We start from the raw sequence: 60,948 nt of genomic DNA, 5'->3' as shown, positions 1-60,948 counted from the left end.
GTAGCTTTCGTCTCTTGCCGTGGGAGAGATCATGCATTAATAGTTGAATTCGTCTCGGCTCACGTCCCCTCCGTAGGTAGATTTCGTCTCCAACAACAGCCACATCCATAAGATCCAGTTCAGGCAATCTGATACATCACTCTCGTGGTGATTCAACCTTAGATCGGATATTGGTTAGCTACTCCAGCATACAGCCTTAAGAACGGGATAAATGGTTGAGTCATGTAAAAATCAAAATCTTTTAACCTAAAAACCTAGATGTCATCAATCATGTGTTCCCTTTTGATGGCCCGTTAACCCAACAAGGTAAGTACTCAGACATAGTTGAGCTTGACATCATCATTGGTTTTGAAATAGAAAAATAGCAAAGTAAAAGAAATAAGATGAAGAAAAGCTTCCCTTATTGAAGACAAGTATGGCGAGAAAAGCCTTCTACAAATGCATAAAAGTAAAACCTAAAACTAAAATGAAGTAATCTCTCTAAAACATGAAAGAGGCTTAGTTACAAAAGACCTAAAGACAATGTATTTATAGTGTTTGTCCTCCTCTAGGCATCTAGGGTTTGTAAAATAAGTGCAGGAAGTGTCTTGGACCTTAGATGGGCTTCTGAGGGTCGGATTCAGGTCCACCGCGGGTGAGGGTGGCTGACCTGCAGTGTAGAGTACCTTGACCGCATGTGAGAGCTACTTCACTTTCCCGGACTGTGTTGATCGGCCTTCAGTGCATTGATGATATCTGGAGAGATAACCATTGGATTGAATTGATTCCAAGTGCATTGGAAATATTATTGTCTCCTCTATAATGTCTCCAAATATGATCAGACGGTGAGAAGGTTTTCATTGGTTGCCAAACTTCTGACGGCCTGAATTTATCCAAAAATGTACTTTTGCTCCAAAATGCACTCCAAAAGTCCAAGTTTTCTGAAAAGTTTTTTAAAACTCCAAAACATGGAAATCACTTATAAAGCATTGAAAAATGAGTGAAAACACCTGTATAAGACATTAAAAATGATCCATAAAAATGGTAAAAATTCGGTGTTATCAACTCCTCCAGACTTAGACTTTTGTTTGTCCTCAAACAAAACAAAGATCTAATCCCAGAAAAGAGGTTTGAAAATCGCAAGAACTAAAAAAATCTCAGTGACCATACTTCTAGACTAAAATCAATCATCATGCTCAAATCGCGTATAGCGTAGAAAATTCTCACCATAACACAAGCATAACTAGTTTATTGATCCGTCATGTGAAAATCTACTCACTTATACCTAACTTCCAGTCAACCAGCTCTTAACATTCATTAGGAGTTCCAGTGCACTACAAGAAAACAATGGTTTTCCGACGGTCCATTACGACGGATTTGAAATCGTCGTAAATTTGCGACGATTTTACGACGATTTTACGTCTAATTTAAAAACCGTCGTAAAACCGTCGTATAAAAAAATCGTCGTAAACTCGACGTACAATTTACGACGAATTACGACGATTATACATCGATAACGAGAGATTTGCTAGTAAATGTAAAGTCGTCGTATATTCGTCGTAATTTTGCGACGACTTTACGACGACTTTGTTTCGATGTACATATTACGACGATTGTACGTCGAAAAAGGAGTTAGGTGAAAAACATTGAAAACATGTGTACCTAACAATTGTTTGTAGGTTGCCCCAAAGAAAAAGGGGCGGGTATTAGGGATGGGGTCCATCCGTGATACCCCGAGAGCTACGGCGACTGGTCACGTCCGGGCTCCAGCGGATCCGGTTATCCGCCAGGAGATCGATCAGATGCGGAACCAGTACGAGACGACGATCGACCGGTACGAGACGAAGATCGACATGCTCTACGGTCTTTTCGAGATCATGGGAGCCGACAATCCGGTACTCATGGCGCAGCTGGACAAGCTGAAGGCGGATGGGGTTCTCAGAGGATCGTCTGCCGTCGGGTCATCTACTAGGACTCGACCGCCGCCGGTGCAGACGGACGCGGAGATGTTCCGATCTCTCGGGGTCGACCCTCCTACAGCCGGAGCCGGAGATCAGGCGGCGGGACCATCAAACCGAAGACCCGGCAAGGAGCACGTCCAAGATGATGTCCAGGAGGCCGGTGACGGGATCGACGATATACATTTAGATTTAGATGACCTGTAGGGTTTTTTTTGTAAATTAAAATTTTTCAAATTGTAAATTATTTTTTTTATTTAAATTTTAATTCGAATTATTTTTTTTTTTAAATTTTCAATTAATTTTTTTTTATTTTTCATATATATAAATCGTCGTATAATCGTCGTAATAGATTTATTCAAACCGTCGTAATGTCGTCGTACATATTACGACAACTTTACGACTATAATATACGACGACAAATACGACGATTATACGTCCGAGATTTACGACGATTTTACGACGCAATGAAGAAATACTTTACGACTGATTTACGACGATTATTGCGTCGTACATTTTACGACGATCTTACGTCGATCATTAACAACCACTTAACGACGGTTTAGGTGAAGACCAAGTGGATGCAATTCGATGTAAACTCGTCGTAAATTGTACGACGCATTTACGACGATTTTGTTTGCCTCGATGTTACGACGAAACAAAGTCGTCGTATATTATACGACGATTTTACGACAATTTGTCTATTACGACGATGAGTTTACGACGATTTTGAAATCGTCGGTAATCCGTCGTAATGGCCCTATTACGACGAATTACCGACCATTTCGGCCGTCGTAAAATGATGTTTTTCTTGTAGTGGTGGTTCTCATCAAAAGAATAATAATGAATGCATTCAAGGCTATGTACTCAAAATTTAGGGGTGAGGTTTGATGTGTTTAGAGTTACCTTAATTTTTGAGGAAGGAGAATATTATGCAAAACAGCAAGACAGGATGGAGCTGTTGATGTCCACAGTTTCCAGTCACTTTCTTCTTGCCATATAATCTTTGATCTCCTTCATCAGGTTCTCTTCATATTTCTCCCAGACTTAGATTCTTGTCTAGGTTGTAAAAACCATAACTCCATAGATGAATACTTGTAACTTTTTTGCTTCCAATAATTTTGACTCTATAAGACTCTTAAGGCTTTTTGTTTCATTTCCTTTCATTCTATTCAGTTTATGCTATCTTTTTTTTTTTTGAAAGGGGAAACACCTTTAGATACATAGTCTTATAGTGAGCACGAAATTTACCATTAAGAATGAGTTTTCTTAGGCACCATTAAGCTTGATAAGATTGCTGATACTCTTCCTTCCCAATTCTTATTCAGTATTTTTCTCGAATGACTGAAAACTATGTTGATCCTCCCTCTCAGGTGTTTTTCACAATCTCCAAATCAGTAATTGGAGGTGGTGACGTTAGTTCTGCCACACCAAATCGCATAATCAATGGTGGTGGCCTAATGATCAGCAGTCCATTGTCATTTGTATTCTCCATTTTTAAAACTTTTTATCAGTGGAGAAAAATGTTAGGAGAAATTTGTAGAAGAATATTTGTAATAGAAGAACTCAAGTTATTATATAGGATATGGTTGTTAGAAATATTCAATGTCCTCAAATTTCTATGTTTTCTTAGAAAGTCTGATTATACCTACCAGTTTAACTTTTTATTTTATTTTTTCATTTCATATAGATATATAATATTTACACGAGTGAATGCAATCAGTTGTGAGTTGTAACAAATCAGCTGATCAGAAATATTAAATATTCTGGATTTTCTCCTTTACAATTTAATTTAATCTGCAATATATGGAAATATAATATTGTCTATTTAATATAATTTTGATTTGTTATATATTTTAATATATGATTACAGTAATTTGTAACTATGTAGATATAGTTTTTATATCTAATATATGTATACGTAATACAACCTTATACGATTTCAATTATGTTAGTTACGATCTTTAAAAATATATAAACGACTTCTGATAACTTCTTACTAATATTTTTTGGAAAATATTATGTCTAAATTGAATTATATAATCATATATTCCGGATTTTTTTTAGGTTATTATAATATAAAGGATATTTTTGTACCGTTATTATTTTCTAAAACCAGATGCATCTTGAAACTCATGAAGAAGTAGAAATTATTGATGAAAATAGTCAAATTGAAACTCATGAAGAAGTAGAAATTAATCGTATAAAGAAAATTTCAACCATCAAAGAAACCATATTATCCTAGACACTCTCCACCAGACCTACTATTTGAAGAACATCATAAGTTCCCTACTGCAAACTTTTATACCGGAGACGGTATAGATGAATAGAACATAGATGGTAGATCAGAATACAAAATGATGAACCTATTCCAAGAAATGGGGATTGCTGGCTTGGCCTATAAAGCTAAAGGCTTATCGGACAAACAAGCATGTGTCCTCCTCATTTCTGGATTTAATGGAGCACTAAAATATTGGTGGGATAATTCTTTAGATACAATTTCTCAAGATTCTATTATCAACCATACTGAAACTAGACGGGTAGAAGGAGAAGATGGACTTTATGAAGAAGAACAAATCCAAAATGCCATAGAAGTACTATTACATACAATGACTATGCATTTCGTAGGAAACCCTTCTGAAGAATTAACCAGTAAAAAACTTGTTTTAACAAATCTTAGATGTCCAACCCTAGGAGATTTCAAGTGGTATAAAGATATATTTATAACCAATATATTCCAAAGGAATGATTGTAATCAACCCTTTTGGAAAGAAAGGTTTATTTCAGGATTACCATCATTCTTTGCCGAAAGATTAATAAGTATATTAAAAGACTTTTCTGGAGGACAACCAATACCTTGGGATTCTATAACTTACGGACAATTATTTGCTTTCGTTAAAAAGGAAGGCTTACAAATTTGTCAAGAACATAAGGATAAAAAACAAACTAGTAAATTTAGATTTGGTGAAACTATGGGCTCATTTTGTGAGCAATATGGTTATCACCGTCTCACTCCACCTTCTAGAGAAAGACGAAAAACTTATAAACAAAATAAATTTACACCTTCACGACCATATAATAGAAATAAAAATTTCTCAAAAAAGTACTTTAACTCTTACTATGCAAAAAATAAAAAATTCAGGAAACCAGCTCAACAAGAAAAACTTGTTTGTTGGAATTGTAAACGCCCTGGACATAAATCTTCTGACTGTAAAATGAAAAAGAAGATTAACGAAAATTTCCACGATCAACAAGATATTAGAGAAAAGTTAGAAAAACTATTACTTTCAGAATCAGAAAACTCTGAAGAACTTAGTAGTGAACCCTCTTTAGATATCATAGTAAACCAAAGCGATTCATCGTCTGATCATTCACAAGATTACTCCGATGATATTTGCAACTGTAAGACAATAAATGTAATCACAAAAGATATAGATAAACATTTCCTAATAGACATCATAGATAAAATAGATGATCCAGAAACCAAAAGAGAATATTTATTAAAACTAAAAGATATAGTACATAAAGAAAACCAATTATCTACTCCACAACCTTTTAGCCTTAGTAAAATACTTGAAAAATACCATTGTCCTACTTTGTTTAAACAAGTAACTACAGGAAAGTTACAAGGAGAAGTTAAAAATTTAAAGGCACAAGTAAGAATTACAACAAATAGTCCACCAACAACAATTAGAACAATTAAAAATAAATGCTAGGATAGCCTTGATAGAACCAAGAGTTCATCAATTCGTATCTCCTATTACCACTGAACCATCTGCAAGTAACCCTGAAAACCAAGAAAAGACAAAAGATGAGGAAGAATATATCCAAATCATAGACAAAATAAACTATCAAAAATGGTATACAAAGATTACTTTACATATAGGATATGATTTTAAATTAGAAATAATAGCATTATTAGATACAGGAGCAGATTATAACTGTATTAGAGAAGGAATAGTTCCAACTAAGTACTATGAAAAAACCTATGAACGACTTAGTGGTGCAAATGGGAGTAGTTTAAAAGTTAATTATAAACTACCCAAAGCAAAGATTTGTAATTAAAGCTATTGTTTTAAAACACAATTTATCCTAGTTAAAAATTTAAGTCAAGAAGTTATATTAGGAACTCTCTTCTTCATACAAATTTATCCATTCAAAGTCACAGAATTAGGAATCACTACAAAAATTGTTGGAGAGAAAATAATTTTTGAGTTTTTCTCTCCTATGAAAACTAAAGAAATTCTAGCCTTACAAAACTCCACCATAGAAAAATCTATAAATTTAATTAATGGGAAACAAAAACATATTCAATATCTGCAACAGGAAATAAAATATCAACAAATAGAACAACACTTACCCAATCCACAAATAATAAACAAAATTAAGAAAATAGAAAATGAATTATTAAGTCAAATATGTTCTGAAATCCCAAATGCATTTTGGGAAAGAAAAAAGCATATTGTTGAAATTCCTTATGAAAAGGATTTCAATGAAAGAAATATTCCAACTAAAGCTAGACCAATTCAAATGAATCAAGAACTTTTAGAACATTGTAAGAAAGAAATTCAAGAATTATTAGATAAAAAACTAATAAGGAAATCTAAATCACCTTGGAGTTATTCAGCCTTTTACGTTAATAACCAAGCAGAAAAAGAAAGAGGAATACCTCGCCTAGTGATTAACTATAAACCTTTAAACAATGTTATACAATGGATAAGGTATCCTATACCTAATAAAAGAGACCTATTAAAAAGACTATATGATGCTTGCATATTTTCAAAATTTGATATGAAAAGCGGATTCTGGCAAATTCAAATAGCCGAAAAGGACAAATATAAGACAGCATTCACCGTCCCGTTTGGGCATTATGAATGGAATGTCATGCCCTTCGGTTTATAAAATGCACCTTCTGAATTTCAAAATATTATGAATGAAATATTTAACCCTTATTCTACCTTTTCTATGGTTTATATAGATGATGTATTAATATTTTCAAAATCTATTGACCAACATTTTAAACATCTATATACTTTCTTAAACATAGTCAAAAGACATGGATTAGTAGTATCCGCAAAAAAGATGCAAATATTTCAAACAAAAATAAGATTTTTAGGGCATAATATTTATCAAGGAACTATAACACCTATATCTAGGTCTATAGAATTTGCAAATAAATTTCCAGATGAAATAAAAGATAAAACTCAATTACAACGATTTTTAGGATGTTTAAATTATATATCAGACTTCTTACCTATTATCAGAAAAATTATTCAACCATTGTTTCAGAGATTGCAGAAGAATCCAGTATCGTGGTCTAGTCAGCATACTAGTATAGTTCAAGATGTTAAGAAAAAAGTCACCACTTTACCGTGTCTAGTTATTCCACATCCTAATGCATTCATGATAGTAGAAACCGATGCATCAGAAATAGGATATGGGGGAATACTTAAACAAAAGATGTCAGAGTCTACTCAGGAGTCAATAGTCCGTTTTCATTCGGGAATTTGGCTTGGACCTCAAAAAAATTATTCTACAGTTAAAAAGGAAGTTTTATCTATAGTAAACTGTATTTCTAAATTTCAAGACGATTTGATAAATAAAAAATGTTTACTACGAGTAGATTGCAAATCCGCAAAAGAGATTTTACAAAAGGATGTTAAAAATTTAGTTTCTAAACAAATTTTTGCAAGATGGCAAACAATTTTATCTGTTTTCGATTTTGATATACAATATATAAAAGGGAATAATACTTGTTTACCTGATTTTCTAACAAAAGAGTATTTACAGGGAAAATCTCAAGACCTACAAAATGAGTGAACAAAAGAAACCGATGTCCGCAACAGACTACATCAAGAATCAACTGCATCTACAAGGAAAACAAATAACCACCAGTAATCAATACTCTGCATTAGCAGAATTCCCTCCTTTGTCCTATGCAAAAGCTGTTAACCCAATACCTCAAAAATTAACCACTCCCTCCTCCTCACAAAAAACTACTGACCAAAAATCCTCCTATTTCCTTAAACCACACCGCCAACACCTCTTCACCACCTCCTTCACCAAACCAATATTATTGAAATACATAACCCAATTTACCAATCGTATATTTTACGAGGATAGCCAATACCTTACAGACAACCTTACCAAGAACCGTACTTTTTATGAGTTTATCCTCGTCGATACCAAGTCAGTCGAAATAACCCACCATACAGATAAAACCAACCCCAACCTCATCTCATACTCCACCTGCAAAATACTAAGGATATGCAATCCTAAAGACATCGGGTTCTTTACCTCTCACACCACTAAAGAATTCTCTGTTTCAGGGTATCATATTCCAGGATATACCTACGTAGACTACCAAAAAGCCTTTCTACATGCCTTTTAACTACGCACCTATGACCACTCTTGGTTTCTATCATTTGACTTTCATTGTCCTAAGTCAATACCAGGATGGTTCTATCTTTCCAAAACCCGAACCCACGAGAAACCCGAACCCATAGGCCCTTTACCAAAAATATCTTTCCATATTGATATGGGGGTTCCCTGGATACTATCTTGGCATTTTAACCTTATACTTTTTTTACCCGATATGCCATACTCATTAGTCCGAGAATACCGAGTAAAATGGTGGGACAAGTACAATTTAGACCGTTACTCCGTGACTCACCTTGAAAAATGGATACAAACCCATAGTCAAATTAAGCAAACCGTTACAACAATATCCCGAGCATTACCACTTATTCAAACAAAACCAACTACCTCCACCCCTAAAAAGCCAAACAGCCCGACAGAGTCAACAACTTCGTCCTCAGGATCAAAGAAAAGGAAAGGAAAAGAGAAAATCAAAAAAATCTTAGAAGCCATCGATATGCAAATATCTTCCGACGAAGACGAAGACGAAGACAATATTACACAAGACACTTCACCAAACGAAGATCCATACGGCGGCCCATTACCCCAAGACCCTCTTTGTATGTAAATATTTATTGTCAAAATGTAAAATGTAAAATGTTATTAAAAAAAAAAAATCCGAAAATAAAGAAAAGAAAAGAAAAAAGAAACAAGTCTCTACAGTCTGCAGGAATATTCAAAGGAGAAGAAACAAAATTAGCAATCAAGTTGCCAGAAGAATCATACAAAAGAAGAAGAAAACAACATCATTAATCAAGACCAAGAAAAGAAGACAATATCAATAATCAATAAAAGGAGACAGCATCTTCAGGAGATAAGTCTGAAGCTTCAAGACAAAAATAAAGACATTACTCAGCACTCCCAGCACAATATCATGACACCTCATCTTTACTTTACGATAGTTTTATCATCCCTTTGTATAAGTAAGCAAGAAAGCTAGAGAGAAACACAGAGTGAATTTTCAGTGAGACATCACTTAGAAATTCCCTGCACTTCTATACTCTCCAAAGTTTTCATCCTTGTATTTTCATCTTTGTATTTCCACTCTTTGTATTTTACTTCTTGTATTCAAATCCAGTTTAATAAAGTAAGTTTTAACCATACTTCTTATCTTTTAATTCAAACTTCAAATTTTTCTTTTACAAAGTTTAAAACTTATAACCAAAGAATTTATATAAGTTTTAGAATTTACTTATAACCTGGGATTTAAATGAACCTGGGATTTAAATGGTATCAGAGCATTTAAATGGTAGCAGAGCCAAGAAAAATAGCTAAGTATATATTGTATAAAAGCTGTTTTCTTAATACATTTTCAAACAAAAGGTTTTATGCTTAGACTAATCTTGGGTCTCTTGTTAAAAGCTTTCTACCAGCACTTGTCAAGAGAGTCGTCGACGTATGTGTTCCAGGCAGTAAGTCCTAAAGGCAGTGAAATCATTGGTAAGCCGCAGTTCTGTCCGTCCTTGAAAAGTTTGGGTTAGTTTGCATGTCGCATAGAGTCTAAGTAGAGTTTAAAGCATGGCATCTTCAGTTAGAAAATGGTTTAAGTCTAAACATATTGCTTCTTCTGCTTCTCAAAAAACAATTAATTCAAGATAAATAATGTCAAAAATTACAACTTTTAATAAAGAAATATCACATGATCAATTACCTCATGTTAATCCTGAAAATATATATCAGATAGGAACTTTTGATTTTAAAACTGCATATTCAATAAAAGAACATGAACAAACTATATCATTACAAAATGAATTTGAAGAAATTAAATTGCTTTATTATAGTAATTAGATATTTTAACTTACTGTATTACAGTATTAGTTTCTTTTAACAAGTGTATAACAAATTTTTTTCTCGGTTTTCAGAGATAATGAAATTTCACCTACCAAAAACAAATTCTACAAAGTACAACAAGAACGCCAAACGTAAGAGAAATACCAAATTTATTACTTGTATGGAGTGCAACAAGATATACGAGACGTCCAGAACCCTGCTCCATACAGAACTTTCTCATCAATTTGTCTAGAATGCCAAATATAATGAATGGAGGCTTCAGTTAAAGGAAATAGGGAATTCAACTATTCTTCAACAGTATTCAATTTTTGATGGGAATATATTTTATTTGAGTTATCTTTTGAATATTATTAGAGATCCTTGCAATTATGAAGATATCTGAACCTTTAATGGTATATATGACACTTTCAAAGAAGCTTGCTATGCAAGAGGTTAGTCCCGTTCTATTACTTTTAAGAGCATCATTATCGCTAGATTATATAATAGGGTTTTTAGTGATTTATTTAATATTAAATTTAGGAAAGATAAAAAGAAGAGAGAAAAAAGAGAGAAATTGCTGGAGAAAAAAAGAAGAAAGAGAAAGGAAGAGAAAATTTTCTGACCAATGAAAAACTGACACAAGAATGGTTTCTTAAAGATCCCAAATAAGAAACTCTCTTTAACAGATTTGGGCTTCTCTTAATTTTTAATTGTTTTTGGGCTAAGAAATCTACACAAGGACCTGTGATAATGATGGTCTAAATGTCAATCTTAATTTTAATTTGAGAACTGCATGAAAAATCTTTATTTCAATAAGTTGTTTCTTTTTTGTTGTTTTTATTCGTCTTCTATGTTTACAGAACTTATTAAGTGGTAATTTATGAAATACGCAGTTAAATTATTTTCAAAATCATAAATACTACATCTGCAGCAGTTAGATATTAGATAATCAATACGAGAGCCAAAAAATCCAATTTTTATAAAATTTCGCATAAATTTTAAATTCTATCATCTTTGAACAGTTAATACACCGTTATTATCGTAAATTGGAAGTATAATTTATGCGGTTTATTCGTAAATTTTTTTCTAAAAAACAAATATCTCAAAAATCTCAAATTTACAAAGAAAATATTTGAAATTTGAAATTTTAAATTTGATATACAACTGACATATATGACTATTATATTTCTGAAATAAAGTGCTTTCAAAGAAATGCAAATGAAAATGTATTATCTAAATTAGCGGTTAAATAGGAAAAACGTTATAGAAAAATATTTCGACTTCCACTTAATAGGATTATATTCGTTAGATAATTTGATTTTCAAAAACTTTCGACATTACTTGGATCTCACTCTACAAGAAGTGCATAGTCAGTACTCTTTATTTAATTTGGTAGAAAGTACTAACATTATATTTCTTGTCTAGTGAGCACTGACAAGTAATACAATGAAAATATTTTGTTTCCACTCAGACCTGTAAGAACTAAAATAAATAAACTATTGCTACTGATCTGATCTTAGATAGACGCACAAAAAATCCGATATGATCAATACCGACTACATGTTTCATTTTGAACATATGTTCATTGTGCGTCTGTCTGAGGATCAGATCTGAAGAGATAGTTTAGAAAAAAACTTAGAAAAATAACTACTTTCTATTTTCTATTACAGGTCAGAAACAAAACGAAAAGGATTATCTGATATAAATTTGTTTCTGTGCATCTCTCAGAAAATCAGAACAGAAAAAGAGTTTATAGGCATTTTCTTCGAATATAAAAATTTAATTGTTGGTTAATTGGAAAAACTTCTCTTCTAGTATTTATTTATAGAGTGAGTAGAGAGTGATCACTTTGCATTTTTTCCCATATATTTTCATATTTCCTCAAAAGTCTTTTGTAATAAAACCAATTAACTAACATTTGACCGAATTCTCATTGATTCCCAAAGAAGATGCATTTTGTTAACATTAATTCATCGTTATCTAACAATCAATTTTTTTTCTTCAATATACATATTGGCTAACATCAATAAACAAAATAAATGCAACATACTTCCACCATTAGATGTGAAGTCTTCTCAAACATGATCTACGACTTTACTCTCTTCATTCAACATAAATATGATATATATTAGAATAAACTCCAAACATGAGCCTATCAAAACCCAAACTACAAACTATCAATATACTTAACATCGACCCAATATACTTAACAAAACCCAGTAACATTCAATTTTTAGAAAAACGTTCAATATCCTAGTACTCTGAAAGTGGATATAATAAGATAATTGATATACCCATATGTATTTGTCAAAGATATGAGTCAATGAGAGTCTTGATATGAATAAAATAAAATCTCTTGCAGAGTTATCAGAAGTCGAAATTCGGAAGAAATGAGTTTGGAAAGACAACATTGTTCTCGAAATTGTAAAACTAAGGAAAAAGACGTTATCTCAAAATTTAGCATGAAGACCAAATTGATGAAGAAATATCCACTATGTATTCAGCTTTTATTCTCCGATAAATTTAAATTATAGATTTTCTGTTATTTATACAAAAATATATTTTTGACTGATCATCCACTATATTTTGTGAAAGTATTTGGTTAATTGATTAGAGTGAAACTGTATTTATTCGCATTAAGAACGAATAAGTTTGAGCTTTCTCCAAGATTGGTTTTTGGTCAGGAGCCATATACTTTCCATCTAAAGGTATTTGGATATAATGTCGCTCCACCACTCGGATGTTTTGGAAAACATACGTAAAATGATGATTAGCGTGGAAAAAGCCGTAGAGACAAAAGCTAAAATATCTTGTAAAGAAGTAACTGGACCAGTAGTCCATCCTATATATTAAATGAGAATGTAGTTTAATAAAAAAATCCGATTTGTTTTAATTTGATTGGCTTAGAAAAGCTCCCTTGCCAACGTCAATGATGACGTTTATTCCACGTCAAATGTGACATGGCAAGGGCGCTAGCTCTGCGCAATTTCATTGGATGCTGATGCTGATGTGTAATTTCTGTCCAAATTTTTTTGATCTAAAAAAAAAGAGAAAATCATAAACGGATAAACATGCGGATCTTTATATCCGACCGGCCCAATTATCTGTATTTTAAAAACATCCTTTCACCCAATACTTCATACAGACCCATTTATCAAAAAATTTTAAATTATGGTTTTAAAAAACTTTTCCGCAAAAAAAAAATTTGAATTTTTTCCCAAAAAGGAAGATTACATTAACTATAAGCAAGATTTACAGAATATACAGAAACCTTAATATTTCAAAAAAAAAACTAGAATTTATCTTACATTTTAATACTATACTTCAATTTTGGCAATTAAATCAATTTGAATATATTGATTCTCAAATATTTCAGCAACAATACCTACATCTACACACATTCCGAATATCCATATCCTTCATTTCATTCTCTTTTTCAAAATAATTTCAATCCCGCCTAATATCAATTTTAAAATGTTCTCATTGACTTCCTCTCCCTATATATACCACCTATCCTAAACCCTAAAACTCTACCATTCTCATTCACAAAAATGGCTTTAGTCCGCAGATGTTCGGCTGCTATAGTTCCATTTACCAAATTAGATCAATCAAGTGAAATTCAGAAAGTTAGAGCTACTATATTTTCACTTTGGAAAGTCAAGAACAGGAAGTTTGGCTTTGTTATAGAAATGGTATTGGTTGACAAAGAGGTTTGTATGCGATCTTATGTATTTTGTTTATTGTTATTTAACCAATCTATAGATTATATAGTAATACTATTTATGTGTGATTCACAGGGCACTAGGATTCACGCTACTGTTGATGAAGAATTGATCGCAAAACATAAAGGCATCCTTATAGAAGGAAAATCACTTTCTATTAATTGCTTTATCATTAAAGAATACTATGGTGATTTTAGGACTACTCTATTACCATACAAGATCGTTTTGTGCAGAACCACCTGTGCTAAAGAGATTAATGATTTTCCATCAGACTTGCCGGAAAAATATTTGTCTGATTTCAAGTCAATCAAGGAAGTCAAACTCGACAAAAACGTCCTCATCAGTATGTCATCATCGCGATTTTGATAATTATATTCTAATGTACATATTTATCATTGTATACAAATATTTTGTCTTCAAGATGTCATTGGACAAATTGTCACTGTGGGGAGTATGGAAGTTATAAAAACTAAAGGCAGCGAGAAATTGATGATAACACTCCGGGATACCAAGTGAGTAGTTATGATATCATACCAAAATAGACATAACAATATTTTAATAATGGAACGCTAATATGTTTATTGCTGAAGCGATGTCCAACTGAAATGTACACTATGGGGACAATATGCAAAAGCAACTGTTGAGTACACTGACAAACATATGACTGCTATTGTTGTTTGTGTAATGCGATTTGTCTGTATAAAAGAGTACAAATGTTAGATCACTATATCACCTATTCATATGTACACAGTTTGTAGAGATTGGTATTAGATTAGTTTATTAATTATTCTTATTTTATGTTTTTCGGGTATAGGTGACATTTCAATATCAAACGCTTTCAACTCCACCAAAATTTTATTTGATCCTGACGTCAAGATCGTGAAAGACTTCAGAGAAAAGTATGTTATGTGACAACTTTAATATCATTTTAACATTGTTTTATTTATATAATTATTTTATACGGTTTTGTAGGTTGCCAAAAAACAATCAAATGATTGTGCATGCTGAACAGAGTTATTCGACTTCTTGGAGTGGTGCTATTGACTACCGTGAATAATTTTTAGGTGTGAAGGTGGACGATAGCTGGAATTCGTGATACAAAAGTGGTATGAGCTATATTTTATTGATGGTACAAATATATTTACATTTCACTATATACATATTAATGGTTTTGTTATCGCTTGACAAGATTGTAACATGCATAACGGTCAAAGACGTTGACACTTCAAAGCTGTGGTATTATTGAGCATGCAAACCTTGCAACATCAAAGTTTTAGAGCAGGACATTATGTCTGATGATGAAGATTACGATAAGAGGATTCCTCTTTTCAGTTGCAAAAAATTGTGGAGATATTTATTCATATGATACAATCGTCGCAAGGTAATACAATCACTACAAAAAAGTGTGTTTTACATCATTTTTTTTTTATATTTGCATCAGTTATAAGTGATGTTAAAGAATTTTACATCACTTAAATAAGTGATTCTGAAAGTGGTGATGCAAATATTTACATCAGTTGTGCAAATATTTTACATCAGTTTAAGAAAATGATGTAAATATTTGCATTAATTAAACAAATGATGTAAATATTTGCATCAATTAAGAAAATAATGTAAACATTTGAATCAATTATTGTAATCGATATTAATTTGTATCGATAGCAAAAAATAATGTTAAAGATTTGCATCAGTCAATATAAGTGATGGTAATATTATATAATAATTATCAATTTTAAAATACATATAATAATTTAAAATTCGTATTACATTAATTTATTTATTTTAATATTGGTTTATAATTATTTTATAAATAATTTAAACATTTTACTTATGATAATATATCAATATTGATTTTTAGAATGGTCGATGTGGGACAAACATCAAAGTTAATTAACAAATGACAAACATCAGTTATCTAAGTGATGTGTTTTCATATTTTTGAATCACTTTTCATAAAGTAATATAAATTAATTAAAATTTGCATCATTTATTATTGAATTGATGTTAAATTAACTAATAATAAAATCAGTTACATAACTGATGTTAAATTACATATTTTTATATCAATTGGTATTAAGTGATTTAAAATAATATCATTTATTTTAGTGATACAAATTAAGTGATGTAATACATACTTTTTTTTTTGTAGTGAATGAATAGTCCCATAAAGTTAAGAAAACATTACTTATTTCATTAAGACTTTCTTTGGTAAGATATATAGCAGATATAGCAGAATTTTTTAATGTATACTTTCTCTGATTGAATGGATAAATGTTCGCCTTATTTTATTACATTGATTCTTCCCATCGTACATTTATTCCGACACTACATTACATGTTGATTCATGTAACATTTAAATAACTCACTCTTCTGTTTCCTTACAAACTATGTAGGTACTATATTGTATTATTTGTAACTGATGATTCAGACGTCGATGTCCGCTTCCTGATGTTTGATGACATTGCTCAAAGACTGTTAGGTCATTCAGCTAAGTCTATAATGGAACAAAATGATGAGGTTATTTGTTAAATAATTGTATACATTTTGCATTATTTACATTTTCTGAAATAATATTAATCCATTTAATATAATGCTGCGCAGGATTTCCCAAGAGGGTTTCCTGATGGCTTGACAAAGCTCCTAATCATGAGGATGCTTTTCAAAATAACAGTTTCAGAAGAGCATACAAAAGGAAGCCAGTCTCCATATATAGTAGAACTATGGTCTCAAGATGTCGATATTATGACTGAGTGGGATTCTCGATCAGATGTAATATATAAGATAAATTTTACAGACTTTTCAAGCTCGCTTATCTGATCGTTTAGTTAAATTCAGTCGTCAACAATGTTTTATATTTCAGCAACCGTTGATACTTATGAGTTCTGACGAACTTGAGAATCTATCGTCTGGATCTTCACTCACTCCTTCATCTAAGAAGCTAATTAAGAGTCCCGACTATTTTGATAAAGGTGAAAGATATGTTAACAAAAAGCGACCTAAGCAAGAGATCCCGATGAAGTTATGAAGAAGCAATAAATCATAATAAACTTATTGCAGAAATGCATCGCTGGTGATTGATTATTGCTTTTGATCTTTATAACAAATTTGTCCAATGGGTGGATAATGTTTGAACTCTATTTGTTATTTTTTGCGGTATTTGTGGAAAATTTTTGGCATATTTTTATATAATTGTGGAACTTGAATGTTGCCCTAGAATTTTTTGTCTAATTCAATTTTTTGAGACTTTAATTTGTGATTTAAATTTTTTTGGTTCAACCAACTGTCATAAATTTAGCAAGAGTTTCAATTGAGACGACATTAAAACCATATTTGTTATCTGTCTATTATTTACAAATTTTAAAGTATATTAATAATGTTCTAAATGATTTAAATATACAGTAAAGAATCTTTGAAATGTATTGCTTGGGATAACTTGTCAAGAAAATTTGAAGAACTTTGGTGGAATCGTGAAAGATCTTCTAGGCATATTATTGTATTGCGATTTTTCTCTTTCACTAGATGGAGAGGTAACTAAATAGTAACTACCTCATTATTTGATATTGTTAATTAATTAGAAGTTTTACATATATTTTTTTCCATATACTGAATATGTCTATGTAATTAGATGAATGGATAGTTGATTCGGAAAGATTCATATCTGATATTCTCGAGGATCCTCTTACCTCAGAAGTGGAAAGAGCAAAGTTGAGGTATGTTTATTCCATCTTTGATATTGTATCATATATATATATATATATATATATATGTATAATGATCAAAAATCCTAATATTATTTCACGCTTGCAACTTCAATTGATTTTACTCCGGTCCACGATGAATATGACGACCAGTCTCAGTAAAAGAGATTATTGTTTCCTATTTCTTATTTTTATAGTGTTAAACTTGGAAATCTTAACTTCTATATTATTCTGATTGAGATAACTTATCAAATGACAATATATATATATATATATATATATATATTTTAAACAATTTAATTGTGTTAGCATTTTTTCGTGAATCATACTCTATTTTTTTCAACAAAAAAATAACTATGATATTAAAAATTTGAATTGTCTGAGATATGTGTCTATATTAAAAAAATAGAGTACATTCCGGTATTGTACACTCATTAATTATTTGTAATTAATGAAAGGAAGTAATTGACTTAATTAAAGAGAAGTAGTCAGTACCAGATATGACATTTTTCTACTATTTTCACATATTTTTTTATATATATTTAATCAGTATAAAAGTTAAATATACCTATGAATTGAATGTAACCAATTTGGTTTGCTCGTAAGTCACTTGGTGCAATAAATATCAAAGGTTGCAATTTATTCTAATTTTACAAAACAACACAACCTTTCAACCCCTATACTTGCTTTGCTATACATATAAAGGACCAAGTAAAAAAACGTCTCGCCATCTTAACTAAAAAAACCCTAAAGTATCAGAAAACAACCACTTTCCTCAAACATGCCTTGCTATTGTACCCTTGAGTATCTTTCTCCCACAAAATCTGACTCTAGAATTTTTATAAATGTTCTACGAGTTTGGGAACACTTCAACTACCGTAATCAACGCCAAGAATTGTGTCTTATCCTCGGTGACGAAAATGTAAGTTCATCTTTTTGATTTTTTTTTTATTCTGTTGCATGTTATGAACATTTAAACACATGAATCTCTAAAATGATTAATTGGTTCACGAATTTAGGACTACAAAATAGAGGCATCAATAGATCAGGATCTTATTTCTTCGCTCGGTCCAAAGTTTAAAGAAGAAGAATGGAATTATGTCAAATTCTTCAACGTTGTCAATGCGTTCAGATCTTTCAGAAATACTATAAACTACCACTTCATCAACATGAACGCCGATACTGTTGTAGACAAGACCTTTCAAGTCAATCCTAAGCATATGATAGATTTTATGCCATTTGATCCCATTATCCGAGGGAATTTCCATACTGAGTACTCTATCGGTTAGGCTTCTCACCTTATTCAATTAAAAAATTATTATAAATATTGTGTAATGAAATTTTTTCTTTGTAGACTTGATCAGCGTAATCATCTATGTTGATGATGAACTAAGTATTGACATTGATGACCCCTACAAGATGATTTTTGGACCTTCTCACAAATTGGACATTCAGATAAGGGACATGAAGTAAGATGTTTTATATTATCATCTATATATGTAAAGGCTAATAATTTGTCTTATGTTGTACATATGTATTTTTGTTAATGTTGTTGTAATATAATTATTTGGTTTAGTTATATTGATATGGACATCGAACTCATTGGGAAGACTGCTCTGGATTTCTGGAAGAAGTGGGAAGACATAGGTACTTATGAAACAGTCTTGACTTTACAGATGTTTCGTCTGACCTATGATTCTGAAGGTTAGTAATTAAATTTTATAATCGAGTGGAAACATTCATTTGCACTTTGTTATTATGATAATTTGGCTTCTAACATGTGTGCCCTTTATATTTTAAAATCATACAGGGAGATATCGCATAAGAAATGGTGGAGACCATTCTGAAATACTTTTCAATCCTCACATCAAAGTGGTTTCTGATTTTCTTGACTGGTAATTTTTCTAATTGGTATTAATATATATATAATATGTTTTATGGTATATTTTAATCTATTTTACAATTGTTAACTTGTATTTTATGTCAGACTTCCTTTTACCGATATCCATGGAGATCCGAGCTGGCCATAAGTTTAATCCATCTTATGTACTTATATTTTTTCGAACTGTTAAACATTCCCATTATGTAATTAATATTTTTCCACAAAACTGGGATAAATTTGAACCTACTTTCGTATATTTGTAATGAAATATTTAGTATTTATTTATGGTAATGTATAATTGCCAATTTACTTATGTTCTTTAATATCATTGTATTTATTGTTTATATATTTTACATTATATATGTATAGTTTTGGATATAACATATACCATCTATATATAGAATCTATTTGATCTTAGAAAGGTTACTTCCTTTATAGACATTTTCTTCTATCGAATAGTGCACATTTCCATAATAATAAGACATTGCCAAAATATACTACTATAATATAGTAACGGCTATTTTTTCATATTATGTCAATTTTAGTACCATAACAATTTATGTAAGTAGACTTCGACATTTACATTTATTGTGAACCTTTATGAATTTCTTTATTTATACTTATGCCAAACGATGCAACCATAACGCTTCTTATAGGCAATTTCATCAAATGCTCACTATTGATCTATTAACAACTTTTTGTATAAATGTAAATTGAAATTTATTTCCTACTGACGTTTTCATTTTAGTTTTGACAACTGACGTTAAGTTTTTCTCATAACATTTAGAGTTGAGTGTAAAATATTATATAAATTATCGATGTTTTAATGTTTGTGGATTATAATCAATGTAGCAGATGAGCTTTTAATCTTACGAATCAATACACTCATATTAGAAAAGTTTTAAAATAAATTATTTTTATTTGAATCAAGATAATACAACTTATTGTAGCAAATATGCTTAGATAATTCCAATAAACAGAGATAATTTTAGCTAGACTCCAAAGTTTCTTCTTCCACGTTTATTTTTATGTGCTTATAAGATTCAAAAACATATAATGTTGTTAACTTCAAACATATTAGTTAAACAAATCAATGTCTTAATGGAATATTAACAGCTTACCCACTCTGATGTATATCAGTAGTGGATCTCTGTCTTAACGAAGCCGCATTCTATACATTTCAAACCTATCTTCAGATCTAGATAGATATCGTGTTTTCCTTTCTTGCAACGTTCCTTTGGATCATCAGTCGATATTTCTCCATCAGGCTGCAGATATTACATATTGATATAAAAATCAAATAATACAGAATCCTCAATAAAACCGGATAATTTAAAAATTAAATTATCTCAGAAGGAACCTCGATGGCTTTCGCAGTTGATTTGCTCAGAAACCATTCATCTCTTCCCACATATTAGTTTCCTTCATCTCTGATTCAGAAATTGGAGGAGGCGATGGTGGTTCTTCCACACTAAATCTCATGTTCAATGGTGGTGGATTAATTCTCAGTAATTCGTTTTCATCATAACTTTTTTCTTGGTGATTTTTCATTTTTGTCTAATCTCTTATCAGGTGTTTAGGGTTACAGAAAAAAATTAAGAAGTATGTTTATAATCGAAACAACTCTTATTTTATATAGGATAGGGTAGTTAAAAAATATTCAATGACACGAAATTTCTATGTTTTCTTGGGAATACTGTTTCAACCAACCAGTTTGACTTTTTAACTTTCGATTTTGATATATGAAAATAAGATTTACACAAGTCTTCTGCGTCCAATTCACACAACTTAGCTGATACAAAAATATTGAAAAGTTTGGATTTTCCTCTTTACAGTTGTATTTAAACCGCAATATATGGTAACATAATATTGTTCTCCGATAATTTCGAACTAATATTCTTATGAAGCTATTATGTATAAATTGAAATATCTAACCATATATTCTGGATTTTTATAAATATAATATAAAGGATATTTATATATTGTTATTACTTTCTAAAATCAGATGCATATTGCAATATTTAACGTATTCGTATATTCGTGTATGCCCTATTTAATCCATCTATATATTCACATCATACTTTTGTAAACTGCAACTTCATTTGTTACACTGAATGAAAATTCTCCATATTCCTCATTTCTACTGCTATGAACAGGATAGGTAAGCCTTCGGCGTCCAACTTTAATCTATTAAGAATCCTTTTGATAGAATTATAGAGACTTAACCTTTATAATTTATTATTATATATTATTTATTTCCTTTTAACTGTTTTAACATGTTCTTTATGATTGTTTTCAGAAATTATTCAATTTCATCTACAAAGAACAAATTCTTTCAAGCGAAACAAGGTCGACAAACTAATGAAAAATACAAAATTTATTGCTTGGATGGAGTGTAACAAGATATACGCAACTGCCAGATTCCTGCTCTACACTGAATTATCTCATCAATTTGTCTGGAATGCCACATTGATTGAGTGGAGGCCACGGTTGAAGGGTTCAGAATATCCAACTATTATTCAACAGTATTCAATTTATGATGGGGAGATTTTTTATTTGGGTTGTCTATTGAATATCATTAGAGGTCCTTGCAGTTATGAAGATATCTGAACATTTAATGGTGTTGTATACGACACCTTCAGAGAAGCTAGCTATGCAAGGGGCTTATTCCTGGTCAATTAGATTTAATGTCTTTCTTAATTTTAGTTTTAAAACTGCATGCCGAATCTTTATTTCAATAAGTTACTTTCGTTTTGTTGTTTTTAATCGTATTCATTTTTTACAGTATTTTTTATGTTGAATTTATGAAATACTAAGATAAATCATCTACTAAATACTACATTTGCAACAGTTACATATTACATAATTAATACAAGAGTCAACCAATTAAAGCATTATAAAATATAGCGTAACTTATAATTTATAATTTAGTGAATAAACTGTTATCATTGTAAGTTTAAAGTTTTGTTGATGCGGACTAATCGTAACTTAATTTTTATTAAGATATTTTATATCTCAATTTCTAGAAATCTCTCATCAAATTAAACAACTTTTTAAATTTCAATTTTAACTGAAATACATAATATATATAAATCTGATTTTTTGTTATTTTAGATAAAATCAGAAATAATAAATCTAACAATCCTAGAAATGAGGAAATCATTATAGATTAACATTTCCACTCCCAATTAAAAGTTCGTATTTCTTACACAATATTGGTTCTCATTCGAGGTAAATAACAATTTTTACATAACTAGAGTTCTTTCTAAAAATTCGATTGAATAATAAAAATCTACAATAGCAAAAAATTATGGAAAATGTTATACATTTCTGTTTACCTACTGAGTAAAATTACTTGTATCTCACTCTACAAGAAGTACACAGTCAATACTCTATCCAGAATTTTGTATAAAGTATTAATGGTGTACTTCCTGTCGAAAGTGAGCATTCACAAGTAACATAATAACTATGTGGCGATACAATGAATAAAACTACTTCTTCTGATGTGATTCTTCACAGATGCACAAAAAATATTATGTAGGAAAACATAATTTTTTTCTTTCATGTAAACATATTTTTTGTACGTCTGTGAGAGGATCACATTGGAAGAATAATTCTAATATGGTTTGTGTTTGAGTGAGTAATTGTTTGTTTGGTTAGTTGATCAAAATTATCTTCTGGTGTGTATTTATAGAATTCTTAGAGAGTGATTCCTCATTTTTCTTCCGTATGTTCATATTCCCCAAAAGTCGTTTATAATTAAAAGATATTAACTAACATTTGACTGATCTATCACAAATTTTGAGAGAAGATACATTTCAAAATAAATGAATACATCTTCGCATATAATCTATAAAATATGGCCATAAATGTCACATTTCGATGAATAACTTAAAAACATAAAATTAATGTATGTATTCATAATTACATGTATTCTTCATCTACACTTTCTTCATTATACATACCTAATTATAATTACGTAGAATTTATAACTACAAATATGAGCCAATTTTAAGACACAATCCAATTCTTATACTAATAACCTACCATTCGGCCCAAAGTTAGTAACATTGTACCCACACACTGTAAACTATCAATATTGTAAAATTCGACCCAATAAACTTAACAATATACCCAATAAAATTAAAAATTTTAAAAAACGTTCAAACCCGCACATACGTGTGGGCCAGTATCCTAGTACACTTAATAGTGTAAAACTAGACATAAGTGGATCTATTTGAAAAATATGAATGAAAGTAAATAAGTAATATATGAAGAGATATACTCTTCTATGGTGGGTGCAACTATTTTTCAGATCCCCTATGAGTCTTATCATGAGAGAAAGACTTCAATAGTCTCAAAGAATATAAACTGCTAATAGAAACAGGAAATTCTAGTGAATACGTTTCATGAGGTATTGTCTTAATGTTGATATTATAAGATAATTGATATATTCATGTGTATTTATCAAAGAGTATGAGTCAATGAGATTATTGATTTGAATATAATCAAAACTCTTGCAGAGTTATCAGAAGTCGATATTTTGAATAAATGAATTTGGAAAGACAACATTGTCTTCAGGTTCTCAAAATTTTAAAACTAAGAAAGGAGATGTTATCTCAAAATTTGGCATGAAGACCAATGGACAAAAAAATATCTTCTAAGAGAAAAGGATGTTATGGACCTGAAGTTCAATAACTTGAAAATTATATTAATCATACAATTATTCTGATGAATTCGAAGGCCATTTCGGAGTAGAAATCCTCCATCTCTATCAATAACTTGAGAAATTGTGTTAATCATACAAGTGTATTAACTAAGGTTATGACTATATTGATTCTCTAAAATGATATATATGATTAGAATGCATCTCTTGAAGAAGATTCTTCCAGGATGAGAAATATGATGATGTGTGTGGTTGTACTCTTTTTCCTTATCTTGGTCTACTGGATTTTCCATGACGAGGTTTTAACGAGGCAACTAGAACTCGCAAATGATAAACACCTAAAGGAAATGTAAATATGAAAGTCTGTCACGATTTCAGAGATTATTGAGATCATCAAAAGCAAATAGAATAATCAAGATCGATTATCTTGGACACTGATCAGTAATTGTAGGAGAATGGTAATGTACAAACTTGTTCGAGTGAAGATTTTGCAGACTTTTTTACCAAGGCGTATCCAACTGCTATTTTCAAGAAGATTTTTCATTATATTGGATCACATCATCTCAAGCATTTCAGGTGATTTACTCATGAGGGGGAGTAATAGGGCACTGCACTCTTTCTTCCTTAGCTATGTTTTTTTTTCTATTGGGTTTTTAGTAAGATTTTTAATGAGGCAGCATCTTACATTCTTTACCATAATTTTACTATAATAGACATCCAAGAGAAAATGTTATGAATAATTATGTGAATGTCCATTATGAAACCCATTATTAAAAATGGTCTAAAATATTTTAGAACTTTCTTTATTCTCTTATTTAGGTTTGTTCACCAAATTTTTGTAATCCTATATAAATCTTCATTATGCATGAAATAAGACATAACAATTTATTCTCTAATATTTTCTCTCTTTCTTATTCTCAATAATACTATACTTTTTTCTTATCACATGATAATATTTATAATATATTTGAAACGAAAAGTATGCAAACTCTAGTTTCCTTCTCATGTGGGAATGATGGAAATTACAGTTTGGATACTTTTCAAGTCTATTATAATATCGTGCAACAAAAAAAACAAATATAACATTGTATATTTCTTTTTCTTTTGACAAAAAATTCATTAATTAAAGAAAACGAATTACAACATTTTTTATGATTAAAAGTAAATAAACCAAAAACCGAAACGTGGTGGGAGCAGCGGATCCAGAATATTATTTGTAACGTATATGGGAAGAAGACCACAGTAGATAAGATTAAATAATGCTTCATTTCCTATTTGGCGCTTTTCCATGAGGTGATCGCGAGGCTCTGATCTTCTTTTCTTTCGAAAGTATTCCAGCTAACCTTCATAACCAACATTTAAACATATTAACTACATATTTTAGATCAAGTAAATATCAAATACAAAATTTATGTCGCATACTTTATAAGGGCCTTTTCATTGGTTACTTCATATGCATTTTCGTTACTACCCGACTCAAGATTAACTCTTGAAACTACTTTCTTGAGTATTTCATCTCCTATCTTGGCGAGAATGTTGAGATTCTCAACGGTAGCTATATCAACGGAAGCTGCGTCCCCATTTAATGTGTCATCCTGTGTAGTTGAAACCAATTCCTTAGAAATTATTGCGACAAAGAAAAAGAAAAGGATAATGATCTGATTTTCATTTTGTACCTGGATGCGAATATAGTTGGCTTCGGAATGAAGAGCTCGAAAAACGGAAGAGAGATGAAAGTCAACCATATCGGAGCTAGCTTGCATGAAAGCATCAATGAGAGGTGTAGAGTTGTCGTGTGTTAGCCAACTCAACATTCCCCAACCAGCTACTTCTTTTGCATTGAATTTCTCCTCGGCTTTACGATTTCCGGTTCCAAGAGAAAGTACCAGAAACCTTCCGTAATCATTTGGTCTTATCGGGAAAAATTCACTGCTCCCTCTTGTTATCTCCTTTGTCACTTCCCCGATGGCCACCAAAGCCTATACTTGACATATAAACAATATATGATATATTATTCAGGACTTCTAAAGACGGTGTCCAAATGGATATTATTAGAAATTCCTTACTACAAATAAAATGAGAACCAGGTTTGGAATTTATAATCAAGATGGACATTGACCCCCGTAAAAAAACTGAAAAGTAGGCTCAGTTTTTATTTTTTTGTCATTTTTTTGTTATGTTAAAATATTCTTACAAGTATAATATGAAAGCACCGACGTCATTAGAGTAATAATAAACTAGGCCACGTCCTGCCATATTAAAATCATAGGTAATTCAATTATATTGAAATTATTGTTACGATATACGTCAATAAATGTTGATATTTATCGTATAGAAAAGCCTAACACGACACAAATTAATAATCAAGGCATGACATGCTAGACGAAAATCATCGATGATTCAATTGAGTTTTAACTATTATTGGATATAAGTCTATATATGTTCTGTAGTAAAAAAAAAAAGTCTATATATGTTCGTATTATCATATAGAAACCTAAACACGACAATGTTTTCATCTCTGATAATTACCGGGTTATTGGCTGCAACTCCCCCATCAATAAGATTGTATTCTTTGACGTTTCCGGCTGAATTTTGAGTTTTGAAGAAATGGGCAGGCAAGTATGTAGGGGCTGCTGAAGTTGAGATGGCAATGTCAGCGAGGGTTGCGTTCTTGAGAGAATTGTTTTTTACCTACGCGATGGTCTTTATCAAAATTTTGTTATATTGTTGTATTGTAACTTCAAAGACGTAAATAAGCTAAACAAACCTCGTAACTACTAAATATAGTAGGTTGAAGATGTTTGATATCGAACGTTGGAATGACAACATTTGTAAGTGTTTGATGCAACCTTGTCTCACCCAACTTGGCATGAATAAGTTGATGAAGGTATTCACCATCATATTTAGGACCAGTCAAGGACTTCACCAAGTTTTTGGCGGCCGAGAATGGGAAATGATCTTGAGGAAAGATTTTTGGACAGTGCTCAAGATAAAAGTCTTTAATCTCAGAGGCTGCAAACAAGGGCCGACCTTCCTTGTTAGGAGCAGTGAGCATGGCTGTAACCAGACCACCAGTGCTTGTTCCTGCCATTACATCAAAGTAGTCTGCAAGCCTTGCTTCCTCTCCATCCAGTTTCTGTATGTCCATATATATATATATATATATATATATATATATATATATAGTTAAAAAATATGTTAGATTCAACATCAGAATTGTGATACTGCCAATAAGTAGTAAATTGGAAGTTCCTAATTAAATATGACAAAACAGAAAGAAATGTTATAGATATAAAATATAGTTATACCTGAAGTTCAGACTCGAGAAAAGCAAGGATAGTGGCAGGGATTATCCCTCTAACGCCACCACCATCGATGCTGAGAATTGTGACTAAGTTTCCATATGTTGGGGGTTGAAGAGGTGATTTCGGGCTCTCCATTTCCATCTTACCAAAAGTAATGTATCGGTCCTTTTTTAATTTGTTACGTTAATATAGAAATGTACAGATACTTAAAGATAGAACTTTGATAGTCAGATATTATGAGGGGTTATTTATTAGTGAGGTTTTATGAGGGGCTAAATGCTCTATGTATATATAGGACAAACGGGGCTGCTATACCAAAGTTTGATTAGGTCTTCGTTCTTATAGGATATTCACTCGTCAAATTAACTTGTTGGTTCCTCCAGTTAGAGCCCCAATCTTATTGGTTCTTGATTTCTTTCGTTGTAGACAATGGACTTTTCGTGAATCTCTTTTCTTCTTCCACCTTACGACCATGTCAACCATTTTATTAAGTTCAACTCATTAAATACGCCATCTCACTGTTCAAATGAATTGAATTTATCAAGTTTGGGGGTTTTTGTGGTGTTTTCTTCATCACTTAATTAATGCCTTTTTATGAATTAGAAGTTTTTTTATGAGTGCCCACGCCTAGGGCATTACTCTAGTCACGAAGAGAAGTTACTAAATAATTATAACGTCCTATGTTGTAATATACTTATTTGCTTAACATACTCCAACTGTATATCTTTGTAAACGACCAAAGCATGGTCAAAGGTACGTTTAATTCCCACTAAGGGGTAAAGACAGCTGAGTCACCGGAGTTTTGAAAAGATCAAAGGCGGCGACAAATTGAATATTACAAAATATATCAGATATATTTTATCTTTTCTAGCAAAAGTAAAAGTAAAAGTGTATACGGTTACAGCCGCCACTCATTCGTTATCCCATTATTTCAACTTTCTTACGTCGCCCGAAAGAAGTATAAGTGTATAGCAAAATCATATATATAAAAAAAGAATTTCACTTTCTTCCTATTGGATCATTTGGCATTCTTTTTAAATATTTTTTCAAAATATATATATATATGTATAATATATATGAATATTTTTTCTACGCAAAATTTCAAAAATATATTAAAAAAATAATTGAAAGAGGAGTTAGAATATCCAATCGTTCTATCAAATATAATTTGTTATAGTTACTAAATTTAGTGGAAAATATATCCATGGTTATATAATCTATAAGTCAAATTTATTTTTAAAAAACCAAAAAATTATAATAGATGTACATTTATGTTGTATGTTAAAAAAAACTGTAAAAAAATATACGTCAGTTTGTAATTTAATTCACCAAACTTTCAATTGTGCGTTAATGACATCTCAATTATTATTGTAACGTTAGAATTATTAATTAGTTTGCCCTCCTTTGTTATAAATAGTAGTTTTATTTTAAATACTACACACAAATCTAAATATTACCATTACAATAGAAACTATATGTTATGTAATTGCTGATTTTATTTTGTGTCCCTTCTCCTAGCCTGAGGCCCGGGATAATAAAGAATATGGTGAGTGGACTGCCCCAACCATTCCCAGCCCTGAGTACATGGGTGAATAGAAGCCTAATGTTTGTTTATCTAACTGTCAAGAAGATAATATAACCTGGTCAATCTTTTTCTTCCTCTCAAGGTTGTCATGTCTTTCTGTAGCAATTCAATAACGTCGACTACAAGGGCAAGTGGGATGTTCCAACGATTGACAAACCTGGTAAGTTTCTACACTTTGTGGCCTTCTCATTTCATTTGTTCATATTTTTCATGTTCCATAATACACTTTTAGGGTGGGTCTCATGTTTTTTATGTAATAGTTTTTGAATAAGAAAATTGAAAGCATATAGTGAAGGAGTGGATTGATATTGAAGATTTGATGTCCCGACTAAGAAGTTTTTGGTCATTCAAGTAAGTTTAAACTTTCAAAAATCATTCTTCTTCTATTTTTCTTACAAACAATCTAATGCTTTTTTTCTTCTATTTCTTGCAATTTGGTAAATGAAGTTTTCTTTATGTGATATTCATCCATTTTTAATATTACCAAACTGTAGAACATAGTATTAGAATATAATATTTTTTTTCTTATATATTTCCCGACTTGAATCTAACAATTTTTTTTTTATATAAATACAGACATGGATTGATACAAAGTTACAAACCTTTAGTATTGACATTCGTGCTGACACTCATAAATTAATTATTTTGTTTCTAATCTCTCTTTCTTCTATGGATTTATTAGCATTGGTTCATTTAGATGCAAGTGAAAGAAAGAGAAGAAGATGATGAAGTTGAGCAATTAGAGAGAAGAACCTGGTGAAGTAGATTATGATAACTAAATTAATTCATTGGAAGATGGGTTACTTTTTGTATAAAATTTTTGTATAGAATATAGATGATTTAGAATAAATATCTATACATATGCAAGTTTAAAAATTTGTAAGTAAATTCATATTTTATCATATTTATAAGATTTTAATTTATTCGTACATACTTTATTTTTATAGTAAAATGATAACACCGAGTATACTTAATCAACATATGATTTTTGTTGTAATATAATAATTTATTTATAACTTAAAAAGGAGATCAAACCACTACAAGAACATTTAGAAAATGGATAGTTTACATTCATTTGCTATAAATAGCAGTTTTCATTATATTTGTTTTTTTTGTGTATTTGCATGTAACACCAAATAAATTTCCATTAAATAGAAAAGGTTACAGACGAAAATCTATATAAAAAAAAAATTCACTTCACTAAAAATTATTTTTCATTTATCAACATATACATGATCAGAAGTTTTGTTGCTCTCATGACATATATGGACAATCATATCTATAATTCATTGGTTTTGATGTAAACTCTATTTTATATACAACAAATAAAAATATATCATTTTATCATGACTATAAATTAAATTTAACCGTTGGCTGCTGTAAGAAAACAAAAATAATACATAATCGTATATAACAATTGATATTAAATTCTCTATCAAAACTCTCATTTAATTAATTAAATCCACCATTTAATTGATTACAATCACCACTGAAATGATTCAAACATACGTTATTTGTGTTATACTGAATTCCTTTAAAGACAAAATAATGTTTAATATAGACAATTTATTGCTTCAATACTATGTCTCCTTTATTATAATTGTAGTATGTAAATTCTAAATATCAGATCACACCATGCCCAAAATGTATACTAAATTCTGATTACGTTTCTGTATACATCCAATGTTAACACCATATTTGATAAATTTAAGTATTTGGTGTATTTTTTTAATTATCCGCACCATGTGCAGAGTAAATACTAACCATATTTTTTTATTTGAATATATAAATATAATATATAAAATATAACTACAAAATGTTAACTAATATTTATAATTGAAAATATATGTATTGATTATGCAACTGTAAATAATGATTAAAGTTATAATTGTTTTGCAATACAACTGTCTAAATGCTAAATAATTATTAATTTTATAATTAATTTTTATAGTAATTTTTATATGAATGAAATTGCATATTAAATATACTAAATTAGATTAATATGTTCTATCTAACCAGTCTAACATCAGACTAAGATACTTTGCTTTGATATAAAAAATTTGAAGTATAATATGTATGAGAAAAATTAGATTTAGTTATTATTAAATAGATAATATGATTATTATTTTTTTAACAAAATTAAGATTAAAGAAAGATGAGATAATAAATATAATGTTTAGTAACATAAGTAATATTATGTATTAAAATTTTATAAATATGTTGATAAGAAATAAAAGAGAGAGAGAATATCTTTACAAATTCAATGTTTGAGTATTAAATATATAATTAATATAAACTAATCTCTAACTAAATTAATGTTAATGATATATGATGTAATTAGTCTAGTAAGTTGAGCCTACTTTAAAAAAAATCTCTGAAAAACTCTCTGAGATTAACACCTCATTATGAAAAAATTGTTAAGAACACTAATACATGACATAAAAGTTTTTTTCTAAATGTCCTTCTCAAATAATAATAGAAGATTATGTAACGATCCGATCTTTTTTCTTGGACGGGCATCGCCTAATCTAATCCTTAATCTTAAGGCCCATTCTTTTTATTCATTTTTCTCCAACACTTGAAAGTGTATTAATACGTGTATATATCTAAACATCCCAAATTCTAGTAGATGGTGGTAGAAGCATATATAAGTTAATTTTATTATCAATATCATCAAATATCACCAAAGTGCGTTTATCTTTTTTATCACTTATCTAGAAAGAACTCCACAATTAAACGTGTTTGAGTAGGGAAAATTTCACAATGGATGATTTATTGAGAAGTAATTTCCAATACTATGTGATTGTGGACAAAACACACAGAAATAAATCATGGTGATCTGTAGAGATATTAAAAAAGTTTTTCGAAGCCAGCCGCCGTACAAAGATAGGACCCATGGGCCGTGAAAGAGCATGGGGCCATGGACAATGGGATTTATGGACATTAGAATTGGTATTAAAGCCAAACCCATATAATTGTGGAGCTATGTGGCCCAGATCATCAGGGGTGATAGTCTAGGTATGCAAGATGTTGTGATATGTGAGTGCGGTTGATTATAACATTCTTACAGGCCAGTGTTCGTTAGATGCACCTGCTGGAATGGTCAGGACCCCTTTTCTCGAGCAAACAGTGTACGCCATCAGCTCGAAAACATCTCAAGAAGAAGATGAGGTACTTCCTTGCAGCATAGTTTTAACTTATGAAGATGAATATGAAGGACAATACTTTAATGACGAAGACTATCGTTTGTTTGTGGAAGGAGGCAATCCAGACAGATTGGTGGAACTAGGAGCACCAATCTCTAGAGAAAGACTCATTGAATTCAACAAGTTTGTGAAGACGATACCTCTCTATAAAGGTTTTGATGATGTATGGGATCTTGGCTGCTTGCAAGTGTTCTTTATATACAGAAAAGAGACAAAAGAGGATATCTGAACCTATTTTGGGAGAGCCAGACGTCTGTCTTTTTCCAGGGCATCACCTGATGCTGCGGTCTACTCAATTCACCTTCAAAATCCTGAAGAATGCAGGTACTACACCAACAAAATCAGCAAGAAAAGCTTGATGAGTTCAATGATGTAGTTCGAAATTTGCCTGAAGGAATCACCTTTGCCAGAGCTTGCAAAGACTTCATGATATGCCAATACTTCTGTGAGAGCAAGGAATCAATCCCTGAAATAGAAGTCTTGTTCAATCATGCCAGAAGAGGTATACCTGTTCAAACACTTCACAAAATCGAAGGTAAACGTCAGTTTCTCATCTCTTGTTCCATTAGTGGTGTAATATTTAACAATGTGCTTTGTTATTCTGGAGCTCGTCTCAACATGATGTCCAAGGCAATTGCTTTGAGACTTGGTATTAAGCACCTGATTATTCCAATGCAACACCTAAAAGAATAGTCCACGGCATTCCTCTGAGAATAGGAGATTGCATTGTGCCTGTCGACTTCTATATTGTTGAATGGTCTTTTCTAGCAACTTCCATAGCTATAATGGACTAGCCAAACCGGAGGATCTCATTTGCTAATATCGACAAAGATGTCTTCACAAAAGCCTTCCCATACAACAGTAAAGCAGGAAAATGTCCTGCAGCAGAAAAGTTTGAAGAAGAGCTTTGGAGTGACCAAGAACCTGCCAAGTTAAACAAGGAGATGTTGAAAAATACTTGTCTCAGGACAAGGTCTTCTTCATTGGACTAAGTCACGTCCTACACCAAAGTCGAGCTAAACAACTTAAAAAAGAAGCGCTTAATGGGAGACAACCCATTTATGTATTGTTTTCTTTAGGATTTTTGTCTCTTTTTCTATTGATCTTTTTATTTTTCTTAGTTTCAGGTGTTTCTTATAAATAAATAAGCCAAAAAAATAAAAAAATAAACCAAAAAAACCAAAAAAAAAGATGGTCTCTGACTGCTCGGCCCAGCAGGAACCAAAGAGAAGCAGGAAACAAGCCACATTTAAGTTCTCGTGGTCGCAGGAGTTCGGACCACCGCCAAACCCATTTCGACCATGGACGCGTCTTTATGACCATGGCCAATAGTCGTTCACACGACACTCGACCCCAACAGTTCGAGAAGAGCAGATCGACTATAAGAGTGAAAACCTACCTATGGGAGAACTGTGAATATTGATGACTCTTAAGCTTACTGCATCTTTTTTTTTCCAGGGCAAGAGTGGAAACCTACTGGTTAGGGTTGAGAGAGATAGTTGGTTATGATCACGACATGGGCGTATTCATACGTTCGTGATTCGAGTTCTAAAAGTTTTAGCTAGGATCTTATTAAATTTACTCTTTACCAATGTTTTGAATCGTTCATCCCCCGGAGAGAATTTTCCTGAAAACCTAGCGTCTCGTCTTTATAATTTTTCGCCGATTTCAATACAAGTTTTAGTCATTAGGTTATTTTCGTCATTCTAGTCGATTTTCATTTAAAGCAATTAGGTCTAGCCGCTTTCTTGTTTTTAGTCGATTTCATTAAGTTTAGTTATTAGGTCATTTTAATTCTCGTATTTTTTTTTTGTTAAGATTAGTTTTTACATTCTAAAGACACGACCAAAACCCCTACCAAAATTGCCTGATTCTAGACTTCCTTACTTCACATTTTTTTCGAAGGCTTTTGCAGGAAAGATCCTCCTTCCCTGTGGATTTGATCCCTAAGTACTACAATCGATCAGCTGTGCACTTCCAGCTATTGATTTCATTTAGGGTAAAACTTGACAACCCTCACGACAGCACACCATCAAGTTTTTGGCGCTGTTTCCAGGGAAGGCACACATTTTCTTTTCCGTAAAACTCTAAGAAATGTTGGTAAATCGACTCTAGAACCCTTTTTCTGCATATTTCCATTTTTTGGTTCTTTTTGTTTCAGTTCCCAAAGCAATGAACCCTATAAATCAAAATCCCTACTACGAGGGAGGTTTTTACAACACTCCTCAAGCCACAAGACGCAGAGAAGAGCAATACATACGCGACCTCTTTGATGAAGTTAGAAACTCAAATCCGAACTACCGAGCATTCCTGGATGATTCCTACAGGCCTCCAATGGTAAACCCTAGATCACCTATGCATCGCCTACCTCACCAGATTCTCCAACAAGATGAGAACGTCTAGCTCCGTAATCTATTGGAGCAACTTGAAGCCATAATCAAGCAGTTTATCGCAGTTCAAGCCGTCTCCAGGGCCGTCCTTCATAAGAGAATTGACAATATGTCGATTCACTTTAACAAAAAGCTTGAAGATCTTTCTGCTCAAGTCAAATCCATTGAGACTCAGGCAAACAAAGATGCCGAGACTATCAAAGAGAGAATAGAAGCAGTTGAAGGACGAGTTGGAGAAAACGAAGTCAACATTCGCAAGGGTAGTGGAAACATCCACACCTTAGAGATCAAACTCGATGAAGCAAAAGAAACTATTAATGATCATAACAACCATACTTACTCCTACGTGGAAGAGATTTGGGATGGAGTACACAAGGTTCGAGAAAAAGCAGAAGAGATCGACTCAACCGTGGATAAAGTAGTCTATGCTCTTAATGAAGTCGAAGAGAAAGTCAAAAATCTTATGCAAGGGTGTGAAACATTTGGTTCAACACTTCCCATCAAAGATCTTGACCTAAGAGAAGAGAAAATAGAGTTGGAAGATCCAAAAAGCCATTTAGAAGGCAAAAGAGAAGATGAAACAACTGAACCACCTCGGAGTCCCTCACCAGCGGCCGCAGCTCTCGCAACCATGGCCAACAACCCTCCGGCCGCGGTCGTGAGTCATTTACCTGCGGCAAAAAGCCCCTCCACCGCGGTCGTATATCCTCCACCCGCGGTAAACCATCGGTAAGATTCACCTCAGCCTTCTTCCATTCTTACATGCCAGTGTTCGTTAGATGCACCTGCTGGAAAGGCCATGACCCCCTTTCTCGAGCAAACAATGTACGCCATCAGCTCCAAAACATCTCAAGAAGAAGATGAGGTACATCCTTTCATCATAGTTTTAGCTTATGAAGATGAATATGAAGGACAATACCTTGAAGACGAAGACTATCGTCTGTTCGTAGAAGGACGCAATCCAGAATTTTTGAAAAATGCAACCTTTTCAGTCAGTATAGCTTTGTTTGGAATATTTATAGCATACTGTTTATATACGCCTTTTTATTCATCTTTATTAAATTTAACCTTACTTAATTCATTTCAAAAATGGAATTCTAAAAGAATTAGTTGGGAAAAACTAATAAATTTTATATATACTTGGTCATATAATCGTGGTTACATAGATTGGTGGAACTAGGAGCACCAATCTCCAGAGAAAGACTCATTGAATTCAACAAGTTTGTGAAGACGATACGTCTCTATAAAGGTTTCAATGATGTATGGGATCTTAGCTGCTTGCAAGTGTTCTTTAGATACAGAAAAGAGACAAAAGAGGATATCCAAACCTATTTTAGGAGAGCCAGACGTCTGTCTTCTCCCAAGAAATCACCTGATGCTGCGGTCTACTCAATTCACGTTCAAAAACCTGAAGAATGCAGCTACTACACCAACAAAATCAGCAAAGAAAAGCTTGATGAGTTCAATGATGTAGTTCAAAATTTGCCTGAAGGAATCATCTTTGCCAGAGCTTGCAAAGACTTCATGATAGGCCATTACTTCTGTGAGAGCAAGGAATCAACCCCTGAATTAGAAGACTTGTTCAATCATGCGAGAAGAGGTAGACCTGTTTGAACACTTCACAAAATCGAAGGTAAAGGTCATTTTATCATCTCTTGTTCCATTAGAGGTGAAATGTTTAACAATGTGCTTTGTGATTCTGGAGCTTGTCTCAACATGATGTACAAGGCAATTGCTTGAGACTTGGTATTGAGCACCTGTGCAGGACTAGAGCGAAGATTAGTCTACCTGATGATTCCAATGCAACACCTAAAGGAATAGTCCACGATATTCTTCTTAGAATAGGATTGCATTGTGCCTGTCAACTTCTAGATTGTCGAAACAAGAGGCGCAGCACATCTAGTGATTCTTGGATGGCCTTTTATAACAACTTCCAGAGCTATAATGGACTGGCCAAACTGGAGGATCTCATTTGCTAATATCGACAAAGATGTCTTCACAGAAGCTGTCTCATACAACATCAAAGAAGGAAAACGTCCTGCAGCAGAAGAGTTTGAAGAAGAGCTTTGGAGTGACGAAGAACCTACAAAGTTAAACAAGGAGATGTCGAAAAATGCTTGTCTTAGGACAAGGTCTTCTTCATTGGACTAAGTCACGTCCTACACCAAAGTCGAGCTAAACGACTTAAAACAGAAGCGCTTAATGGGAGGCAACCCATTTAGGTATTGTTTTCTTTAGGATTATTGTTTTTTTTTCTATTGATCTTCTTTTTCTTATTTTCAGGTATTTTTATAAATAAATAAAAAACTAAAAAAATTTAAAAAAAAATTGAAAAAACCAAAAAGAAGGATGGTCCCTGACTGTTCCGTCCAACAGGAACCAAGGAGAAACAGAAAACAGGCCGCATTTAAGTTCCTGCGGTCGTAGGAATTTGGACCGCGGCCAAACCCATTTCAACCACGGCCGCGTCTTTATGACTGCAGCCAAGCATGGTTTTACCGTGGTTGCGTAAGCCCTAACCACGGCCAATAGTCGTTCATACGAGACCCGACCCCAAACCACCCATTTCACCTCATCCAACCTCACCAAACCCCATTTTACCTCATTCATCACTACCCAGCACCTTCCATCACCATCTATCACCTTCCCACACCTTTCCGAATGGATCCGGTCCATCTCCATCAGCATCCCGGATCCAGGTAAGTTCTCTTTAGCTTACCAAGTTCTATTATCTATGCATTTTTCTCATCCAATCTCGACTTACTTCACACTTAGGACAGTGTGATTTAAGTCTCTGGGAGGAGTTCATCCCTTTATAACCACTTTTCTTTCATGAGTCTTGCATTATCTACACTTTTTGCATTTTTCTTAAAGTTTTTCAAAAACGGTTTTCAAAACAAAATACGTTTTAAAGGGAATGGTGAACATGAACCAATGATAGTTGACTGTGTGCTTTTAGACTGTTCCTAGTGACATCCTCATTCATGATTTAGGACTAGACTAGGTGGTAGCTAAGCACATTTGAAGCGAAGTACCCTAGAAGAATTTGAATGATTTTGATTTAGATGAAGAAATACACTAGCTCTGTTTTATTTGGACTTAACATGGACTTAACTCTCTCATTAAAGCATTAGACCAGGAAAACGAATCATACATTCAGGACTCCTTAACCCTTTTACCACTCTCTGTTGATCCTGAATGGCTAGTTCATCTTTAGCTGTTCCTCACCTTAACCAAACCTCTTTCAAACCACAAGCACTCTTGTTTTCTAATGTCTTATATGCATATATGTGCAAAAATGCCTGAGAGAAAGAGGAACAACGTAATTTTCAGTCACCAAGACGAAGAATTGCGATTTTGCCGGAAGTTTTACCGGAAGGATTCAACAAAGGAGAAAACTCAGCTTACCTCAGAAAAATCGCCTAACATTGGTACATTTTCGTCCCTTAGACTTTCTCTCTCTCTAAAAGGTTATTTCCTCGTTAAAAAAAAAATCTGAAAAAGAAAAGAAAAAAATGAAAGGAAAGAAAATAAAACCTTAAGAGAGTCTAAGAGGATCGATTTTATCTTTGAGGCAAGCTAGAGTTCGATCTTATGGAGTTTTGGTGATCATTTTTCTGATTCCCGGAAAAGATCTAAGTCTGGGGGAATAGCTGTTCACAACAAATGAGGAAGGAGTATGCAACAACATTGGACAAGAAAAAAGTGACTGAAAATTGCGGTCATCAACAGGGCTTTATCTCTCTTGCGGTTTTGCATAATATCTTACATCCTCCAGATTCATCAGGTAATCCAAAATTTTTTAACTCCACCACTTAAACAGCCCTTAATGCCAAACGCCGTCTACCCTGCATGATGTCTTTGATGAGAACTCACTTTTTCACTCAATGAATGTAGAGAGCTAGTTGACTGAAATCGAGATTTAGATTGTTTAAGTTTTGGATGATGGAAAAAGTGGATTCGTATCTTTTATGTCTTCGTGAGAATTTTCTAGACTAAGTTGTGGATTGATGTACGATCTATGGTCCTAGTTTAGGAGTTCATGTCTCTAAGATTTGTGCATTCCCTATTTTTTTTTTCACTTGACCAGGTTAGACTTTTGCTTTGTTTGGGGACAAACAAATGTGTAAGTCTGGGGGAGTTGATAACACCGTATTTTGACCACTTTTACGGATCGTTTTGAAATATTTTTTCTATGTTTTTTATTGCTTTCAAGTGTTTTTATTATGTTTTTCTAGTATTTATAGTTCTAAAACTCTTTTCAGGAAACCTAGGGAAAAGCTTAACAAAATGGATAGAAGACCAGATTTTCAGCTCAGAGTCAAACCGTCAGAAGTTCACCCTCAGATGAAGACCTTCTCACTGATCCAGCTAAAATTTGGAGACCTCAAAGATGGAACTATCAGCTTTCCAGCACACTTTACAGTTTGGCAATCCAACTGTTCTATCAAAAGTTACGCGAAGAGCAAGATGTCCCGTAAACCTGCCGGCAAGCATTTTCACCCGCGGCCAACAGCCTTTTCACCATGGTCAGAGGCTATACGACCGCGTCCAAGCATCCATTCACCACGGACACATCCTGTCTGACCGCGGCCAGCCATCTCCGATTTAGAAGGCCCATTTCTGAAGCTCAAGTCATTTTCTCAGCCTCAATTCTGGTACCATAGAGACCATAGAGCATTGGAAACTATAAATACTTATCATTTAGGTTGTTTTAAGAGAGAGACGAAATACTTTAGAAAAGATACAACTTTAAGCTTTTGTTTTAGGTTTAGGGAGAGAGATCTATCTCTTGAACCCTTTTTGTTTCTCTGTTATTTTCGATTTCTTCTCTACTTTTTAATACTATGTTTTTGCTTTCGTTCATCATGTCTGAGTACTTTTATTGTTGGGTTTAAGGGATTTTCGATGGGGTTATATATGTTCGATGAGGATTCCATTAGCTATTGAAGCCGAATCCTAGAACTTTATCTTCTAAACTTATTTATAATGCATGGGAGTACCGTCATGAACTACAATCTGATCCCGGTTTTGGGTGTTGCGAAAGTTTTCCTTCGAGGCCTGATCTAGTTCGAGAAGAGCAGATCAACCATAGGAGTGGAAACCTACCCTATGGGAGAGCTGTGAATATTGATGAGTCTTAAGTTTACTACATCTTTTCTTTTCCAGGGCCAGAGTAGAAACTTACTGGTCAGGGTTGAGAGAGATAGTTAGTTATGATCAAGACAGTGGCGTATTCATACATTTGTGATTCGAGTTCTAAAAGTTTTAGCTAGGATCTTATTAAATTTACGCTTTAGCAATGTTTTGAATCGTTCATCCCCCGGAGAGAATTTCCCTGAAAACCCAGCGTCTCGTCTTTATAAGTTTTCGCCGATTTCAATACAAGTTTTAGTCCTTAGGTTATTTTTCTTCATTCTAGACGATTTTCATTTAAAGCAATTAGGTCTAGCCGTTTTCTCGTTTTTAGTCGATTTCATTAAGTTTAGTTGTTAGGTTATTTTAGTTATCGTATTTTCCCGTTAAGATTAGTTTTTACGTTTGAAAAAACACCACCAAAACTCCTACAAAAATCGCCTGGTTCTAGACTTCCTTACTTCACATTTCTTTTGAAGGCTTTTTCAGGAAAGATCCTCCTTCCATGTGGATTCGATCCCTAAGTACTACAAACGATCAGCTGTGCATTTGCGGCTATTGATTTCATTTAGGGTAAAACTTGATACCCTCACCACACGACACATCAAGTAGCGCACCGAGTATCAGACGAGGTTAAGCCCACAAGCAGGGGGAGTGATATACTCATCTTTTTCATCAGTTTGGCATTCCTTTCATTTAGATTTTAGAATTTAGTCATATGCATTTCATAATTTTCTTGTTCTTTTAACCTTGTTTGAGTGTGGATAGGAATTTGCATTAAGTCCTATGAGTCTTGAATATTTTGGAATCTTTTCTAGGTGCTTTGGAGTTCTTGGAGGCAGTGAATGGAAATGGGATCCTTGGAGCAACTGTCTTTGGAGTCTTGGGCACAAGAAGAATCTTAGAAGCAAGAAGGAATCTGGACCAGCCAATACCTTCTTGACTAGCTCGGTATGGGTGGTGGCTGAGTTTGGTAGTTAATTTTTTTCCGAGAAGGAGTAAGCCAATACCAAGCTGACCAGCTCGGTATGGGTGGTGGCTGAGGTCAGTACTTACGTTTTTCCGAGAAGGAGAAGGCCAATACCGACCATGTGTGCTCGGTATGGATGACAGCTAGGCTCAGTATGGACCATCACGACCCAGATTCACCAGGCTAGGATTCGGTTTAATCTGGGCTGACCTGGTTTGTTCCGGGCTGACGTAATTCAACCAAGAACTCTATAAATATGCTTTTGACCTAGTTTTTAAAATTATCTTGAATTCTCTTAAAAAAACTTTCTTCTTTCGATAAATTAAGAGCTTTTGTATTGCATCTTTCTAAGTTTATTAAATTTAGATTTTTGTTTCATCTTATTTTTCATTTCTTATCTTTTTAATCATGATTAACATCCTTATATTTTTAGATTGTATGGGTTTAGTCATGATTAGTGAGTATTCTCTTTATACTTTTTGGGTTTGGTAGATTAGGGGAATTTGATGCTTGATTTATGATGTCTAGGCTCTTAAACTTCATTATCCTTTCTCGTTTGGTCTTATTAATGCTTGATTAGACTAGAGATAGTAAATTAAAGGTCTTAGGGAATTTTATGTATACAAGATGTTTGATGAAATTCCTCAAAGAACTAAGCAAGAGATTTTCTTGATTAGCCTATGAGAGTAGATGTCTAATGTGATTATTTGGTTATTGGAACTTGAAATTAATGCTTGAGATTGCTAATTTGACTAATGAGAATTAGTTATTTAATTTAATAATTAACAAAGTGATTAGTGCCTTGAGAAAATATTACTTAAAATTAGTATCCTAGACTTAAGGATTAGCACTTGTGTGGGTTTGTAGACATCATAGATTAGCATTAAGTATCCCTGATCAATTTTCTTGCCTAAAGACTTGTTTTTTAATTGATAGTTTAATATTGTTTAGTTGTGTTCGATCTTGCTTGTTTTCATTTGAATTCATTAAGTCATAGTGTTAAAAACAACCTCTTTGCTTACTTAACTCATTTAGTTTCTTGTATTCTTAGTGTTTCGAACGTAACCCTTTATGGATTGGTACCTCTTATGCTACATATCATCTAGAGTATTGATTTCTAGATTGAAAAAATATCTACTTATCAATTGGTGCTGTTGCCATTAGAGTTTAGTTTTGAACATTAGGATTTGGATTCTTTGTGAGATTAAGCTTTAATTTACTTTGTTATTTAACTCCCTTGCTGGTGTTTTGTTTCTCTCAATATCAGGTGCATGCTTAAAAGGAGTCAAGCACGCCGAGAAAGAGAAAAAGCTGGATACATTGAGAGATTGGGTATGGAGCCAGTTCAGCCACAAGTTCAAGAGCAACAGGCTCAAGTTGGTAATGGAAACCAACAGGTTCAGAAGAAAGCTCCACCACCACGAGCTCCCATTCATCCTCCAAGTCCAATACATGTTGTTGGAGCTGGTGATGCAGCAAATGCACACCAAAACCACCAGGGAATTCAAGCACCATCCCCTGAGAACAACAACTTCAAAATCAAGTCTGCCTTGATTTATATGGTCCAATCAAACAAGTTTCATGGCTTAGCATTGGAAGATCCATTGGATTACTTGACAACTTTGATAGAATTTGTGGTCTAACAAGGATGAATGGAGTGAATGAGGACAGTTTCAAGCTAAGGTTGTCCCCATATTCCCTAGGAGACAAATCTCATCGATGGGAAAAGTCTCTGTCTCAAGGATCAGTTACATCATTGGATCAGTGCAAGAGAGCTTTTCTGGCTAAGTTTTTCTCTTCCTCAAGAACAACTAGACTGAGGAATGAGATATCAAGCTTCACACAGAATAACCATGAGTTCTTTTGTGAGGCATGGGAGACGTTTAGAAGTTATACTATGCAGTGCCCTCACCATGGATATATTCTCAGATGCTTAGTTAGTAAGCACTTTATACATAGGAGCCTTGCCTAAAATCTGACTTCTATTAAACAATGCATCAAATGGCAAATTCATGGCCAGGGAAGTGAATAAAGCCATGGCACTTGTGAAAAACCTAGCTAAGATTGATAAGGATTATGGATCAGAGTTTGACAGAAATTCAAGGAGAGATGTGAGTGTTGAAGAGTAAAACATAAGAAAAAAACATTAAATCTCTCAGTGAGAACCTAGACAAACTTCTACTATCTTCTTATAAGTCAGTCAATTTTGTTGGAGATGTGAATCATGGGTTTCAAGAAAATGTTCAAGGTGAAGACATCACTGCTGAAGTAAACTTTGTAAGTGGCCAACAAAGTTACCAAAGGGGATTCAACTTCTATAAGAAACACTCTACCCAGGAATTCTTCCCTCAAAACCCCCACCAACAAGGCTTTGTCCCTCCCCAACTACAAAGTCTACATCATAATTCAGGGCATAAGGATCAAGAAAAGAAGAACATGCTCCAGCAACTTATCCATGGTTAAGCAAATGATGCCATGGATTTAAGCAAGAAAATGGCAGTGATCCACAACAAAGTAGACTGTTCTTATTCAGACCTCACTTCAAAGATCGAAACCCTAAACTCCAAGATCAATATAATGGAGAAAAAAGGACCCTCCACTTCTCAAATTCAAGGATCTTTACCAGGCAAAGCAGTGTCTAATCCAAAAAAGTATTTTACTGATATCTTCTCTAACACTGATCATCAAGCTACTGTTCAAGAAATTAAGCTTCTTCTTCCTGGCAAAGTTTCAACTTAGAAAGACCTCACTAATGAGGATGAGGAAGCCATCATAGAGGAGTTTGAGAAACTTTTCTCTGGTTTCAATGAGGACATTAAGAAACAAGGTGAAGAGGCAGCCAGTTTTTCTCTGAAAAGAGATGGCGATATGATCCTAGATATAATCCTCCTTACCCAGATCAACACTCAAGCACTGGAATGGAACTGATAATCCTTGCAAACACAAGTGTTTCAAGGTGTGTGGTAACGCTAAGACTCCAAAGGCTGCGGAAAGACCTTTGATGAATTTGGTTATATTTTCCTCACTGGATATGACTCATGAGTCAAAGAGAACCGAGGGTTATTGTAGGATATTACACACCAACAAGAGTTGGATCTTAACTTGAAAAGAGATTTTTTATATATAAAAGATAAGATGATTTCTCAAATGAGATTACAACAAAATATAAAGAAGTAGAAGAGAGTCTCGGCCAAAGCAATAAACACATCTCAAAAACTACAAGTGCAACTATCTAAGTTTGAATTCAAATAACTCATACGCTCATCTTCTTGGCCGACGCCTTTTAGGCTGAACTTAGTGGACTTAGATGCTTAGTGATCCAACTCTGCCTCATTAAAAATATATTACTAGAAAACTCATTGGGACAAAACTAATGATGGGGAAAAAGACTACAAAGTTGGATCACAAGTCCACTAAGTATCTCAGACTTAAATCACAACAAGAGTGTTTATGTTATACTCTTTCCCCTTTAAACTTGGTTGATTGATGATGTTGCTAACGGCTTCTTTGAGTCTTCTAGACTTGGCTCTGGTCATTGGGTCGTTATGCTTTTAATGCTTCCTCGGGTTCAAGCTCCTCAGCTACAAGTTCCTTGTCTCCAAGCTCTGGTTCAAGCAAGCTCTCCATGATCCCATCAGATGGTTTTGAAATTTCTGAAGCCAAGTGACAGAAGTGTTAAAGAAAAGACAAAAGATGGAGTCTCTACCACTGATTCACCAAGTTCAACAAGGCCCATGTCCAAGTCTATTTCCAAGCTAGGTGATTGATAACACCGAATTTTGACCACTTTTATGAATCGTTTTAATGTTTTATGCAGGTGTTTTAACTCTGTTTTCAATTTTTTAAAGTCATTTAAATGTTCTAGAGTTTTCAAAGACTTTTTAGGAAACTTTGACTAAAGATGTGCAATTTGGAGCAAATGAACAATTTTAGATAAATTCAGGTTGTCAGAAGTATGGCAAGCGATGAAAAATCTTCACACCCTCTGATCATCTCCAAACTTTGCGAAAACATAGAGGAGACAACTGGCTTTCAAATTCAATTGGTTTGGAAACAATCCAACAGTTAGATCTTCATATTCCCGATACACTAAAGACAGATGATGCAGTCCCAAAGCAGAGCAAAAGCCGCGCCCGCGGCCAGGTGATGGGCTATGGGCCTAGGGTTGTTTTTCATACAAGTCCATTGGTCCATAAAAAAAGTTTTAAATTTATAAAACCTTAAAATCTGAAAGCGCACAGATGTACATTGTAGAACTTAGGGTGTCGATCCACAGGGAGGATGTCTAATCTGCAAGAAACAACAAACTGGGAAATAAGCAAAGTCATAAACCAATTAAAGTTTTGGGGTTTTTGGTTAAGAATCCTAAACTAAACCTAATCTAATATTCATAGGAAATAAAATGCAATGCAGGATGAATTGTTAAAAGAATATCTCAAGCATATCGAATCAAACTATAGACTCTAAAACTCATAGGTGGCGACTTAGACTTCTCCGATTTACTCTAATCGATGTATGGTGGCATTTCCAATTAGCTTCCGTGCGATTTATCTTCATCTGTTTCTAGGAATCTGCATGGAACTAGAATAGACATATGTATGATTAACCAACTCTCGTCATCTTAATCAACTAATCACTTAGATCTGACAATTAACTCTCGCTCTCATTCCAAAAATAAGATCATGCATTAGACATTAAATGTGTCTGCTCACATCTTCTCTATAGGTAGCTTTCGACTCGTATAGCGACTATGTTCTTCTGAAGCTAGGTATGGATGATCTGATACCACACTCTCGTGGCTCTGGTCGATCCTGGGCTCAGAGAATAGGTCATGAATCTACTCTCATGCAATATGAACAACTTAGAAGATATGAGATCTAGAATATGGTCTAGAAACTTAGAAATCCTAATCGAGATATATATGCTCATCGATGACTCTTCAAACAACTTGACTCTTTGGGACTAATCTACATGATGCAATGAATGATAAAAGACATAGAAAAATGCAAAAGAATGAAACAGAAAAGTTAGTAGAATAGAAAGGAGAAAGAACAATGGATCTGGGGAAGAATCCCCATCTCCATCGCCTAACCCTAGAAAAACAGAGTTTGGTGCCTCAAAATCTCATTACAGGAGCACACACCCGTTTAGGACTGCTAAAAAATGTATTTATAGGTCCTACGGTATTCCAGGTCTCATTTAGGGCTTCTCTAAAGAGAAAGAGCGAAGTGGGCTTTGATGTTGGGCCTTGTGGCTCGTCCTAAGGTCCACCGGGGGTGAGAATCTTCCATGACAGGTAAAATATGCTTTTGCCGCAGGTGAGAATCTCCCGGGACCGGTAAACTGGATCAACTTGTTCTCCATGTATCTTTTGATTGCACCGTTGGATCTTTGTGATGTAAAGTGCTATGGAAAGCTGGTTGTCTCCTCTTGATTTTCTCCAAATTTGAGCTGGATCAGACGGTTATAAAGTCTTCATTTGAGGCTAAACTTCTGACAGTATGAGTATGAGTTAAAAATGTGGATTTCTTCCATTTTGCCATCATTTTCCCTAAATTTCCTGAAAAGAACCTTGAAACTAAAAATATATGGAAATCGTAATAAAAGTTCCTAAACTGATTAAAACTTTTGAAAAAGCATTTGAAATCAAAATCAGGTGTTATCAACTCTCCCAGACTTAAGACTTTGTTTGTCATCAAACAAAACAAGATCAAATCTGGAAAAATATCATTCAATCGAAATGAGAGGGAACTCAAAAATATCAGCAACCATACTTCTAGACCTTAATTATGGACAATGCATCAATCAGATCAAGTCTAGAAAATTCTCACAAAAATACAAACATAACTAGTCCGTTAATCCGTCATGCGAAAATCCACACACTTATAACTAACTTCTAGTCAACTAGCTCTTAACATTCATTAAAGGTTTCAGTGATTCTCATCAAAAGGATATTAAACAAGGCATTCAAGGTTAGGTATCAAAAGGCTTTTTAATGGTAAGGCTTAATGTGTTTAGGGTTACCTTTTTCTGGAGAGACAGGACATTATGCAAAACAGCAAGAGAGGATGGAACTGTAAATGCCCCCACAATTTTCAGTCACATTCTCCTTGCTTTAAGATTTCTGATCTCCTTTCTTCAGGTTCTCCTTGTAACTCCCCAGACTTAGTTTTTTGTCCAGGTTGTGAATCCATAACTCCTTAAGTGAATACCTATTGCCTTGGCTCACATGATTTCGGCTTCTAAGACTCTTTAGGCTCTTTGTTTCCTTTCCTTTCTTTTTTTCTTTTTTTTTTTGTTTTTTTTTGAAAGGGGAAACTGCCTTTTGACTTGGAGTCTTAGGGAGCACGAAATTTACCTTTAAGAATGAGCTTTTCTGAGGCATCATAAGATTTCTGGCACACTCCTTTCTTGTCTTTTTCAGTCCTTCTCTTGAGTGACTGAAAACTATGTTGTTCCTTCCACTCCGGCGTTTTTGCACAAATCTGTCAAATTAGACTTAAAATAATGCAGGAGGTTAGAACATGAAGGTCTGGGTTAAGGGTGTGGTACAAGCTAAAGATGAACTGGCCATCTAGGACAACAAAGAGTGGTAACAATAAGGTAAAGATGTCCTAGATGTATATCATGATGCCTTCTTAAAACCATTGATGAGAAAATTAGATATCAAGATTAAGTCCAAGTAAGATGAGCTAGTATATCCTGTCAAAAAAAATCTTCATGAATAGAAGTCCTCTGGTGGGATCTCGTAGTGTAAGTACTCTAGCTACCGTCTTGTCTGGTACTAAACCTTGAAAGAATTTTTATGAATGATTGGTGTAGAAGCAAACAGGCTGGTTATCATTATCGATTTTGTCATTATTCCCTCAAATTGTATTTGACCTTTGAAAACACTTTTTGAAACTCAAAAGACTTTGAAAAGTTTTAAGAAAAACCAAAAAAAAATATTGAAATTTTTTAAGAAAAATGCAGAATGCAAAGGCTCATGCAAGAAAAAGTGGTTAAAAAGGGATGAAATCCTCCCCCAGACTTAAATCACACTGCCCCTAGTCAGGCAAGGATGAGAAATAGAGTATGTGAAGAATTTTAAAGATGAGAGAAAAGAAAACTTACCTGGTGTTGGTGATGGTTTGTGAGGTGGTTGTGGAGGTGGTATGATGTTGAATGGTGGATGGTGGATAATGTGGAGTGGTGCTTGATCCAACTTGGATGGATTTGAATCAAGGTGGAGGTGGAAGTGGCCAAGGGTGGCCGAATGGTGCTGGCCGCAGATCTAGACATCCCGGCCGCGGTAGGACGCGTGCTGGCCGCAGTTCAAAGCTTCGTGGCCGCGGCAAAATGCTTGTGGCCGCGGCTGAACCTCCTTTGGCCGCGATCAGCTCTTTTTTTTCTTTTTGGTGGCTCAAAATCTCATTACAGGAGCACACACCCTTTTAAGGCTGCTAAACAATGTATTTATAGGTCCTATGATCTTTCAGATCTCATTTAGGGCTTCTCTGAAGAGAAATGGCGAAGTGGGCTTTGATGTTGGGCCTTGTGGCTCGTCCTAAGGTCCACCGGGGGTGAGAGTCTTCCAAGGCAGGTAAAACATGTTTTTGTCGCGGGTGAGAATCTCCCGGGACCGGTAAACTGGATCAACTTGTTCTCAATGTATCTTTTGATTGCACCGTTGGATCTTTGTGATGTAAAGTGATATGGAAAGCTGGTTGTCTCCTCTTGATTGTATCCAAATTTGAGCTGGATCAGACGGTTATAAAGTCTTCATTTGAGGCTGAACTTCTGACGGTCTGACTCTGAGCTAAAAATATGGATTTCTTCCATTTTGCCATCATTTTTTCTAAGTTTCCTGAAAAGAGCCTTGAAACTACAAATACATGGAAATCATAATAAAATTTCCTAAAACTGATTAAAACCTTTGAAAAAGCATTTGAAATCAATGGAAAAAATAGGTCAAAATCAAGTGTTATCACCAGGGCCATGATTCACCGCGGGTCCAGCTATCACGACCGTGGCCGGAGCTATTTTCTCTTCCGAGAGACCTGTTTCAAGCCCAATTTAAGCCTGTCACTTATTCTTCGAACCCTAGACATTATCAATGAATCAAAAGGCTATATATATATACTCGTTTTAGGTCATTCTAATGACCAAGCCATGGGTAGAGGTCAAGGAAGAGAGACGCACACCTGCGGAGTTGCCTTCTTTGGGGGGAAGGAGTCACCGAAAGGAGTTATCATTGATCTCCACCTTCATCCGCATTCATTGTTCTTTACCTTTCTCTCATTTATTTTCCAGCAACTTTCAATACTTCTATGATGTTCTTATACACTATCATTGAGTAATTACTTTGTTGGGCTTTAAGGGATTTTTCCAAAGGGAATTCATGGATTGTTTACTAGTTTGTTATATTAAGATTTATCTTTAGAGTTCTTCGTCTAAAGTTGTGTTTCGTGCTTATGGCTTGGTCGATAACCTAGCTACTGAAATTAGGTTGGTTTATTCACCGAAAGTGTTGTCGAATCAGTTAACCTTATTTAGATAAGAAAATCCTTTTAGAAGAAGAGTTGATCTAAAGCGTTTTGTAAAGTTATCGAACTAAATTGTTTAAACACTTAGAGAATGAATGAAAGTTTGGTAATCTGAGTGGTTCGATTTCGTGATTATAATACTACGTGAGTAGGTTAGTCTTGGTTTGATTTGAAGAACATATTTATAGAAATTTCTATGTTTAATTATCTTGTTAGATAGTCTATGATTCCCAGCGAATTTTCTAATTCCCAACACCTTCTCGTATTGATTTGAACTTATTATTTACTTAAGTTTAAGTTTATTAGTTGTTATTTTCATCACAATTCACAATCTCCAAACAAACACCTATATTTTTCATCTTAGCTCAATTCTCATCTCAAGTAAATTTGTAGTACAGTTACTTGGTCTTCAGTGGATCGACTAAGTACTATAATGAACATCTGTGCGCTAGAAGAAAACTAGGGTTAAAAACTTTTTTAGCACCGTTGCCGGGGACCTTTAACGTTGCCTATGAGTTTCAGGTCAGAGTCGAGTCTAAGGTACATTTTCTTGTTCATTTTTTTCTCTTACTTCATAAGAAATTAAATATATATATATATATATATATATATATATATATATATGGGAGACAACAATAGATATTTTCTAGGTTTAGATAAGCTTAAAGATAACCACAACATCCAGCAACAACAATTTGATGAGCATGTTCGGTTCCAAGACGCTCCTCGCTTAACTCTAAGAGATTATAATACTCTTTATGTTTTCTATGAGAACCGTTCTCCCATTAGTCTACAACCCATCAACGTAGACTATGAGATTAGCCCGAAGCTCATAAAATTGGTTAAGCAGAATCAGTTCCATGGCGATACATCGGAGAACCCTATGAACCATCTCAAAGGTACCAAGCAAGCGATCGTAGTTCTTGCAGATTACGTAAAGTGCTAGATGTTTCCATTTTCTCTTTGTGATAAGGCACATGCATAGTTTAAGTCCTTGTCTCCTGGTTCACTCGGATCATGGGACAAATGCAAGGCTGCGTTTTTTAACCACTTCTAGATCAAACTTCTTTAAGACAAGATTTATAGGTTTTAAAGAAAAAAAGGTGAACTTTTTCATGAAGCTTGGGATCGTTATAAAGGGTACATTAGAGAATGTCATCACCATGGTTTTACAGATACATGCATTTTAAACACCTTCTATGAAGGTTTTGAATGGACATCCAAGTCACCTATAAATGTGGCAAGCGATGGAAATTTCATGACAAGGACTGTGGAAGAAGCTTACGTCTTGATTAATAATCTTGTTGTGAATATCAGAAACAATTGTCCTGATCAAGAAAGAATATCACGTTCCACTTCTCATGATCTTAGGGAAATCGAAGAACTTAAAGCCATGGTGAAATTGTTTCTCAAAAATCAGCAGCGTTCTGTTAATGTATGTGAAGTATTTAATGCAGCTGAGATTAATCATCAACTTTCTGCACAAGAGCACACCCAATTAGCTCCAAAATCATCCCCAACCCTCAAGACAACAAGCTTGAGCTTATGATGCAACCACTTCTTATGAAGCAGCAAAATTAGCAGACGACGTAAATATGAAAGTGGACAACTTATACACTGACCTTAATGATAAATTTGAAGCTCTTTCCACTCATGTTGACGGCATAGACGTGAACCTATCACAAACCACAGATGGTTCACAAGTCACCAAAGTTATAGAGAGACGAATCACAGAGGTGCATGAAAAAAATCGCCCAAGACAACCGCAACCTTGAGTTTAAGTTAGACTACATGAATGATTTTGGGTACAAGTTAGACATCATGTATGATAACCTCAACAAGAACAATTAGGAGTTATTTTAGAAGTTCAATAACCTCTCAACTTATGTCAGGATGCTCGAGAAACAAATCGGACAAATTAGAGAAAGTCTGAAGAGAAAAAATGATCATCTTCCGGGAAAAACCGTAGACAATCCAATGGGATGTTGCAATATCATAGACACTGATGGTGAGAGAGATTTCACGCTTATTTCTAGCAATCAAGACACCGAAGTTGAATCTCCAGCATGCCCCAAAGAGTATGAGGCAATAAATAATTCTACACCAAAGAAAACTTTATAAGATAAATGATTCGGTGAAGTTTGTCTTCTCCTGCGTAATTGAAGGCGTGGAACTTATTTACTCTCTATGTGACACAGGAGAAAATTTTAATGTTATGTTTATATAGTTGCAAACGAGCTAGGGATTCAGGACATCAAACTTCTTCAAATTTCTGTTAAGTTTGGAGATAATTAAAAAATGATTCCATATGGTTTCGTACAAGATCTGATGGTGCAAGTAGGAAGGTGTCTTATTCCTGTTGATTTTCACATTCTTGAAATGACAAAAAAAATCTCTAAGGACATTAATACTTGAAAGTTCGTTTCTTGCAATCGTGAGGGCAGTTGTTGATTATCCCAAACGAAGAGTTTGTTTTTCTAAATTCAAAAAGAGAATCTTTTATCACGCAGTCTGTAGTGGTAGAAGCTCTTAGTGTATAACCATCTACAAGGAAGAAAAGTTGATTTTAGACCCTGGAGATAACCAGGAAAGGTAGAAGCCCTTTTATTCGAGCCTAAGGGAATTGTCTAATCGAGAAAATCTAAGCACAAAGCAAGAAAATCTAAGTGCAATTCAAATAAATCTAACTACATATATGGTCATATCCCTCTTCTGAACATCATGAGGAGGAACACGGGTGGCAGAAATCTGCAAATGCTGGCGATTATAAGGTTTGACACTACCTTCACTACCATATCTCAGTTTCACAACCAGAAGAAGAACCTGAAGGACCTGATTACTTCAAGTGAATGGGATGAGTCTAAGTGGCCTAAGGAAGGAGGAGCAATAAAACTAAAGCAGTATTTCTGCAAGAATGCTTTCAAAATTATGTTCGATTTTTCTTTGAGGTTGGTGAGTTATGGTTTATACTTTCGCAGAAATTGATCGAGTTAAGGAGGCTATCTCACAGAGTTTTAAGTACAGAGACGAGAGGTACAAGACAACTTTTGAGATTATTGACAAGAGATGGGAAAATCAGCTTCATCATCCTTCGCATGCAGCTGGTTATTTTCTTAACCCGACGATTCAATACAAGTATCCTGATGATGTAAAATGCCAAGAAGTAGAGAGGTTGGTTGGACTGCGTTGAGAGGTTGGTTCTGGATGCTAATGTTCAGAAAAAAATAATGACAGAGCTTAATGTTTAAAAATCCTGGTCATAACTTGTGGTTAGGCACAGGGAGATGAAAGAACCATCTGAATGGTGGTTGTGATACAGATCTTCCGCTCTAAATCTTAGAGACTTTTCTGTGAAGGTTCTAAGTCTGACTTGTCGTGTAACAGGTTGTAGAAAAAACAGGAGTGTTTTCCAACAGCTTCATACGAAGATAAGAAATCGTTTAGCACAAAATTGTTTAAGTGACATGGTGTTTGTGAAGTACAACCGCACTTTGAAACGATACCATTGAAAGATATTGATGATAGCAACGAGTGTTTTTGCGACAAAAAAAACTTATATATAATATATATATTAGGAAGAAGTGTTACAATCAGCAATTACGGTATTTGATAACCACATTAGTGGATAAAATTTACCAGAATAAAATAGAGAATTTGAAGGTTCATTTTTGCAAGCAATTCGTTGGGGAGTTGCTTGCTCTTAATGTGTGAAGGAAAATGCATTTCATAAACCTGTTTACCCAAAGGAAAATATCGAAACATATGTTTTCAATACGTTAATTTTCCACTTTCCATTTAGAATGTCAATTAGTACTTTGCAGCCCCCTTCAAAATACTCTTTGTATTTCTAGGTTCCAAGTTGCATTGCTGTCAGAAGTCTCTTAGCCTCAGCTTCTAATGAAGTAGCAGATGTTCACATATTCGATGATCCCCAAAATGTAGGGATTCTATTATGATCTTTTACAATCCAACCTGTCATTGTTTGATTATTAGCCAAACTAAAGCTAGCATCAAAGTTACACTTATACATGTGAACTCTGATCTTTGCCAAGTTTGTGATGGTATCTGAGATTGAGTTATAGTTGATGGTTTATTTGAGTTTTTGTTTCTTGTTGCTTCCAGCCATTGGGACACATCAATTTTAGCATCTTGTACAACCCTTTCAGGACAGATATGATTTTTTTTTAATATTAAATTGCGTTTAAATTTAATTCTCCATAAAATCTAGAATGGAAGAAGCTTATGAGATTTACTTAACATTGGATGGCCTTGTAAATCAATGATGCTATGTAGTAGGTCTTCTCCATTATCACCATGTGAATTTTGTGGAAGCCAGGGAAATCGAAATAGTCTCATAAAATCTAGAATGGAAGAAGCTTATGAGATTTACTTAACATTGGATGGCCTTGTAAATCAATGATGCTATGTAGTAGGTCTTCTCCATTATCACCATGTGAAATTTGTGGAAACCAGGGAGATCGAGATAGTCCCCAAATCATCAACAACATTGGACAGTTAAAAAGCATATGGTAAATAGTTTCAGAAGCTGAGCAACATCGTTGATAAATATTGTTCATATAGACTCCTCTTGAATTTTATTGAGTTACCACACCAATTGCTTTAGATGAAATACACCAAAGAAAGTGTTCTAATTTTAGCATGATTGGTAACTTCCATTTAAGCCATTTCAATTCTGGATCTCCATGAGTGACAAGTATCTCTGGACTTTGAACTATTGATTCAATAAGAGCTAGTCAATAGCCACTTTTAACTGAGTATTCACCTGATATTTCATGACTCCAAACAACATGATCTGGTTTTGATGTTTGTGGTAAGTATATGTTCTTCACCAACTCTCTATCTTTTTCATCAAGCAAGTCATCGATCTTTGCTAGATTCCATTGTCATCTATTATTAGTGGAAGAAATTAAATCCTTGACCAAAATTTCTTCGTATTTATCACTCATTGCTGTTGGTCGTGGAGTGAGACCTAATATCCCATTATCTTTTTGAATTCGAGTCATTTCCCCATCACCAATAATATGTCGAACTCCTTTTTTTTTATCAAATCCAAAACCATGCACAATATAGCTCCATCTATAAGATTGATTTACTTGATTTCTTGTCTAATATAGAAGTATCTTTATAGTATCTTTATAGTATCTTTATGGCGAATAAAGAATTTGGAAATCTTAAGAAGCTCCAGGCTTGTTTTGCAAGTAAAGCGTCATTGAACAAAGCCAAGTCTTTAAAACTGATACCTCCATCTCTTTTTGAGAATTTTAATATACTCTATGTAATCCAAGGAATACATCTGTTTTTATCTCCCTTTTCCTACCAAAATCATATCAAAAAGTGCTTATTTCATCAGTTATATGAGCCAGAAATTTAAAACAGGACATCAAGAAAACTGGCAATGAAATGCCCAATGATTTAATTAATATTTCTTTCCCAGCTTGTGACAAGAACTTAGCAATCCAATTTGATGTCCTTTGTCTAACACATTGATGTGGTGTGAGTGCGGGAACAAGTTTTACACTAACAGAATCAATTAAAGCCGCAAGTGCACAGTTAATTGATTGTAGTACTTAGAGATCAAATCCACAGGGAATGAGGATCTTTTCTGCAAAACCCTTTGAAAGAGATTGAAGCAAGAAAGTCTAGAACTAATCGATATTTATAGGGGGTTTTGGGTGACACTAAAAACGTAAATCCTAAACTAAAGGGGAAAACGAAAAATCAATTAAGAGCTAAAAATGACTTAATGCTAGAACTTAAGAAAATCAGCTGGAAAAAAAGACTTAATGTAAAAAGCATGAAAGTAAATCGGTGTAAGACTTACAAAAACAAGACCTTGTATTTTCAGGGAAATATCTCTGGAGTATGAACGATTCAAAACATTGCTAAAAATAATATAAAAATCCTAGTTAAAACTTTTAAAACTCGAGCACAAAGGTATGACTACGTCACTGTCGTGTTCATAATCAACTGTCATTCAAGACCCTGACCAGTAACTTTCATCTCTGAACCCAGTCACAGATGTACACAATCTTGCACTTGACTCATCTACATTCACAACTCACCCATAGGTAGCTTTCGTCTCATATGGCAGAATTTATCTTCTCAAACTAGATCTGACCCCTAATGAAAACTTTTGCAACAATACGAACCTTACTCAGATTATAGTTCATAACGCTACTCTCTTGCATTAAAAATAAGTTTAGAAGAAAAAATTCTAGGATTTGTCTTAATAACTCATGCAATCCTCATCGAACATATATGGTTCCCATCGAAAATTCCCTTAAACCCAACAAATAAACTACTCAGACATGATAAGAGAAAGCAAAAACATTGTATTGAAAAGTTGTATTGAAATCAATATTGAAGAAGAAACAAAGAGGGTCTAAAATCATATCAATAATATATTCAAAAAAAAAAAAACTTTTTACTTCCTGATTGCTCTAGTAGACCTAGGTATTTTCCACTACCTCCTTGCTTATTGATTCCAAGAATTCGTTTTAAACGTTCTTGGAGGTCAACAGGAATCCTAAATCCAAACGTAGTTGTTGATTAAGAAGGAAGGACTTGATGTTCAGACCATAACTCATATGTCTTGAAATTTTCTTGTAAAGCTTTGCAGTTTGTATTATTTGCTTGGCAGAAAAAAAACCATTTGTAAATAACAGGTGAGTAATTGCTGGTACTCCATTTCCAGTCTTGATTCCTCTGATCTTTCCCATTTGATGATGATTGTTGATCAAATGACTGAGAATATCTGCACATAGTTTGTATAGATATGGCAATAAAGGATCTCCTTGTCTAAGTTCTCTTTGTGGGATTATTCTTTCTTGGGGATTTTCATTGATCAAAACTGAATATTCAATCGTTCATCAAAATCAAATGTTTGAAGAGTTTTCTCCAAAAAATTTCATTTAATACGATCATATGCTTTCGTGATATCTGTTTTTATCGCCATGTATGTTTTGGATACTCCTTTTCTTGATTTCAAAGAATGCATCAATTCATAGGCAATCAATACGTTGTCTGTTATCATTCATCATAGGATAAATGCCGCCTGTGATTCAAATACAATCGAGCTTAATAAGCTTTTCAACCGGCAAACCAGAATTTTTTTTATATGATTTTATATAGCACATTGCATAATCTGATTGGGCGATAGTCAGAGAGAGTTAAAGGTTTCTATACTTTTGGAATCATACAAATATTGGTATGATTTATACCCTTTTTCATATGAGCAGTTGTAAAGAATTCTTTGATTTCTCTTATGACATCATTCCCAACGATATCCCAACATGATTGGTAGAAACAAACTGTTAGTTCGTCTAGACCTGGAGTTTTGTTGGCATCAATAGAGTGAATCTTTGATTTCCTTCTCTGTAACATCCTTCATTAAACTCTCATTCATGGAAGTTGTTACAGTTTTTTTTGAAAATTAGAGAAGATATCTGCTTGGCATGAACTCTGGTAACTCTTATTAACGTTGGTAAAGATTTCTTCTGCGTGTTTCCCAACTTATGTATCTCTTCTGTATGTATGTCACATATCATCATTAATTGTAAGAGTTTTATTCATTGGGAATCTTGTTTTGGTGCAGGCTTGATAGAATTCTGTATTCCGATCTCCTTCTCCAAGCCAAGTTTTCCTACTTTTTATCTTCAATATGTTTCCTCATCATGGTAAGCTTGAGAAATGAGTGGTTAACTGGAAAAATGGATGGGAAATCATCTGGTGATGAAAATGAATTTTTTTTTCTCTAATGATAACTTATGATGGAGACACCTGAGCCAAGCTATGGGTGTTGAAGAACATAACTATCTCACTAGGAGAACAACAAGTTCGAATTTGGGTAAAGGCGACAAGGAAAAGAAATTTGCTACAAGTTCATTTTGTGGTAGCAAGAGATCTGTTCCATCTCCTAGAGGCTTGACATTGGTTAATGAAGACGAAAATGAAGTAAATGAGGATAAGGTGGAAGCTAAAGCAGAAGAAGGTAATCTTGGTTATGACGACGAGTTCAATGATAATGAGTTGATCACGATTCTGAATCTTCTTATTATTTACTTTTACTGTGTTGTGGTGCTTTCTCTTTATGTTTTCTGAAAACTTGGTTTCACGCTTTGGTTTTTATGGATTTTTATGATTTGGTTTTTTGGATCTTATATTCTTATTATGAGAATTTTGTTTTTGGTTATTAATTTAATAAGATGTCTGTTTTTATAAAGTTCATTTAAGAATTGAGATTTGTTCATGCATTCAGGCATAACGCACGCCATATGATGCCATACCACAAGGCGCAAAGCACAGACCTCTGCGTCATGGTACACCATGAATCTTTTAAACCGGTTGCAGAGGAACGCCTGCCTGCTGAGATTCCAAATCTCCATGTAATATGATAGAATAATATAAAAAAAAATAAAATTAACAAACATTGAATGAAAACCTTATTCGAGCTTGATCTACATGCCCTCTAAAAAATGTCTTTCACCTGTTTCAAATATTCTATCTGTCAAAATAGGTATCTATACTATTAAAATAGATACACATTTAGAATCTCTAGAAAATATTTTAGTCATTGCATTCTCACACTTTTTATTTAATTAAAAATATATTTTATTTTATATTTATATTTTAATTCCAAAAACAAAGATATCAATTTAGATTATTTTAGATTTTCTTAAATATCTATACTATTATTTTAGGTTAATTTAAATATCTTAATTAACTTAATAAAATATAAATATAAATTATTTATTTTATGTTTATAATTAATTCCAAAATTTTAAATATTAATTTAGATTATTTTAGATTTTCTCAAATATAGGTAATATGTTAATATCAAAAATTTGAAAAATATTTTTTAATGTATCCAAATAATTTAGATTTATTTTAGATATTTTATTAATTTAGATATCGAATTATGAGGATTTTGTTTTTGGTTATTACTTTAATAAGATGTCTGCTTTTTTCAAATTTTATTTAAGAATTGAGATTTATTCATGCAATGATGCAATCAGGCATAACGCATGCCATACGATGCCATACCACAAGACGCAAGGCACAGACCTTTGTGTCATGGTGTGCCATGAATCTTTTAAACCGGTTGTAGAGGAATGCATGCCTGTTGAAATCCCAACTCTCCATGTAATATGATAGAATAATATATTTTTTTTTTTAAAAAAAAAGAGAATTAACAAAGATTGAATGAAAACCTTATTCGAGCTTGATCTACATGCTCTCTAAAAAATGTATTTCACTTGTTTCAAATATCCTACCTGTCAAAATAGGTATTTATACTATTAAAAGAGATACACATATATAATTGGTAAAAAATATTTTAATCATTGCATTCTCACACTTTTTATTTAATTAAAAATATAATTTAAATTCTATTTTAAGTTTAATTCCAAAAATATAGATATCAATTTAGATTATTTTAGATTTTCTTAAATATCTATACTATTATTTTAGGTTAATTTAAATTTCCAAAATATTAATATAAAATTATTTATTTTATATTTATAATTATTTCCAAAAATTCAAATATTAATTTAGATTATTTTAGATTTTTTCAAACATAGGTAATATATTAACTATAAAAAAAAATTAAAAAAAAAATGAATGTATTTTTAGATATTTTATTAATTTAAATATTCGAATTATGAGGATTTTGTTTTTGGTTATTGAATAAGATGTCTATCTTTTCAAAGTTCATTTGAGAATTGAGATTTATTCATGCATTCATATATAGTGCACGCCATACAATGCCATATCACAAGGGGCAAGGCATAGACCTCTGCATCATAGTATGCCATGAATATTTTAAACCGGTTGCAGAGGAATGCATGTTTGCTGAGATCTCAAATCTCCATATAATATGATAGAATGATATATTAAAGAAAAAAATAGAATTAACAAAGATCGAATGAAAACCTTATTCGAGCTTGATCTACATGCCCTCTAAAAAATGTCTTTCACCTGTTTCATATATCCTACTTGTCAAAATAAGTATATATACTATTAAAAGAGATACACATTTAGAATCTGTAGAAAATATTTTAATTATTGCATTCTCACACGTTTTATTTAATTAAAATATATTTTAATTTATATTTATATTTAATTCAAAAATATAGATATAAATTTAGATTATTTTTGATTATCTTAAATATCTATACTTTTATTTTAGGTTAATTTAAATTTCCCAATTAACTTAATAAAATATTAATATAAAATTATTTATTTTATATTTAAAATTAACTCCTAAAATTCAAGTATTAATTTAGATTATTTTAGATTTTCTCAAATATAGGTAATATATTAATTATCAAAAATTTGAAAAATATTTTTTTAATGTATCTTTACAAAAACAAATAATTTAGATTTAATTTAGATTTAATTTAGATATTTTATTAATTTAAATATTCAAATTTAAAATATTTAGTAATATGAATGGATGGTTACGATAATGTTTTTATATTTTTTTCCTTTTACGGGTTGCTTTGTCAAAACATAGAAAATAATAGCCTGATTCGAGATAGATTAAAAAAACGGGTAAACTCAGTTTAAAATTTATTGGTTGTGTAATAATATAGATTCATATTATAACAAAATTTACAATTACAATTACATCTATATATACTTAACTAACTCATCTATACTATTATACTAATATATACCATATGGAAATATCATATGAATTTTAAAACTATTTACATTTTTATTAGATAAAATACATTGGTATTATTTAAAGTTAAAAAAATCACATGATCATGACTTTGTTTATTAAAATTAAAGTCAAATTATTTTTGTTAGTGTTTAGTCTACATAAAAAGCATTTTTATATAAAAAAAATATATAAACAATATTGTTGTGCATACAACACCTATCAATTAGAATCTAATTTGCATAGTATGGGTTAGAAATATAATATAAATATAATATAAATATCAAAATAAATATTGCAAAACAAATCTTTTTACTAAAACTTAAGAATCACAAATTCAACATATGATATAGCATTTAATTATATCGTACATTCGGTACCACTGATTTGGTTTATTGAACTGTTATGTACTTAGGCTGATGACAAAAAAAAAATTAATATATAGTGCAAAAAAAAGTTAGAACCATCTCAACCCTTTCTAATAAATTAAAATAAAAAGATTAAGATAAAAAAAAAATTTAATTATATCTTATTTCTCATTCTCATTTTGTGTATTTCAAGATTCACTCTGAAAACATTTTGTCCATTTTGTATATTTCAAAATTTTAGTTTAAAAAAAAACTACATTTTGCACAGACATATAACTTAATTCTGAAGTATATTATAAACATCTCTCACAATAAATTAACAAAATAATTAATTCTTACTTACACCGCTTAGAAATTATAAATTAAATATATTTGGTCTTAAACACTTAAAGACAATCATAATTCAATCTATCTCGTGTGTGAACGTACTTAGAATCTAGTTTACGTTAAAGTATTTCTTTCATCGTTTCAATAAAGTATTTTGTGCTGGTTTTCTTTGGTTTCCGAGAATTTACCTATATTCTGCTGCTTTTTGATTCCGGAGGAGGTTCTGGTGGCTAAGTGTATTTCTCCCTATAATTCACTCTGGGTTTGTCCTGATGGAAACTAAATTACCAGATGACAAGAAAAGAAAAAAAGAACAAAAAAACTGGATTTAGAGTAAATTAACTAAAAGTACCTTCAAAT

General features: G+C 32.9%; 1 protein-coding gene, 2 long non-coding RNA genes and 2 other non-coding genes across 5 annotated transcripts; 2 read left to right on the top strand and 3 right to left on the bottom strand.

Moving 5' to 3' along the window:
• Positions 1-9,291: 9,291 nt before the first annotated feature.
• Positions 9,292-11,095, top strand: LOC112089086. Its single transcript, XR_002900870.1, has 3 exons — positions 9,292-9,441; positions 9,717-9,794; positions 10,217-11,095. It is a non-coding gene; the product is annotated as an uncharacterized LOC112089086 (long non-coding RNA).
• Positions 11,096-13,921: 2,826 nt separating this feature from the next.
• LOC112089087 lies at positions 13,922-15,221 on the top strand. The gene is made up of 4 exons (XR_002900871.1): positions 13,922-14,358; positions 14,661-14,745; positions 14,819-14,952; positions 15,036-15,221. It is a non-coding gene; the product is annotated as an uncharacterized LOC112089087 (long non-coding RNA).
• A 9,905-nt stretch (positions 15,222-25,126) lies between these two features.
• Positions 25,127-27,640, bottom strand: LOC18025695 (patatin-like protein 2). Its single transcript, XM_006408531.2, has 6 exons — positions 27,401-27,640; positions 26,860-27,228; positions 26,622-26,783; positions 25,769-26,071; positions 25,515-25,687; positions 25,127-25,435 (listed from the first exon to the last, which is right to left on the bottom strand). The coding sequence occupies exons 1-6, from the start codon at positions 27,536-27,538 to the stop codon at positions 25,357-25,359; spliced, it is 1,224 nt and encodes a 407-aa protein (XP_006408594.1). The 5' UTR covers positions 27,539-27,640; the 3' UTR covers positions 25,127-25,356.
• Positions 27,641-42,497: 14,857 nt separating this feature from the next.
• LOC112089447 lies at positions 42,498-42,604 on the bottom strand. Its single transcript, XR_002901085.1, has one exon. It is a non-coding gene; the product is annotated as a small nucleolar RNA R71 (small nucleolar RNA).
• Positions 42,605-50,269: 7,665 nt separating this feature from the next.
• LOC112089553 lies at positions 50,270-50,379 on the bottom strand. Its single transcript, XR_002901189.1, has one exon. It is a non-coding gene; the product is annotated as a small nucleolar RNA R71 (small nucleolar RNA).
• Positions 50,380-60,948: the final 10,569 nt, after the last annotated feature.

The sequence above is a fragment of the Eutrema salsugineum genome, unplaced genomic scaffold (assembly GCF_000478725.1).
Source record: "Eutrema salsugineum unplaced genomic scaffold, Eutsalg1_0 scaffold_12, whole genome shotgun sequence".
Taxonomy (NCBI): Eukaryota; Viridiplantae; Streptophyta; class Magnoliopsida; order Brassicales; family Brassicaceae; genus Eutrema; species Eutrema salsugineum.
Note: the sequence above shows the minus strand (reverse complement) of the source record. Positions and strands in the feature narration are given on the sequence as shown.

Coding starts and splice junctions, on each gene's coding strand:
- LOC18025695 (XM_006408531.2), bottom strand. CDS start 27,538: ATGGAAATGGAGAGCCCGAAATCACCTCTTCAACCCCCAACATATGGA. Junction 27,229..27,400: donor TTCTCGAGTCTGAACTTCAG/GTATAACTATAT, acceptor ATGGACATACAG/AAACTGGATGGAGAGGAAGC. Junction 26,072..26,621: donor GAGTTGCAGCCAATAACCCG/GTAATTATCAGA, acceptor TGTCAAGTATAG/GCTTTGGTGGCCATCGGGGA.